The sequence below is a fragment of the Salmo salar genome, chromosome 13, assembly GCF_965601325.2.
Source record: "Salmo salar chromosome 13, fSalSal1, whole genome shotgun sequence".
NCBI classification, from domain to species: Eukaryota; Metazoa; Chordata; class Actinopteri; order Salmoniformes; family Salmonidae; genus Salmo; species Salmo salar.
In genome coordinates, this window is record NC_138303.1 from 64,452,572 (window position 1) to 64,524,660 (window position 72,089).

The following is a 72,089-nucleotide window of genomic DNA, read 5'->3' on the forward strand; positions in this document are numbered from 1 at the left end:
CCACCTGCAACTAGCACCAAATGTCAATTACATTTGACATAGCAACAGAATTTAAATCCACATGAGTAAAACATAATTTGTAAAACTCCACATAATGCTACTAATTAGCAACTTTACCACTAATTTCCATAATTTTACTATATCTTGATAGGTTCTCATTCGCTAGTTTGACAACAATAGCAAAAACATCAGCAAGACATCCTTGCAACAGATGTTTTGGGGATTATGATAAGAGGGAAGCAGTACTGATGCATTTTAGGTGTTTTTATCCTTCAAATACCTATGAAGAAATACAATTTATGGCTAAAATATTACATGTTGCTCCTTTAAATCTAATTTGAAAAATCTGAGGCTCAGTCCACTTCAGGCTGGCTTGACATCTGTATAACATCTGAATAAATGCTAACAGAATACACTCCAACCAACCACCAACACAACGGCCAATATTGACCTGGTTTATGATAAAAGTTTAATAAAGAGAACAGCCGCTCGCCACAAAATGGATAAATAAAAATATTTTCTCTGTGGTGGGGAGGGGGTAGATTGGTTGTGTGTGTGTGTGTGTGTGTGTGTGTTTGTTTGTGTATGTGCGTGCGTGTTGGGGGGTAAAGGGGAAACTACACTGAGGGCTCCATTCTCGAACAGAGCTAGGGTTATAGTTTTTATTCATTGTATTGACTTTTCTTTGCAGTCCCCTCGGCCTCTCTGTCTTTATTATTAATGTTGTTATTGTATTCGCTGAGAGTCTTCAGCCTTTCCCTCCTCAGCTCCATAGAAATGGAATCTCCTCTCTGGTGGCGCAAACGTAAGCAGTTCCATTCCTAATGGGTTGAATGCATATTGAATGATCCAGTTGTTCCTCGGGGTAGGTGCGGCTTAGCCAAGGAATTAGCCCACTGCCTTTAAAAATGAGAGAGAATGGAGCCCGAACAGAAAAATATCCCTCTCTCTCTCTCACTCTCTCTTGCTCACTCCTCCTCTGAAAAAGATCTGATGTGAAAAGATTTGATGTGATTTGTCAAAAGACCAATTAGTGGAAAAAAATATCAGAATTGGTCTGCCTGTGTAAACGAAGCCTTTCTCTCTCCTTCCCTCTCTGTCCCATGGAGCTCGAATAGAAAAAAAACTCCCTCTCTCGCTTGCTCACTATTCATCCCTGTTGCTCTCTATCTCCCTCACTCACTTCCTCTACGTCTTTCTCTCTCCTCCTCTTCCTGTCTTTTGGAGCCTGAATAGAAAAAGCTCCCCCTTTTCCTCTCCTGCTTTCTCGCTACACTTTTCAAAACATTCAGGTGTTCTTTTCTCTCAGGCGTGCATTTGAATTGACTGACCATGATTCTATAGTCTAGAATTATGCTACATTAAGCTATTCAATGGGAAATGTAAGATATGCAGTGTATTCGGTGAACGGAAAGGCACTGGAGCAACGAATCGCCCTTGCTGTCTCTGCCTGGCCGGTTCCCCTCTCTCCACTGGGATTCTCTGCCTCAAACCCTATTACAGGGGCTGAGTCACTGGCTTACTGGTGCTCTTCCACGCCATCCCTAGGAGGGGTGCATCACTTGAGTGGGTTGAGTCACTAACGTGATCTTCCTGTCCGGGTTGGCGCCCCACCCCTTGGGTTGTGCCGTGGGGGAGATCTTCGTGGGCTATACTCAGCCTTGTCTCAGGATGGTAAGTTGGTGTTTGAAGATATCCCTCTAGTGGTGTGGGGGCTTCACTTTGGCAAAGTGGGTGGGGTTATATCCTTCCTGTTTGGTCCTGTCCAGAGGTATCGTCGGACGGGGCCACAGTGTCTCCCGACCCCTCCTGTCTCAGCCTCCAGTATTTATGCTGCAATAATTGATGGGTCGGGGGGCTAGGGTCAGTCTGTTATATCTGGAGTATTTCTCCTGTCTTATCCGGTGTCCTGTGTGAATTTAAGTATGCTCTCTCTAATTCTCTCTCTCTTTTCTCTCTTTCTTTCTTTCGCTCTCTCGGAGGACCTGAGCCCTAGGACCATGCCTCAGGACTACCTGGCCTGATGACTCTTTGCTGTCCCCTGTCCAGCTGGTCGTGCTGCTCCTCCAGTGCTGACGTGTTCACCGGACGTGCTACCTGTCCCAGACCTGCGGTTTTCAATTCTCTAGAGACAGCAGGAGCGGTAGAGATGCTCTGAAAGATCGGCTATGAAAAGCCAACTGACATTTACTCCTGAGGTGCTGACCAGTTTCACCCTCGACAACCACTGTGATTATTATTATTTGACACTGCTGGTCATCTATGAACATTCGAACATCTTGGCCATGTTCTGTTATAATCTCCACCTGGCACAGCCAGAAGAGGACTGGCCACCCCTCATAGCCTGGTTCCTCTCTAGGTTTCTTCCTAGGTTCTGGCCTTTCTAGGGAGTTTTTCCTAGCCACCGTGCTTCTACACCTGCATTGCTTGCTGTTTGGGGTTTTAGGCTGGGTTTCTGTACAGCACTTTGTGACATCAGCTGATGTAAGAAGGGCTTTATAAATACATTTGATTGATTGATATTTTCATGCAATGATTTCTATATTGAATTCCAAGTCAGCATGGTAGGTCTAAACCATTATGCAGTTGTCTGGAGACTTACAGAACCAGATGAGTAGATAGACACCATGGCAACATTTCCCTGAATGTCTTTTGTTAAAAAAAATTCCCTCACCTCCTTCTTGTCCCAGTACATTGTGCTTGTCTTGCTTCTTCTTCTCTCACTTACTCTCCTACTCTTTATAAGGTAAGAATTGCACTTTGACAAGCAGTGGCGACCAGTCATTCAGGGCAGGTTGGGCAGAACCTGTTTTGAGCCCCACCCTCCTAGCAAGGGGTGTTATTTTGGCATTAATACATGTCACATATCAGTTTGCAAACAGTTTGCTTTCGTGAGGAAGACAGCTTCAAAATTCAGGTGTTTCAGCATACTGTAGCTAAGTGCTTTCTGTGGTGGTGAGGCAGCCAGAGGAAAAAATGGAGCGTAGGGGTTGGTAATGTTCTCTAGTTGCGCCGTTATTGGCTCAGTGTTCTGTCACTCATGGGGACACTACGTCACCGCCAAATCTAAGGGTAAAGCTGGAAAATTCAATGCCCTTTGGTGCTGCCATAGATTTACATTAGAAGTGCCCATCCAAGAAAACTCAAGAAGGTCATTGGCAACAGATAAAACAACATCAAATCACGTTATATCTACAACAGCTTTGATTGGGGTGATCATGTCAACATCATACTTTCAAAATCTTAGCTAGCAGTCATCATCATGAGTCAAGTCAACATTCTACTGGCGAATCCTTTTTAATCCGTGTCATATGAAGAGAAATTATGAAGAGAAACTATAGATGAAACGTATCGGTGCTCATCAGCCATTAGACATAAACATTACACAACAAGTTGGAAATCGCAAATTCAACAATGAGTGGTTTGGAAGGAATTAGTAGCTAACTGTAAGCATTGCAAAGCAGTCACTAGCCTGCTATTCAGTGGAGGGGGTATGTGGTCCCAAGTCTGGATTTAAGGGTCTCTTTTCCAAGCTTAAAAGGATAAACAGTCAACATTGGCCATGGTGTCAATCCAGCATGACTTCTGCCATGCTCAAAACAACTGGAAACTCACAACTGGGAAATTTGATTGCAGTGAGTTTAAGACAACTGGGAATTCTGTAAATGAAATGAGCACCGACTGGGAAAATACGTTTTGAACGGTCATCTAACTCGGAATTATAAGTTGGGAACTCAGAGCTCCAAGCTGAAGATCATTGACGTCATCATGATTCAACCGTGTTTTTTCAGAGTTCCCAGTTGTCTTGAAAGCACCATAAATCCAGAGAACAACAGACTTTGATGACAAAATTTGCTCACGTAGGAAACACTGCGCCACCTTGTTCAAGTGAGTCCAAAAATGTATTGTATGCTGCTGCATAAATTATATAATATGCCAGGGAGATATGTATACAGAAGCAATGAAAAAAAATATTAAGTGTATGTTGTGTAATAAGCTGTTAGTAGCCCATATGCCTCACCCAAATAATTTGGTCCTGTTTTCCCTCCTAATTTCACCTACTGTTCTGGCTTGGTGGGGCACATGTAGCCTATAGCCTGTTTTAGAGAAATGTAATCATCGACTATCTTAAGAGCTTTCAATGTCTGCTTATATGTGACCAGTTTCAGGAAACTATGCGTATGTCGTGGGTCACTACTTCACAGGAGAGCAGTTTGAACGTAAACTTTTTTTTAAATCAAAATGTGTTTTTTGGCACAAATCCCTTCTTGAACATGTGAACTTTCATGTGCTTTAATAACAAATGTGTATGACATCTGTAAAATACTAATACAATTGTTAAATTATGAGCCTAGTTGGTTTATCCAAAGAAAAAGTCAGCAACCTTCCCGCTAGCCATGATTGGCTGAGATAATGAGTGGGCTGGACATGAGTTCGGATTGGCCTGCCATGTAGCCCGCTTCTGTCTATTTGAGCTGGTCAGCATGTCTAGGTAATGCTGCCTAACGCTGCTTTTTTTAAATATCATGTATAAAACTGCATAAGTGTTGCTCTACACTTTCAGGAGGACTGAGTTTTGACATCAGTGGAATTCGAGTTTGATAGCTTCCGTATTACATCTTCAATCTAAGGGCAACCATGGCATCCGACAGGAGACGCGTCCAACCATGAATGATGTATACGGGTAAGATAGTCTGGCTAGCTACATTATCATATATTACATGTTTCTAATTTTGACAGAAAGAGCCATTTACTTGGCTAGCTATAGCCTAATTTAAGCTAGCTAACATTGAACCTGTTTGCTTAGCTACCTGCAGATTCATGCAGGGTAGTAATGTCATCAGATGTGATTATGGTTCATTGTTTACCTAGCTAGCTACATGTCTTAACAAAAGACTCCACTATGCAAGCAACCATTGCGGGTGGGTTCGTAAATTCTGACTAGCCATCTACTCCGATTTCAGAGCACTCTCGTCTGAGTGTGCCAGAGAGCACAGAATAACTGATGAATTTACGAATGCTAAACACTTGTTGAATATGGCCGGTGTCAGTAAATGTCAGTAAACTCATCGGCCAGAGTGTCTACTATGCACTCTGAACGCAAAACGCTATGAATTTCCGAAAGACAATCTGACAGCACAGTTGCCGTCACCAACGGTCTAGATTACATAACAGCCTAACCAGTTCTGCTAAATGTCTGGAAGTAGCTAGCAAGTTAGCTTGGGTGCTTGACTGCTGTTGTTAGTACATTCAGATCAACCCTTAAAGAGATGGGTGCTGCTAAAGCTTAAGAGGGTGTGAATGATGTTGAAATGGTGTTGACAAAGAAAGGCTATCGAATAGTAGTACCAAAACATTCAAAGGCCATTTTCTCAAAAGTGAGTTTATCAACTTTCAAAGCAAAATTACTTTCCGATTGTTCCTCAACTGTTGTGTATGATATACCATTTTGTACCTCTTGAGTTTTTACTTTCATCCAATGTAAAAAACACAATTTAAAATGTTGCTACATAACACCTATTTCAGCCAGTCGGTCACATATGCCCCCTTTATTTATCCTACGGTTCTGACTTGGTGTACAGGGAGAACACTGTAAGAAAGAACATGTTCTGAATTCTGTCGCTGTACATTTCAAAAGTGCTGAACAAATGTTTATATTGACTACATCCATCTTAGCTCGCTAATTAATGTCTTATCCTCTCCAGCGTCTGATCCCGTCAGCGGGATCAAAATCCAGCGAAAAATCATATCGCCAATTAGCATTAAAAAAAAATCAATTTTTTTTTACAAAAATTAATATATATATTTTTTTTTTTATAGATACACCTCTCCTGAATCGACCCACGTCGTCCGATTTCAAAAAGGTTTTACAGGAAAAGCAAATCATTAGATTATGTTAGATGAGTCCATCGTAAAAAGCAGCTTCATAGCCATTTTCCGACCAACCACTTGCATCACATATAATCAAAAAACAGCTAAATGCAGCACTAACCTTTTACAAACTTCATCAGATGACACACCTAAGACATCATGTTACACAATGCATGCATTCTTTTGTTCAATAAAGGTCATATTTATATATAAAAACAGCATTTTACATCTCTGTCTGACGTTGACTAAATAATTTCCCCTCAAATGCGTCCCGGTAAACAATGCTACATTTCCCTAAATTACTATCCGATAACGATTTTTTAAATTTATATTGTCAATCTAACATTTATAGATGAATATCTCTTGAGAACACCTGTCATACCAGATTTTAAATTAACTTTACTGGGTAATCACACTTTGCGATAAAAGGAGATGCGATACTCAGAAAATGAGCTAATATACAGAGCTCGGCGCCATCTTGGAAACAATCGCATGTCACATCTCATCTTGTATAATATTGTCAATAATCGCCTACCTTTAGTTGTCTTCATCAGAAAGCATCCCAGGTCCACAACAGATGTATTTTCGGTCAAAAAGTCCATACTTCACGTTCCATTAGCCTGCTGTTGGTAGCGCGTCCTATGGCTCTCTCCAAGCGCAGGGCTGAAGTTCCGGATAAAATGAGATTCTCCCGCCTGTAGGTTCGTTCAAACATGTCAAACGTTGTAAAACATTAATCTTCAGGGCCTGTAACACCAAGAGAGCCAATAAGATTCGAGGGGGATGATTTCATTGGCTTTAAAACCGTTTCCAAAGGTGGGGGTAGACATGGCCGCCGGCGTCATAATGGTGATGGCCCATCCCCTGTGACCAATTTCCAACGCGTCTCATTCACTGAGTTTCGACTGTATAAGGCTCAAACCACTGTGAAAAGACTGGCGACATCTAGTGGAAGCAATAGGAAGTGCTCACTGAACCATGGTTAACGGTGTGATTTATAGGGAGAGATGAGAAGTCGAGTCCACAATTCTGAATTCCACTTCCTGTTTCAATCGGTCTCGGGGTTTTGACTGCCATTTGAGTTCTGTTATACTCACAGACACCATTCAAACAGTTTTAGAAACTTTAGGGTGTTTTCTATCCATATATAATAAGTATATGCATGCCCTAGCTTCTGAGTTTGATTAGTAGGCCGTTGAAAATGGGAACGATTTTTTTTCAAAATGCGCTGTGGCGCCCCCTATCCGGATTGTCTCTTATCCGCTCGTCTTCCCCTTATGCCATAGTTTGTACATCTCAATTGTCAGTAGAAACCACATTTACTTAAGCAAGTCAGCCACATCAGCTATGGCTTTTTAAAAGGCAGTAAATGAGGCTGAATGAACTGTCTCGCTGCCAGACAAGGCTCCGCTGATAGCCAGGTGTAGCAGTGGTAAAGTGTTGGGACTGCTGTTTGGACTCTGCTGATGGGACAACTATATGTACAATTGAAGTTGGATGTTTACACACACTTAAGTTGGAGTCATTAAAACTAATTTTTTAACCACTCCACAAATGTCTTGTTAACAAACTATAGTTTTGGCAAGTCGGTTCGGACATCTACTTTGTGCCTGACACAAGTCATTTTTCCAACAATTGTTTACAGACAGATTATTTAACTTATAATTAACTGTATCACAATTCCAGTGGGTCAGAAGTTTACATACACTTTGTTGACTGTGCCTTCAAACAGCTTGGAAAATTCCACAAAATGTCATGGCTTTAGAAGCTTCTGATAGGCTAATTGACATAATTTGAGTCAATTGGAGGTGTACCTGTGGATTTATTTCAAGGCCTACCTTCAAACTCCTTGCCTCTTTGATTGACATCATGGGAAAATCAAAAGAAATCAGCCAAGACCTCAGAAAAAAATGGTAGACCTCCACAAGTCTGGTTCATCCTTGGGAGCAATTTACAAATGTCTGAAGGTACCACGTTCATCTGTAAAAACAATAGTACACAAGGTTAAACACCATGGGACCACGCAGCCATCATAACGCTCAGGAAGGAGACGTGTTCTATTTCCTAGAGATGAACGTACTTTGATGCGAAAGTGCAAATCAGTCCCAGAATACAGCAAAGGACCTTGTGAAGATGCTGGAGGAAACAGGTACAAACGTATCCATATCCACAGTAAAACGAGTCCTATATAGACATAACCTGAAAGGCCACTCAGCAAGGAAGAAGCCACTGTTCCAAAACCGCCATAAAAAAGCCAGACAACGGTTTGCAACTGCACATGGGGACAAAGATCGTAATTTTTCGAGAAATGTCCTCTGGTCTGATGAAGTAAAAATAGAACTGTTTGGCCATAATGACCATTGTTATGGTTGGAGGAAAAAGTGGGAGGCTTGCAAGCCGAAGAACACCATCCCAACCGTGAAGCACGGGGGTGGCAGCATCATGTTGTGGGGGTGCTTTGCTGCAGGAGGGACTGGTGCACTTCAGAAAATAGATGGCATCATGAGGCAGGAAAAGTATGTGGATATATTGAAGAAACATCTCAAGACATCAGTCAAGAACTTTCTGGTCGCAAATGGGTCGTCCAAATGGACAATGACCCCAAGCATACTTCCAAAGTTGTGGCTTAAGCACAACAAAGTCAAGGTATTGGAGTGGCCATCACAAAGCCATGACCTCAATCCTATAGAAAATTTGTGGGCAGAACTGAAAGCGTGTGCGAGCAAGGAGGCCTACAACCTGACTCAGTTACACCAGCTCTGTCAGGAGGAATGGGCAAAATTCACCCAACTTATTGTGGGAAGCTTGTGGAAGGCTACCTGAAATGTTTGACCCAAGTTAAACAATTTAAAGGCAATGCTACCAAATACTAATTGAGTGTATGTAAACTTCTCACCCATTGGGAATGTGATGAAAGAAATAAAAGCTGAAATAAATTATTAGATTTAATATTATTCTGACATTTCACATCCTTAAAATAAAGTGGTGATACTAACTGACCTAAGACAGGGAATTCTTACAAGGATTAAATGTCAGGTATTGTGAAAAACTGAGATTAAATGTATTTGCCACCATTTTAGTGCAATTAATGTATTATTTATTTAGTTTTTTTTTTGTGTAGTGGGTTTGCTGGCATGAATCTAAAACATTATTTTTTTTGCCTTTTTACATTTTACATGCTAAAATCGCCAGGCTTCATGTAATTCTTCAAATTACATTCAACTCAGTGAATGTACTGCTGATTTCCATGGAAAGAGAGAGAAAGGTTGGAATCTTGCTTGTTTTTATCTCTCGGTCTGTCTAAACAAATAAATCAAATCAAATATTCATTTTTGTAGGAGATACTGAACATCCTTTCTCTCTTAGTCAGTCTGTCTGTATTTCAGTTAGTCAGTCTGTCCATCCATCTTTCAGTCCGTCAGGGTGAACTGCCTGGCGAACCCCAAGGAGAGGGAAGGAAATGCATTAGAAAGCTGTGGACATCACACACTCAATATGTGTCAGAGGCTGCAGGACACCTTCTAATGAGATCAGTAGGGAGCAGAGTGGAGGGTCCTCTGGAAGAGCGGAAGGAGAGACGAAGGAGAGACAAAGGAGAAACTCGGCGCCAGGGAGAAATTGTGCATGAGGAGGAGACCGATGGACAGGCACTGCACCCACAGTGGTAGCTGGAAGTATGGATTGGAATTAATAGGAACTTACAGTACCGAGAGAGAAAGGGAGTGGCAGTCATACTGTTAACAAGGACATTTTTTTTGTTTAAACCTTTATTTAACTAGGCAAGTCAGTTAAGAACAAATTCTTATTTACAATGACGGCCTAGGAACATAGGGTTAACTGCCTTGTTCAGGGGCAGAACAACAGATTTTTACCTTGTCTGCTTCGGTTACTGGCCCAACGCGTTAATTACTAGGCTACCTGCCGCCCCATATCATGATTGCCTTGAGAAAACTGTTGACTTGTGTATGTGCATCTTTGCTTGTCAGAGATTGATAATGTATGCCTTTGCAGTATGGCTGTCATTAGTTGTCAGAAAACAACTAGTAGTTATACATTCAAAGGATCTGAGATACATTTATATGGGCCAAGACAGATGTGGGTTTTAAACATAACAAGATGCAGTATATTTCAAACATGTGGTCTGAATATTTACTTAGATATCAGGCCCTTCTTATGACCAATTGTATATTCGATGAACAGGTCTTGTGAATTAATGTAGTCTTTCTACAACTTATCAGCGTATACCCAATATGTTCCCCCTTTTGATGATGCTTATTATGCAGTATGGTTGAACCAAAAGATTACATGTAACAATTTGTGGAAATGAAATTAGAGATATCTAAATGTATAAGTGAAAATAAATGAAACAATAATGTATGTTTATACTAATGTATTGCTAATAGCTATTGTATTTTAACAGTTTCGCTCAGTTCCTTCTGATCAACATAGCAATTATGACACACCCCTCACTATTGTCATTGCTATTGTCACCCCTCACTATTGTATTGCTCGCATGAGGTAGAGTACCTTTTGATAAGCTGTAGACCACACTATCTACCAAGAGAGTTCTCATCTATATTATTCATAGCCGTCTATTTACCACCACAGACCGATGCTGGCACTAAGACCACACTCAACCAACTCAATAAGGCCATAAGCAAACAAGAAAATGCTCATCCAGAAGTGGCGCCACTAGTGACAGGGGACTTTAATGCAGGCAAACTTAAATCCATTTTTACAAAATTTTAACCAGCATGTCACATGTGCAACCAGAGGGGAAAAAAACTCTGAACCACCTTTACTCCACACACAGAGATGCATACAAAGCTCTCCCCCGCCCTCCATTTGGCAAATCTGACCATAATTCTATCCTCCTGATTCCTGCTTACAAGCAAAAACTAAAGCAGGAGTACCAGTGACTCGCTCAATACGGAAGTGGTCATATGACGTGGATGCTACGCTACAGGACTGTTTTGCTAGCACAGATTGGAATATGTTCCAGGATTCATCCAATGGCATTCAGGAGAATACCACCTCAGTCATTGGCTTCATTAATAAGTGCATCGATGACGTCATCCCAACAATGACCGTACGTACATATCCCACCCAGAAGCCATGGATTACAGGCAACATCCGCATCAAGCTAAAGGCTAGAGCTGCCTCTTTCAAGGAGCGGGAAACTCATCTGGACGCTTATAAGAAATCCCACTATGCCCTCAGACGAACCATCAAAGAAGCAAAGTGTCAATACAGGATTAAGATTGAATCATACTACACCGGCTCTGATGCCTGTCGGATGTGACAGGGCTTGAAATCTTATGGACTACAAAGGGAAACCCAGACGCAAGCTGCCCAGTGACGCGAGCCTATCAGATGAGCTAAATGCCTTTTATGCTCACTTCGAGGCAAGCAACATTGAAGCACGCACGAGAGCACCAGCTGTGCTGGATGACTGTGTGATAACGCTCTCGGTAGCCGATGTGAGCAAGACCTTTTATCAGGTCAACTTTCACAAATCCTTGGGACCAGATGGATTACCAGGACGTTTACTCAAATCATGCGTGGAGCAACTGTCAAGTGTCTTCACTGACATTTTCAACCACTCCCTGACCGAGTCTGCAATACCTACATGTTTCAAGCAGACCACAATAGTCCTTGTGTCCATGGAAGCGAATGATTAAATGATTACCGCCCTGTAGCACTCATGTAGGTAGCCATGAAGTGCTTTGAAAGACTGGTCATGGCTCACATCAACAGCATCCTCCCGGATACCGTAGACCCACACCAATTCACATATCACCCCAACAGATCCACAGATGACGTAATCTCAATCACACTCCACACTGCCCTTTCCCACCTGGACAAAAGGAACACCTATGTGAGAATGCTGTTCATTAACTACAGCTCAGCGTTCAACACCATAGTGCCCACGAAGCTCATCAATAAGCTAAGGACACTGGGACTAAACACCTCCCTCTACAACTGGATCCTGGACTTCCTGACGGGCCGCCCTCAGGTGGTAAGGGTAGGCAATAACATGTCTGCTACGCTGATCCTCAACACTGGGTCCCTCAGGGGTGTGCACTTAGTCCCCTCCTGTACTCCCTGTTTACCCACGACTACGTGGCCAAACATGACTCCAACACCATCATTAAGTTTGCTGACGACGCCACCAATCCGATGGCTGAATACGATCAAGAAGCCGAGAACAAAAGAGCAACACATCGTATTGGATTTAATCAATCTTCACCACGTCCTGATGGGGCTAGGGGGCAGTATTTTCATGGCCGGATGAAAAAACGTACCCAATTTAAACAGGTTACTACTCTGGCCCAGAAAATAGAATATGCATAGTATTAGTAGATTTGGATAGAAAACACTCTGAAGTTTCTAAAACTGTTTGAATGGTGTCTGTGAGTATAACAGAACTCATATGGCAGGCAAAAAACCTGAGAAAAATTGAATCAGGAAGTGGGAGAAATTAGAAATGTAGTTTTTGTTTTGAATCCCTTGAAAAACTACAGTGACATAGGATTTACATTGCACCTCCTAACTCTTCCATTGGCTGACAACAATCTTTAGGAACTGGTTTCATCCGTCACCTGTTACCAGGCAGAAAATTGTGGCTCAGTCAATCACTGGCCAGTCTGAGGACAGGTGTCTTATGACGCGTGTGCACGTGACTTCGTTGTTTTTTATTTTTCTTCTGGGATGAATACCTATTGCCCGGTTGTAAAAGTATCGCAATTTTACGTAAAAAAATACCCTAAAGGATTGATTGTAAACATCGTTTGATGTGTTTCTACAAACAGTAATGGAACTTTGAACATTTCGTCTATGGATTTGCGTCCACGCCACATGGCATTGTAAAGTGTTCTGGATGGGTCAATGGGTCATAAATGATGGACTTTGCAGAACAAATGAACATTTCTTCTGGAAGTGGGTTCCCATCCGAGTGCATTCCGCCGAAGATCAGCAAAGGTAAGTTAATATTTCGAACATATTTTTAGAGATTTGTCGACGCCGTGGTTGTAGGCTAAGTTCTGTACTCAGAATATTGAACAATGTGCTTTTTCCGTAAAGTTATTTTGAAATCTGACAAAGTGGTTGCATAAAAGAGTAGATTATCTCTAATTCTTTAATTAATTGTTATACATTTTGTTAACGTTTATGAGTTCTTCTGTAAATTAAATGTGCCTATTCACCGGAAGTTATGGGGAGAAAACATTTTCTGAACGTCACGCGCCAATGTAACAATTGGGTTTTTGGATATAAATATAAACTTGATCGAACAAAAAATGCATGTATTGTCTAACATGATGTCCTAGGAGTGTCATCTGATGAAGATTGTCAAAGGTTAGTGCTTAATTTTAGCTGTATATCTGGTTTTGTGATGGCTATCCGTGCTTGGAAAATGGCTTTTTCTTTTTTTTTTTTGCTAAGGTGCTATGCTAAAATAATCTAATGTTTTGCTTTCACCGTAAAGCCTTTTTGAAATCGGACAATGTGATTGGATTAACGAGTAGAGTATCTTTAAAATGCCGTATAATACTTGAATTTTAATTTTGAGATTATTTTTCTTTGAATTTCGCACCGTGCTATCTCACTGGTTGTTGTCCAACCAATCCCTTTAGCGGGATTGTGTCTCGAAGGGGTCCTCAAGAGTTAAGGGGCATAAAATTGTGCATTTCTATTTTTAGTAATAAAGATAGAGGAAGATGTTTCCCAAGATATCAATGTGCATCGTGGGACTTTGACCAATTGCGAGTAGGTATTACCTACTAATTGGTTGATGATGTCATTGGAAACACATCTTTCTCTATATTTTTTACTACAAGACATGACTCAAAATGCACATTTGAGCTCTCTTTGTTTCAGGTGCATGGTAACTACTGAATACTCAGGGAGAAAAAGGTGTAGATTCACGTGCAGAGGGCGGCAGGTGTTTATTTCACTTTCGCAGAAGGCAGGAATTGTGGTCACAGGCAGGCAATGGTCATACACAAGTAGGCAAACAGGCAGGTGAATCAAAACTAGGACTGACGGCTCTAACTGGATCTCACAGACGAGCTAGGAAAAGGCTTAGTAGAGTCAAAACGAACAATACCTCACAAAGGCCCAAACAGAATGAACTGAACTAAATAATGAGCTGATGAGACCAGGTGAGTAACTATCACAGGTGAAATCAATGAACATAAATGAAAGACAGGGCTTCGTTGAAGAACACAAAGAAACAGGGCTACATTCAAGAACACAATGAAACAGAACAAAAGGTTGACTAAGAAAATAAATACAGAACCTTACAGTAACAATTGAATAATATCACAGAAAAAAGAAACCAGAACGCTGCTTTGGCTAGTATCACTGTTCTTAATTAAGCTTTACATAACAGCCTCTAGGCCTTCGTCAGAGTTTTTTTTTTGATTCCCATTCCCAAATAATTCCAGCCAATAAACTCTCACCGTGTCTTTATGAGGGAGGTTGTCATCACTGCGAGCAGGGGTTTCCGTGTGTGCCCTTCCCTCCTCCCCTGATTTAATTATGACTCACCCATCTGAATTAATAAAGTGACTATTAGCCGATTGGCGGAGGATCAACGGGGAGTTGTGTGCGAGATCCACTGTGATTTTGAAAGGGAATTGAGTCCCGCTGGAAGCCTTGGCAGGCGCAATCACTCTGCTGTATTTGATAGAGACAGCTTCCACTCGCTGGGGAGTAATCTCCGTGGTGGTTCAGGCCGCGGTTAATGCAAACACAATGCCGGCCCCGTCGTTTGTGCCTTTGTGAGAGCCTGATAGGAAATGGTTGTGTTTTGAACTGAATAATGAAATGGATATGTGATATCTGCCTGTTGCGCTCTCCCGTCTCTCAAAACAGTGGTTGGGACTAAATCTTAACTAAATCAATAAATACATCTGCCTTTGCTGCCTGGTGTATATATATGCTGATAAATCTACGAATGGATATGTGGACACTTGGGAATCAGCTGCATGCTTTGTTCAGCTGTAAAGCGTAGGATGGTTCAGTTCTAACAACCTTTCCCTGTGCCCCCCACATTTTCACACTGTAAATTGTTTTTATCCTAGACCACCTTTACTCCACACACAGAGATGCATACAAAGCTCTCCCCCGCCCTCCATTTGGCAAATCTGACCTTAATGCAACACGTCTGCCACACTGTCACGTCCAACACGTCTGCCATGCTAATCCTTAACACTGGGGCCCCTCAGGGGTGTGTACTTAGTCCCCTCCTGTATTCCCTGTTCACCCACGACTGCATGGCCAAACACGACTCCAACACCATTATTAAGTTTGCTGACGACACAACTGTGATAGGCCTGATCACCAACAACGATGACACGGCCTATAGGGAGGAGGTCAGAGAACTGGCAATGTGGTGCCAGGACAACAACCTCTCCCTCAATGTGAGCAAGACAAAATATCTGATCGTGGACTACAGGAAAATGTGGGCAAACAGGCCCCCATTAACATCAACGGGGCTGTAGTGGAGCGGGTCGAGAGTTTCAAGTTCCTTGGTGTCCACATCACCAACAAACTATCATGGTCCAAACATACCAAGACAGTTGTGAAGAGGGCACTACAAAACCTTTTCCCCCTCAGGAGACTGAAAAGATGTGGATTGGGTCCCCAGATCCTCAAAAGGTTCTACAGCTGCACCATTGAGAGCATCCTGACCAGTTGCATCTCCACCTGGTATGGCAACAGCTCGGCATCTGACCATAAGGCGCTACAGAGTGTAGTGTGAACAGCCCAGTGCATCACCGGGGCCAAGCTTCCTGCCGTCCAGGACCTTTATAATAGGAAGTGTCAGAGGAAATCCCATAAAATTGTCAGAGACTCCAGTTACCCAAGTTATATACTGTTTTCTCTGCTACCGCACGGAAAGCAGTACCGGAGCGCCAAGTCTAGGACCGAAATACTCGTCAACAGCTTCTACCCCCAAGCCATAAGACTGCTGAACAATTCATAAAATCGCCACCGGACAATTTATATTGACCCCCTTCCCTTTTGTACACTGCAGCTATTTGCTGTTTGTTTGTTACCTATGCGTAATCACTTCGCCACCACCTACATGTACAGACTACCTCATTTAGCCTGTAACCCCGCAAACTGACTCCGTACCAGTGCCCCCTGTATATAGCCTCGTTATTCTTATTGTTTTACTTTTATTATTACTTTTTATTTTGGTCTACTTGGTAAATATTTTCTTCTTCTTGAACTGCACTGTTGGCTAAGGGCTTGTAAGTAAGCATTTCATGGTAAAGGTTACATTTGTTGTATTCGGCGCATGTAACAAATAAAGGTTGATTTGATTTGATTTAGCCTGTTAGGGCTAGGGGGCCGTATTGACACGGCTAGATAAAAAACGTACCCGATTTAATCTGGTTACTACTCCTGCCCAGTAACTAGAATATGCATATAATTATTGGCTTTGGATAGAAAACACCCTAAAGTTTCTAAAACTGTTTGAATGGTGTTTTGTGAGTATAACAGAACTCATATGGCAGGCCAAAACCTGAGAAGATTCCATGCAGGAAGTGGCCTGTCTGACAATTCCTTCCCCTTCTTGATTATCTCTATCCATTACAAAGGATCTCTGCTGTTACGTGACACTTCCTACGGCTCACATGGGCTCTCAGAAGGCGGCAAAAAGCTGAATCGTGGCTTTTCAGGCTCTGGCTGAAAAAAAGTAGCGCGTTTGGGTAGTGGCTGGTTACAGTACTGTGAGACTCAGGCGTGTGCCCGCGTCGACCGAATGCTTTGTTTTCTTTCTTCTGTTTACCTAAACGGAGATTCCCGGTCTGAATATTATCGCTTTTTTACGAGAAAAATGGCATAAAAATGGATTTTAAACAGCGGTTGACATGCTTCGAAGTACGATAATGGAATATATAGAATTTTTTGTCACGAATTGCGCCATGCTCGTCACCCTGATTTACCATTTCGGATAGTGTCTGGAACGCACGAACAAAACGCCGCTATTTGGATATAACGATGGATTATTTTGGACCAAACCAACATTTGTTATTTAAGTAGCAGTCCTGGGACTGCATTCTGACGAAGACAACAAAGGTAATCAAACTTTTGTAATAGTAAATCTGACTTTGGTCAGGGCTAAACTTGGTGGGTGTCTAAATGGCTAGCCGTGATGGCTGGGCTATCTACTGAGTATATTGCAAAATGTGCTTTCACCGAAAAGCTATTTTAAAATCGGACACCTCGATTGCACAAAGGAGTTATGTATCTATAATACTTAAAATAATTGTTATGTTTTTAGTGAACGTTTATTGTGAGTAATTTAGTAAATTCTTAGAACATTCCCTGGAAGTTTGCGGGGGGTATGCTAGTTCTGAACGTCACATGCTAATGTAAAAAGCTGGTTTTTGATATAAATATGAACTTGATTGAACAAAACATTCATGTATTGTTTAACCTGTTAGGGCTAGGGGGCAGCATTTGCACGTCTGGATAAAAAAAATGTACCCGATTTAATCTGGTTACTAATCCTACCCAGTAACTAGAATATGCATATACTTATTATATATGGATAGAAAACACTCTAAAGTTTCTAAAACTGTTTGAATGGTGTCTGTGAGTATAACAGAACTCATTTGGCAGGCAAAACCCTGAGACATTTTCTGACAGGAAGTGGATACCTGATGTGTTGTATTACCTTTAAACCTATCCCATTGAAAAACACAGGGGCTGAGGAATATTTTGGCACTTCCTATTGCTTCCACTAGATGTCACCAGCCTTTACAAAGTGTTTTGAGTCTTCTGGAGGGAGATCTGACCGAACAAGAGCCATGGAACGATGATGTCCCATTAGACACCTGGCGCGCGAGTTCATGTTGGGTACCCTCGTTCCAATACGTTATAAAAGAGTATGCATTCGTCCACCTTGAATATTATTCATGTTCTGGTTAAAAAAGGCCCTAATGATTTATGCTATACAACGTTTGACATGTTTGAACGAACGTAAATATATTTTTTCCCCTCGTTCATGACGAGAAGTCCGGCTGGCTTAGATCATGTGCTAACAAGACGGAGATTTTTGGACATAAATGATGAGCTTTTTTGAACAAAACTACATTCGTTATGGACCTGTGATACCTGGAAGTGACATCTGATGAAGAGAATCAAAGGTAATGGATTATTTACATAGTATTTTCGATTTTAGATCTCCCCAACATGACGTCTAGTCTGTATCGCAACGCGTATTTTTCTGGGCGCAGTGCTCAGATTATTGCAAAGTGTGATTTCCCAGTAAGGTTATTTTTAAATCTGGCAAGTTGATTGCGTTCAAGAGATGTAAATCTATAATTCTTTAAATGACAATATAATATTTTACCAATGTTTTCTAATTTTAATTATTTAATTTGTGACGCTGACTTGACTGCCGGTTATTGGAGGGAAACGATTTCCTCAACATCAATGCCATAGTAAAATGCTGTTTTTGGATATAAATATGAACTTGATAGAACTAAAAATGCATGCATTGTCTAACATAATGTCCTAGGAGTGTCATCTGATGGAGATTGTAAAAGGTTAGTGCATCATTTTAGCTGGTTTTATGGTTTTGGTGACCCTGTCTTTGACTTGACAAAACATTACACACAACTCTTGTAAATGTACTGTCCTAACATACTCTAAATTTATGCTTTCGCCGTAAAACCTTTTTGAAATCGTAAAACGTGGTTAGATTAAGGAGATGTTTATCTTTCAAAGGGTGTAAAATAGTTGTATGTTTGAAAAATTTGAATTTTGACATTTATTTGGATTCAAATTTGCCGCTCTTGAAATGCACCTGCTGTTGATGGAGTGCACCACGGGTGGCACGCTAGCGTCCCACCTAGCCCATAGAGGATAACATAATGTCCTAGGTGTGTCATCTGATGAAGATCATCAAAGGTTAGTGCTGCATTTAGCTGTCTTCTGGGTTTTTGTGACATTATATGCTAGCTTGAAAAATGATTATTTCTGGCTGGGTACTCTGCTGACATAATCTAATGTTTTGCTTTCGTTGTAAAGCCTTTTTGAAATTGGACAGTGTGGTTAGATTAACGAGAGTCTTGTCTTTAAAATGCTGTAAAATAGTCATATGTTTGAGAAATTGAAGTAATAGCATTTCTAAGGTATTTGAAAATCGCGCCACGGGATTCAACTGGCTGTTGCGTAGGTGGGACGAATTCGTCCCGCCGAGCCCAGAGAGGTTAAAACTTTTCCCTGTAAATGTACATGAAAATTCTCTCTGAAATCTAAATGTAAGAAAAACAATACATTTCTACATAAAATACATTTATTCAAACATTAACATCAAATGAAGAACAAAATAAACGCAACATGCAAAAATGTTGCTTCCAGAAATGTTCCATTTGAACAAAAAGCTTATTTCTCTAAAATATGACATGTTTACATCCCTGTTAGTGAGCATTTCTCCTATGCCAAGATAATCCATCTACTTGATAGGTATGGCATATCAAAAACTTGATTAAACAGCATGATCATTACACAGGTGCATCTTTTGTTGGGGATAATGAAAGGCCACTCTAAAATGTGAAGTTTTGTCACACAACACAATGCAACATATGTCTCAAGTTTTGAGGGAGTGTGCAATTCGCATTGCTGACTGAAGGAATGTCCACTAAGAATTGTCGCTGAAGAATTGAAAGTTAATTTCTCTACCATAAGCCTCCAACGTCATTTAAGAGAATTTGGCAGTATGCGTAACCTTGCCAGCCCAGGAGCTCCACATCTGGCTTCTTCACCTGCGGGATTGTCTGAGACCAGCCATCCGGACAGCTGATGAAACTGTGGGTTTGCACAACCGAAGAATTTCTGCACAAACTGTCAGAAGCCATCTCAGGGAAGCTCATCTGTGTGCTCATCGTCCTCACCAAGGTCTTGACCTGACTGCAGTTCGGGCATCATAACCGACATCAGTGGGCAAATGCTCACTCTTCGATGGCCTCTAGCACTTTGGAGAAGTGTGCTCTTTGCGGATTAATCCCAGTTTCAACTGTACCGGGCAGATGGCAGACAGTGTGTATGGTGTTGTGTGGTCGAGCGGTTTGCTGATGTCAACTTTGTGATGTCAACTTTGAGTGCCCCATGGTGGTGGTGGGGTTATGGTATGGGCAGGCATTAGCTACGGACAATGAACACAATTGCATTTTATCAATGGAAATTTTAATGCACAGAGATACTGTGATGAGATCGAGAGGCCCATTGTTGTACCATTCATCTACTGAAATAACCACATGTTTCAGCATGATAATGCATGGCCCCATGTTGCAAGGATCTGTACACAATTCCTGGAAGCTGAAAATGTCCCAGTTCTTCCATGGGCTGTATACTCACCAGACATGTCACCCACTGAGCATGTTTGGGATGCTCTGGATCGACGTGTACGACAGCGTGTTCTAGTTCCCGCCAATATCCAGCAGCTTCGCACAGCCATTTGAAGTGGTGTGGGACAACATTCCATAGGCCACAATCAATAGCCTGATCAACTCCATGCAAAGGAGATGGTATTCTGATCCTTGCCCCTACCTTTAAAAAAAGTTATCTATGACCAAGAGATGCATATTTGTATTCCCAGTCATGTGAAATCATCCATAGATTAGAGCCGAATGAATTTATTTCAATTGACTGATTTCCTTATATGAACTGTAAGTCAGTAAAATCTTTGAAATACCTGCATATTGCATGTGTGGGGGGTGTGGAGCAGAGAGAGACAAAGAGAGAGAGGGAGATCGAGTTACAATTGGGAATGGGTACAATCTTAGATCTATGATCAGGGGCTACTCTATTCGGGGTAAGGGGTTTCAGTGGTGGTGAAACACACAATTGGACAGTTGGGCGGGTGAGCATCTAGGAGAGATAAGTCAGCGCAACATCAGGTGCTTCTCATGGGGTTCCTTAACATGGCGTTACTCCCTTTTTTGTGATATCCAATTGGTAGTTACGATCTTGTCTCATCACTACAACTCCCCTATGGACTCTTTCAGCCTTTGAACAAAAACAACGTCACCCGGTTGGAATATTATCGCTATAGCATAAAAACTTGCATAAAAATTGATTTTAAACAGTGTTTGATATGCTTCTAAGTACGGTAATGGAATATTTTGCATTTTTTTGGTCACGACATGCGTCCGCGCGTCACCCTTCGGATAGGGACCTGAACGCATGAACAAAACGGAGGATATTTGAACATAACTATGGATTATTTTGAACCAAAACAACATTTGTGGTTGAAGTAGAAGTCCTGGGAGTGCATTCTGACGAAGAACAGCAAAGATAATCCAATTTTTCTACTAGTAATTCTGAGTTTACTGAGCCTCGATGTTGGCGAGTGTCTGTTTAGCTAGCCTTGATGGCTGAGCTATCTACTCAGAATATTGCAAAATGTGCTTTCACCGAAAAGCTATTTTAAAATCTGACACCGCGATTGCATAAAGGAGTTCTGTATCTATAATTCTTTAAATAATTGTTATGTATTTTGTAAACGTTTATCAAGAGTAATTTATTAAATTCACCGGAAGTTTTCGGTGTGTATGCTAGTTCTGAACGTCACATGCTAATGTAAAAAGCTGTTTTTTGATATAAATATGAACTTGATTGAACAAAACATGCATGTATTGCATAACATAATGTCCTAGGAGTGTCATCTGATGAAGATCATCAAAGGTTAGTGCTGCATTTAGCTGTGGTTTTGGTTTTTGTGAGATATATGCTAGCTTGAAAAATGGCTATGTGATTATTTCTCGGTGGGTACTCTCATAACATAATCTAATGTTTTGCTTTCGCTGTAAAGCCTTTTTGAAATCGGACAATGTGGTTAGATTAACGAGAGTCTTGTCTTTAAAATGGTGTAAAATAGTCATATGTTTCAGAAATTGAAGTTATAGCATTTTTAAGATTTTTGTATTTCGCGCCACTCGATTCCACTGGCTGTTGACTAGGTGGGACGATTTCGTCCCACATACCCGAGAGAGGTTAATTTCTTCACCAATCCTTTTATACACTCTGGTCAACATGGGCGGTTCCGTCAGGCTGACACGCTCTCTGACCTCACTCAGGGCGTGGCTACTTACTGTGCAAAGTTTATAGAAGACAAATTCTCTTATGGCTCCTAAAATCACATTCCTATCTTAACAAAAATACTTTCATAATTGTCATATTTCATATACAACGTTAAGGATGGAGACTTCGTGCATGTAGTGTTTATACTTTTGAAGTTACAGTATTTCCTTTATAACACTTTTAATGACATCACAAAATTAAAACCAATATGACATTAGTTTTCTAAAGATCATCTCTGACCATTCCCCATATTTTTATGTTAGAAATATTGTTCCAGTATTCGCTTTTAAACTATTTGAGTTTCGGCGGGAAGACTGTGTAGACAAAATAACATTCCTGTGTGGATTTTGGAGAGGGATGTTCTCTCTCCTCTCGGTTAATTTACGACAGGGTGTGAGCTGTCAACCCGCCAGTAGCTCCTTCTTCCCCTTTGTGGGTGAGAGATGGTCTGGTTACTGTCATCCATTGCCAAGCTAATCTGACCCATTCGGATCCTCACAGGACACCACGTCTGACCAAGGTCCTAGGTTCGACTCCTGGCTGACTCGCCACAGTATTTATTTACAAGCATTTCGCTACACCACAAGCATGTGTATGTGACAAATAACATTTGATTTGATTTGACAACATGTACATGTTCATTTATTCAGTAATTATTATTCAAAATGTCCTTACCTGGTATTTTAACTCACAACCTTTTAGTTCACGCCATTATTTTGGTTCACGGCATTCAGTTATTTTGACTATTCTCTCCTAATTTATTTAATTTCCTTATTTAAACAATTGATATTCCTGTGTGGTTCAGTAGGTAGAGCATGGTGCTTGCAATGCCAGGGCTGTGGTTTTGATTTCCATGGGGGACCAGTATGAAAAGGCTGGACGTGTATAGCTGTGGTACAATTTTTGTGACCTTATTTGACCCTTTCTGCCTGCTTTTGAGACACGATTCGATCCCCCCCAAGGACACTACTTGTTGAGTATTTACAATACTTGTTACACAGTATTTAAAACATGAATCCCATGATAAGTTTATTAAAATTATCATGAGAGTTTATTCCCTCAGAAGTTGGTACACTTACTATACAACTTACTAATGATAGTTTTAAATGTTAATCAGCCTATAAAAAATGTTTTGTCTGATTCTTTATTATAATTTAGTTTATTCCCTCAAAGTAAATAATTGTAGAGGACAGGAGCGGACTCACTCTGATCATCTTCTGCGTAGGTCAATAAAAGCGAAATCTGAAGTCAATATTCTGCCTTGGCAGTTATATGCTGATCAACACCTTTTTCTTCATACAACACCCTGAATAGTTGTTTTAGCTCTGTTTAATGTATTGCTTTTTATTTGTACAAATAAATTGTTTTCCAACACTGTCATAAATATGCCTTTGATTTCAAGTAAACCTCAAAGTAAAGCAATGACGTTTTTTCTTGATGTTGTCTTCATAAACAAAATATACATTACAATGTCAAATGCAACCATGTCAACAACAGACTTTTACACACACTAACTATAGCAATTTGTTTATAATTTAGGACATATTTACAGTAATTAGAATAAAATGGAGGTCTTTGTACAACATTTGCGCAAAATAACAATGAACAATAATATATACACTGAGAACAGTACAACAAACTTTTTCACACTAACAATAGCAATTTTTTATATTTATGTCAAAATAAAAGATAGACTGATGGAACATCAGGGAAAACCCTTTGGCAGGGCAGTAGATATATTTTCCTGCTACTCCAGGGAAGCCAGTGTAGAAGTGAGGACTGTTGGGGCCATGCTTCAGCGGCTGGTGGCAGAACCTGCACAGACGGCCGGAGGGATGCTTCTCTGAGAATTTTCTCTTTCTTCTCTCCTCAGTTTTCTCCTTCCTCACTGTCCCCCTCTACTTTGAGGCCTTCAGCTCTCGTTGAAAGAAGGTAGTAGCAGCAAACTCCTCAAATGGCATTCTTGAATTTGTGAGGCCATCTGCTGCGTATGTCTGGAATACTTTTTTAGAGCAGTAGAAGTTGTTCACCTCTCCAGTCTGATGAAAGAAATGAATAATGGAGCCATCACCGAGGTAGCAGGACTTTGGCTGGCCACATGCTAAGCAGTTCCTTGTTTTCTTTTTTTTGCTGCTACTTATCCAAGATTTCTTTCACCATCCTCTTAACTGAGGCCTGGGTCATAGGGGTATCCTGAGGAGGATCCACCGTCACAGGGGTATCCTGGGGAGGACCCGATATACTGGAGAAGGTGGGATGGATGTGACTGGGACACTGACCGTTTCACTCTCTGTAGTAAGATGCTGCCACAGCTGCTGTGTCTCCAGGAGCTGGTGTTATTTTGCTTATTTTGGCTGGTGTTAAGTGCTGAGCTGGTGTTCTTTCGCTTGGCAAGATGTTTTATATACCTGGAGATATGTTGCGTTGTGGTAGAGTGCAAAAAGATGTTTGGGTCAATGCATGTATTCTGAACCAGGGCAGCATAATCCTCATCCACCCACATCAGGATGTCTTTCTCCCCATGGTGCTTGGACATGAGCCCATCAATTGCAGTTTTCATGGGCTCTGTCCATCGCACAATATTATTTTATATGACAATGCCTTCACTATACACTAACCTACATTATGTGTGTGTGTGTGCATGAGACAGAATTAGTTACTGCCCGCACACATAAGTATGTTGGTGATATAATATGAATTACCTGTATCGAGCAGGAACTCTTCAGAGCAATCCTCTTTTGTTGTTGCAGGAGCCAAAGAGGAGTGGAAAAGGGCAACCAGTGAGGGCTGGGCCTGCGCTGCTGGGCTTGGATCAGTATCAGCAGAGAGTAGAGCCGCCAGAGCCAGAAGGTCATGGATATATGTCATTTCCTGAAATAGAGGCCCAATTACCTTTAGGGAAAATATTAATGGAGCTAAACTATGTGAGTGAGTGAGTAAATTGAGTGAGTGAAAACATTCTGGATTACCTGAGCGATTTCTCCCTCCATGGCCACTGTGGAAGGAGCAGGAGTTGCAGGGCCACTGAACACCACAACTCTGGCGGAGTAATCCACACATGACAGTGGCTGAGCTGCTGGAGGTTGGTCTGGCTCTACAGCCACAGGAGTAAGGATCCGTCTTCTGCTCCTTGTGCTTGTCCCAGCCGAGCTGAACAGGTTGACATCCTGGCTCCAGGTATTGGAGTCCAAACCTCTTCCCTGTGTCCCTGTTGGAGACGTGCATCGCTGAATACTTGGCCTGCCCTGTCACCTTCTCAGAGGACATGCTCAGCTTCACTATCAGCAACGGGTCAAAAACAGCAGGTAGGACCACATTAGGCCGCTTCAGGTCAACCAACCTCTGGAAGTTCCAACGTGCCAGTCATACCCTGGGCCTGGAACGGCTCGGTGGAGACGCGGTTACCTGTCACTCACCGAGCCTGATGAAAATGTTAGCCCTCCCTGACAGGGTTCCAGATGGGAACAGTCACCCCCTCACCCCTGACGTGATTGAGTTGCAGGGTCACTCAGGCAGCCTCTCAGGATGTGTACACACTGGATTCTCCACATCTTCAGCATCGACGGCTTGAAGAGCAGTACATCGTTGGGGTCCTTGTCTAGGTGGAAATGTTTTAGGACGTCTTCCACTCTCTTCATCAGCTCTCTTGGATGTGACACCTTAGTCCGACATTGCTCCTGGATGTGCTGCTTGGTGGGGTTAGCAGGGACAATCCCACAGATGTAGACCTCCTTCAGCTTCTCTAGGTCAGCCTGTTCTTCCACAGTGAAGGCTGTGTACAGGAACTTGCAGAAGGAGCTGTATAGTGGATGGTGCTCCGAGACACCCTCCCTGGTGAACCGTTGCATGCGTTGGAACAAGTCCAGTTTGACATTGATGTCCCTGTTGAACTTGCTCTGTGAGGCACAATTGTTTGCCAAGTTCCCAGATGTGACCTCTACCACTATAGCCTTTCTGGTCGTCATGGCATCACCCAGGACAGGATCATCCAGTTCAAAAAATGTTTGTCGCCCAATGGGTTGAACTGCCCCGTCTTCTCCTCCTGTTTCACCTGCTTGGTGAGGTACAGGGTGTTCTCCAGAAGCCACCGGAAAGACTTGCCCTTGTATTTTCCAAACTGAGGATGTATGCACTCACAACTGTAAGTTGATCTGGATAAGAGTGTCTGCTAAGTGACATAAATGTAAATTTAAGGGCTTTCTGTAAAGTTATCTAATGTTGGTGGGGCAAATGTAACCTGTTTTAATGATACTTATGAATGACTATGATCAATAAAAAAAAAAATATTGAATGTACTTTTAACCTGTTAGGGCTAGGGGGCAGCATTTGCACGTCTGGATAAAAAAAATGTACCCGATTTAATCTGGTTACTAATCCTACCCAGTAACTAGAATATGCATGTACTTATTATATATGGATAGAAAACACTCTAAAGTTTCTAAAACTGTTTGAATGGTGTCTGTGAGTATAACAGAACTCATTTGGCAGGCAAAACCCTGAGACATTTTCTGACAGGAAGTGGATACCTGATGTGTTGTATTGACTTTAAACCTATCCCATTGAAAAACACAGGGGCTGAAGAATATTTTGGCACTTCCTATTGCTTCCACTAGATGTCACCAGCCTTTACAAAGTGTTTTGAGTCTTCTGGAGGGAGATCTGACCGAACAAGAGCCATGGAACTATGATGTCCCATTAGACACCTGGCGCGCGAGTTCATGTTGGGTACCCTCGTTCCAATACGTTATAAAAGAGTATGCATTCGTCCACCTTGAATATTATTCATGTTCTGGTTAAAAAAGGCCCTAATGATTTATGCTATACAACGTTTGACATGTTTGAACAAACGTAAATATATTTTTTCCCCTCGTTCATGACGAGAAGTCCGGCTGGCTTAGATCATGTGCTAACAAGACGGAGATTTTTGGACATAAATGATGAGCTTTTTTGAACAAAACTACATTCGTTATGGACCTGTGATACCTGGAAGTGACATCTGATGAAGAGAATCAAAGGTAATGGATTATTTACATAGTATTTTCGATTTTAGATCTCCCCAACATGACGTCTAGTCTGTATCGCAACGCGTATTTTTCTGGGCGCAGTGCTCAGATTATTGCAAAGTGTGATTTCCCAGTAAGGTTATTTTTAAATCTGGCAAGTTGATTGCGTTCAAGAGATGTAAATCTATAATTCTTTAAATGACAATATAATATTTTACCAATGTTTTCTAATTTTAATTATTTAATTTGTGACGCTGACTTGACTGCCGGTTATTGGAGGGAAACGATTTCCTCAACATCAATGCCATAGTAAAATGCTGTTTTTGGATATAAATATGAACTTGATAGAACTAAAAATGCATGCATTGTCTAACATAATGTCCTAGGAGTGTCATCTGATGGAGATTGTAAAAGGTTAGTGCATCATTTTAGCTGGTTTTATGGTTTTGGTGACCCTGTCTTTGACTTGACAAAACATTACACACAACTCTTGTAAATGTACTGTCCTAACATACTCTAAATTTATGCTTTCGCCGTAAAACCTTTTTGAAATCGTAAAACGTGGTTAGATTAAGGAGATGTTTATCTTTCAAATGGTGTAAAATAGTTGTATTTTTGAAAAATTTGAATTTTGACATTTATTTGGATTCAAATTTGCCGCTCTTGAAATGCACCTGCTGTTGATGGAGTGCACCACGGGTGGCACGCTAGCGTCCCACCTAGCCCATAGAGGTTAACAGAGCTGAGATTTACTTCAAATGGCATTTACCCTATTGCTTACACCTATCAAGTTGTTTCAGATCTACCAAGTGCCTAGGTGCAGGTTGCCTGGGTTCAAGACCCGCTAGGGTAGTCACCCTACTGGGAGGGGGGGTTAGGATTTAGGGTTTTGGCCTAAATATACTGGCCCAATAAGCACATCCCCTAGAGATATCCCTTCATTTGACAGTGGTTAGGGTGGTCGTCATTGGTGCTGGTGGCCTGGGTTCGAGACCTGCCTCGGGAAGTCACCCTAATCTCACATTCTTAGCAATTTATTTTAACACTAGAACTGCTTAAGCAGTCATTTTGACTGCTCATGAATTTAAAAAATATATTTCTCATGCCCCCCTCCGTTCTTTACTTATCCTAAATAAGTCTATGTAACACACTGTCAGTGTTAGAATCTTAATATCACAAACAGAACTGGAGTAATAACCAGTTTTAGGAGGGCATGTCATTTTTTGAATGGTTCCCCCACCTTCTCCCGACAGTTGAAAGTGCAGTACCCAGCTGATAATCACCCGGATAATTGCCTCAAAACTTTACATAAATTATGCCAAAACTAATTTCACACATACTATAACAACAGATTAAATAAATTAAGTAAAGTTTGATGGAGAATGGGTGAATGGGTGAGTCGATGAGTGAGGGGAAGCGAACGATGCATAATTATAAACTGGGTGGTTCGAGCCTCGAATACTGATTGGCTGACAGCTGTGGTATATCAGACCGTATACCACGGGTATGACAAAACATGTATTTTTACTGCTCTAATTATGTTGGTAACCAATTTATAATAGCAATAAGGTTCTTTATTTTGGTTAGGCCAGGGTGTTACATTGGGTGGGCGTTCTATGTTCATTTTTCTATGTTTTTGTATTTCTTTGTTTTGGGCCGTGTGTGGCTCCCAATCAGGCACAGCTGCAGTTCGTTGTTGCTGATTGGGAGTCACACATAAGGATCCTGTTTTTCCTTTGGGTTTTGTGGGGGATTGTTTCTGTTTAGTGTTTTGCACCTGACAGGACTGTTTGGCTGTCGGTTTTCTTGTTTTGTATGTATAGTGTTCGTTCGTTAATTAAAATTCAAAGATGAACACTAACTCCGCTGCACCTTGGTCTACTTCCACAGACAGCCGTTACATAAGGCACCTCAAAGGTTTGTGGTATATGGCCAAAATACCACAGCCTGCGTGCACAAGCACTTCGCTACACTCGCACAAGCATTTCTTTCGATACACTCACAATAACACCTGATAACCATGTGTATGTGACCAATAAAATTAGATTTTCATAAGAACAGCCCTTAGCCATGGTATATTGGCCATATACCACACCCCCTTTGACCTTATTGCTTAATTATATAATCACCAATTGTGAATGAAGAACAAGGCGGACCATTTTATTGATCTGTTCTGATTATAATCTAAAAATGGTATTCTATCAGTCTACTCAGTGAGAACCTGTGTAATTGTACATACTGAACAGCCAATATCTGGGAAAATATCCACATTGGGCAGCAGGTGAGCTAGTGTCAGAGAATGTGGTGATAAGGCTTGTGGAACCTTACCTTGGCAAGAGGAGAAATGTCACCATGGACACCTCACTGTCATTGGCGAACAAGTTGCTGGCAAAGAAAACAAATCTGGCCGGCACCATGAACAAAGTGAGACAGGAGTTCCCTCCCTCTTTGCAAAATAAGGCACCTGTACAGCTATTGTACTCCAGGAAGGGAGTACGGTGCTGAACAATGACAAGACAATGGAACACAATAAAGGTAGAACCTTTCACGCCTACTCCCGCTCCCCCGCTCCTATGCTCGACGTCGCCTGTCTACTAACCACCACTCCTAGCAACTATCATTCGCACTCCTGCTCCCCATCGTTACCTGGACCCCATCATCACCTTGAATACTCCCTTTATTTAGCCCTCGGTAGCCTCAATTCCATCACCACCAAGAACCGCTACCCTCTCCCATTGCTAGCAAACAGCTCTGCAGGGTTCCTATCTGCCCCGTTGCTAAAACACCCAGATCCAAGGTAACCAAAGAAATTGTATCCATGTGCATACTACTCAAAGAAACTGTCTACTGCATTGAGGAACTATGACATCGGTGACTGGGAGCTCCTGGCTGTGAAGTTGGCATTAGAGGAGTGGAGACACAGGCTGGAGGGCGCCAAGGAACCATTTCTCATCCTTACCAACCATCGTAACCTGGAGTACATACGGACCGTGAGGTGGCTGGACTCACGTCAAGCAGGGTGGATCTTTTTCTTCATATCACCCAGGTTCAAAGAACATCAAAGCCGATGCCCTGTCCAGTCTCCACGATTCGGGAGATGTTCCTGTCCTGAGTGCGCCTATCATTCCATCCTCCTGAATCATTGCCCCCATGCTTTGGGATGTAGACATGGACATCTGCCAGGCTCTGGAGAGGGAACCTGCACCTGCTACCTACCCTCCGGAGAGCACTTACATCCCCATGTGGGTAAGGAATTGGCTGTTGACCTGGGCGCACACATCCCTCGCTGCTGGACACCCAGGTATCACCTGCACTATTTAACCTCTTGGGGCTATGTGGGACGCTAGCGTGCCACCCGTGGTGCACCCTATCAACAGCAGGTGCATTTCAAGAGCGGCAAATTTGAAACCAAATAAATGTCAAAATTCAAATTTTTCAAACATACAACTATCTTACACCCTTTGAAAGATAAACATCTCCTTAATCTAACCACGTTGTCCGATTTCAAAAAGGTTTTACGGCGAAAGCATAAAGTTAGATTATGTTAGGAGAGTACATTGACAATAGCTGTGTGTAATGTTTTGTCAATTCAAAGACAGGGTCACCAAAACCATAAAACCAGCTAAAATGATGCACTAACCTTTTACAATCTCCATCAGATGACACTCCTAGGACATTATGTTAGACAATGCATGCATTTTTAGTTCTATCAAGTTCATATTTATATCCAAAAACAGCGTTTTACTATGGCATTGATGTTGAGGAAATCGTTTCCCTCCAATAACCGGCAGTCAAGTCAGCACCACAAATTAAATAATTAAAATTAGAAAACATTGGTAAAATATTATATTGTCATTTAAAGAATTATAGATTTACATCTCTTGAACGCAATCAACTTGCCAGATTTAAAAATAACCTTACTGGGAAATCACACTTTGCAATAATCTGAGCACTGCGCCCAGAAAAATATGCTTTGCTATACAGACAAACGGCCATGTTGGAGAGATCTAAAATCGAAAATACTATGTAAATAATCCATTACCTTTGATTCTCTTCATCAGATGTCACTTCCCGGATTCCCAGGTCCATAACGAATGTAGTTTTGTTCAAAAAAGCTCATCATTTATATCCAAAAAGATCCCTGTTGTTAGCACATGATCTAAGCCAGCCGGACTTCTCGTCATGAACGAGGGGAAAAAATATATTTACGTTCGTTCAAACATGTCAAACGTTGTATAGCATAAATCATTAGGGCCTTTTTTAACCAGAACATGAATAATATTCAAGGTGGACGAATGCATTCTCTTTTAAAACGTTTTGGAACGAGGGTACCCAACATGACCTCGCGCGCCAGAGTCTAATCGGCCATCACCGTTCCAAGGCTCTTGTTCGGTCAGATCTCATAGTAGAAGATTCAAAACACTTTGTAAAGGCTGGTGACATCTAGTGGAAGCAATAGGAAGTGCCAAAACATTAATCAGCCCCTGTGTGTTTCAATGGCATAGGCTTCAAGGTAATTCAACACATCAGGTATCCACTTCCTGTCAGAAAATGTCTCAGGGTTTTGCCTGCCAAATGAGTTCTGTTATACTCACAGACACCATTCAAACAGTTTTAGAAACTTTAGGGTGTTTTCTATCCATATATAATAAGTATATGCATATTCTAGTTACTGGGTAGGATTAGTAACCAGATTAAATCGGGTACGTTTTTTTATCCAGCCGTGAAAATACTGCCCCCTAGCCCCAACAGGTTAATCCATCTCCGCAAAGTACTGGTGGCCCACCTTGGCTCATGATGTCGCCTGATATGTCATTTCCTGCTCCGTATGTTCCCAAGCCAAATCTCCCCGGCATGCTCCAGCAGGGAAACTCATTCCCCTTTCCGTGCCTCAGCGGCCTCCAGGTACCAGCCTCAGTCCAATGGGCAGGTGTAGAGGATCAACCAGGAGCTGGGGAGGTTCCAGGACCGGTAGGGGGAGGGCCCAGTTTTTTACGTGGGCAGAGTACACCCAGAACTCACACCTCCACTGGGCAGATTCCCTTCCACTGCGTTCTGGGATATCAGCCGGCCCTGGCCGCATGGACCCCGAGTGATGGACGAGAGGTTCCGGCGCACAGGGGAGGTTTGGAAGGCTTCCCACGTGAGGCTCCAGCGCGCTGTCCGCCGCTAGAAGGAGTAGGCAGACCGTCACCACAATGAGGCTCCCATATTCCATCCGGGTGATCACGTCTGGCTCTCCACCAGGAACCTCCCGCTCTGCCTGCCCTGCCGGACTCTGAGCCCCGGTTTATGGGGCCCTTCAATGTCCTCCGGAGGGTCAACAAGGTTGCATATCGATTACAACTCCCCACCAACTACAGGATCTTACCCTGTTTTCATGTTTCCCTCCTCATTCCAGGGGTTCCTGGTCCTCTGGCTGGTGCCGTCCCCCGCGACAACCCTCCACCTCTCCCTGGATATCGATGGGACCCCTGCTTATGCCTTCAGGTCCCTCCTGGACTCCCGACATCATGGGGGCCGGCTCCAGTACCTGATGGAGTGGGAGAGGTACGGCCCAGAGGAGCGCCTTTCCCTCGGAGCCGTCCTCGTCCTGTGGCTGTATCCGTGGGTCAGGGGCGTCACACCCACCTTAGCCCTCAATAGCCTCAGTCATCAGGCAGTATTGGTTTTACTCACATTCAGTACGCTTCTCCTGTTTTGTTTATCTGTCTTCTTTTCACTTTCTGCACCTGCTTCCTGACTCCCAGCATATTCAATGTACAGGCTACAATGTGGGAATCTCATGCGTGGTAATAACTACAGTATATGTATATAGGACTTACATCCTTGGCACAATAAAGTTATTATATTCTACTCTATCCATAGGCTTCATTAATGCCATTCAGACTTGAAGTTGATACAACAACTATGATAGCTGAGGTTCATAGATTGGTATGAATATTAGTTCAGAGCCTAACGTTTTAGGGTCCATACATAGATCGGCTACATACTGTAGCTAGCTAGACATCTATAGGCAAACAGTTCTTTTTATCCTCCACTACACAATAAGCAAGTAAATAGTAAATATGTTACTTCAGCTGCATTGCAAGGCAAGCTTACACAATTGTACATTCAATTTGCAGTAAATGCTTTAGCTAGCTAGATTCTTTACATCCACTGTTTCACAAGACGACAGCCTGGTTTGCTGGTTTTCTCAGGAGTCCCTAAAACATTAAACAACAGGAATTACAAATTCTTTTTTTGCTTGACTCATTATGATGTTATAACTACTTACATTTGGTTCCACAGTAATGTTTTGCCAGCCATCTTCACCCAGGGATGGGTGGCTTGTGTCAAATTTGTCATTGAAACTACTCAATATGATTGGTCATATAAAAACCTTGGGACCCAAATGCATAATGAGTGCTCTATCTCCCCCTTGTGGTGGTCTGGAGCAATGAAGTCTTGACGCTGGGTACCTCTAAGTCCCGCGGTGCAAGCTCACAACTTTTAAAGGAGGAACCACTGTAAGTGGAAGCATGGTAGCAACCTAGCTTAAGGCCGCCATACCGCAAATGCTTTCAATATACTTTTACTCAAGTGTTTCCTTTATTTTGGAACTTACCTGTAAAATGGAGGGAGAGATATCGCTCGAGTCACAACAAAATAAAATATAACATTGCGGATAAAGTTCGGAAGTCTATATTTGACCCTTCCATGGCTTTAACGATGGAGGATTGGTTGATTTCCAGTATACGTTTTTTTAAGATGATTGACAAGAAAATTATTGTCTAACCCATTGGGTATCTCACTGCATCCTCATATGCCATGTCTTCAAAAATGCAGACAGACGGATTAAAAGTACATTTACATTGTAATACTTCTGACAGATAACTTTTCTAACTTTGCCCATAACTGTTGGACTTTATAACATTCCCAGAAAGCATGGATTATTGAGTCATTATTAATTTTACACTTCAGACATGACTCTTGTATAATAAATTCTATACATTAATTTATACTGGATTAAGCGAAAAGTTTATTTAACTGTAATCTCGTTAGTTATGTTCCAACATTAACTCCATCTTGTGCCAATATCAGTTATTTTTAAGACTTGGATCCAATAGTTTAGAGATTGTCAGTTGGATAGGCTCTCTGCAAGGTTTTGTATAGCTTACCAGTCATATGAATAACCTTTCCTGACTCAAATTTGATTCCCTAAAGATTGCTCTGATGTCCAAAAATGTTGGGATATATCAAAATATCAAAATATCAACATCAGTCAATCCAAAATTGCTTTTAAAGCTGTAATGGAAATAAAAGTACTTCCTATTACCAAGTCATTTACAGATTCTATGCCTTTAGTTTTCCATGGGGACTAATTTATCGGTGAATTCTGGAAAGCTATCCAAGGGTTGTTCTATAAGGTTGTGTTTTTAGGGATTGATATTGGTTCTTGTAGAATATGTTTAATTTGCTTCCATATTGTTATAGTGTTCTTAACTATGAATTTGTTCATGTTCTTGGCTTTTTCCTTTGAAAATAGACATGTAAAAAGATTCTGGGGATGAGCATTTATCTATATGTCAGAAGTAAGAGCCTTGGTTAGCGAGTTGAAACATTTCCATGTCTTGAATGTTAAAACCACCCTCAGACTTAGAAATACGTTAAACTTACCTTTATATTCAATTCATTTTATTTGCCCATATGAAGTCTTATGACCGAGTATACTTTTTTAAGGAATGTCTTCGGTGGGGTAATTGGTATTACTGAAAATAAATACAAAAACTTTGGGAGCCATTCCATTCCAAAGAGGTTTATTGTACCTGTAAGAAGTATGGGAAAATTGTTCCATTTAATTAGATTTGCTTTCATATTGTTGAGTAATGGAAAACAGTTATCTTTATATCTTTCTATATATTGTTTGTTGTCACTTATTAAACATCCTAAGTATTTCATATTTTTTGTGAAATATTGCTGTAGATTGTTTTTTCGGAAAATATTTTTAGCTAAGGGTGCATTGAGTTCAATATTGGTCTGGTATATCAGGAGATCATCTGCACCTGTTACGTTTGGGAACTGTCTAATTCTTTCTGCAATCAGTTCAATTGGTGCCTTCCCCAAACTTTTGCCACAAAGTTGGAAACACAGAATCATCTAGAATGTCATTGTATGCTGCAGCGTTACGATTTACCTTCAATTGAACTAAGGGGCCTAGCCCAAACCATGAAAAACAGCCTCCAGACAATTATTCCACAAAACTTTACAGCTGGCACTATGCATTCGAGCAGGTAGCGTTCTCCTGGCATCTGCCAAACCGAGATTAGTCTGTCAGACTGCCAGTTGTCCCTAGCACAAGGTGCACCTGTGAAAGGTGGCGTGGCGAGAATCTGTCTCCGCACCATGCGCTCTCACCACTGGTGTCCCCCAGGGCTCTGTTCTAGGCCCTCTCCTATTCTCGCTATACACCAAGTCACTTGGCTCTGTCATATCCTCACATGGTCTCTCCTATCATTGCTATGCAGACGACACACAATTAATCTTCTCCTTTCCCCCTTCTGATAACCAGGCGGCGAATCGCATCTCTGCATGTCTGTCAGACATATCAGTGTGGATGACGGATCACCAGCTCAAGCTGAACCTCGGCAAGACGGAGCTGCTCTTCCTCCCGGGGAAGGACTGCCCGTTCCATGATCTCGCCATCACGGTTGACAACTCCCTTGTGTCCTCCTCCCAGAGTGCTAAGAACCTTGGCGTGATCCTGGACAACACCCTGTCGTTCTCCACTAACATCAAGGCGGTGACCCGATCCTGTAGGTTCATGCTCTACAACATTCGCAGAGTACGACCCTGCCTCACACAGGAAGCGGCGCAGGTCCTAATCCAGGCACTTGTCATCTCCCGTCTGGATTACTGCAACTCGCTGTTGGCTGGGCTCCCTGCCTGTGCCATTAAACCCCTACAACTCATCCAGAACGCCGCAGCCCGTCTGGTGTTCAACCTTCCCAAGTTCTCTCACGTCACCCCGCTCCTCCGCTCTCTCCACTGGCTTCCAGTTGAAGCTCGCATCCGCTACAAGACCATGGTGATTGCCTACGGAGCTGTGAAGGGAACGGCACCTCCATACCTTCAGGCTCTGATCAGGCCCTACACCCAAACAAGGGCACTGCGTTCATCCACCACTGGCCTGCTGGCCCCCCTACCTCTGAGGAAGCACAGTTCCCGCTCAGCCCAGTCAAAACTGTTCGCTGCTCTGGCACCCCAATGGTGGAACAAGCTCCCTCACGACGCCAGGACAGCGGAGTCAATCACCACCTTCCGGAGACACCTGAAACCCCACCTCTTTAAGGAATACCTAGGATAGGATAAAGTAATCCTTCTAACCCCCCCCCCCCCCCTTAAAAGATTTAGATGCACTATTGTAAAGTGGTTGTTCCACTGGATATCATAAGGTGAATGCACCATTTTGTAAGTCGCTCTGGATAAGAGCGTCTGCTAAATGACTTAAATGTAATGTAAATGTAAATGATCATACTGTTTAATGAGCTTCTTGATGTGCCACACCTGTCAGAAGGATGGATTATCTTGGTAAAGAAGAAATGCTCACTAACAGGGATGCTAAACAAATTTGTGCACAAAATCTGAGAGAAATAAGCCTTTTGTGCATATGGAAAATTACAGGGATCTTTTATTTCAGCTCATGAAACATGGGACCAACACTTTACATGTTGTGTTTTATATTTTTGTTCAGTATAAGTTACTACATATAGTCCAGTTTGTAAGATTATTTATGAAATGGGATTTTACTTGATGTGTGATTCAGTGTTAGTGAGCTATGAAATTATGGATATACTGTATGTCCATTTATAAGTATTTTACATTTCATGACATTATGATGACAAAAATACCAAGTACACGCAAAAATGTAATTTAAGCCTATGGTGCCTGGACTTAATGTTTCAAGAGAAGAACCCAATAGTGTTTAGATGATTGTGTTCTAAGTCATGCACACAACACCACACTCAACACTTTGAAGGAGCAAGCATTGCAGCACATTACAAGCAATAGGATTTGGCAGGGATATAGTGCCTTCGGAAAGTATTCAGACCTCTTTACTTTTTCCACATTTTGTTACGTTACAGCCTTATTCAAAAATTGATTAAATCGTTGTTTTACCCTTTATCAATCTACACACAATATCCCATCATGACAAAGCAAAACAAGGTTTACAGAAACTTTTGCAAATGTATAATAAAAAATAAAAAAACATTTACATAAGTATTCAGACCCCTTACTCAGTACTTTGTTGAAGCACCTTTGGCAGCGATTACAGCCTCAAGTGTTGTTGGGTATGACTCTACAAGCTTGGCACACCTGTATTTGGGGAGTTTCTCCTATTCTTTTTTGCAGATCCTCTCAAGCTCTGTCAGGTTGGATGGGGACCGCTTCTGCACTGTGTTCTTGGGGACCTTCAATGCTGCAGAAATGTTTTGGTACCCTTCCCCAGATCTGTGCCTCGACACAATCCTGTCTCAGAGCTCTATGGACAATTTCTTCAACCTCATGGCTATATTGACAGGTGTGTGCATTTCTAAATCATGTGCAATTAATTGAATTTACCACAGATAGACTCCAATCAAGTTGTAGAAACATCTCAAGGATGATCAATGGAAACAGGATGCACTTCAGCTAAATTTTGTGTCTCATAGCAAAGGGTCTGAATACTTATGTAAATAAGGTATTTCAGATTTTTTTTAAATATACATTTGCTAAAATCTTTAAAAAAAAAACGTTATGTTCGCTTTGTCATTATGGGGTATTGTGTGTAGATTTCTGAGGATTTTTATTTATTTAATCCATTTTAGAATAAGGCTATAACGTAACAAAATATGGAAAAAGTACTTTCTGAAGGCACTGTATATCTTATCCTACTCATCTTTCTCTTGCTCCATCATGACTTCTCACTTTTATGTTTGCTACTTTGAGACTCAGTGACGAGTAGATACCTTATTCTTACCTTCCTGAAGCAAGCAAACTATAATGTATGGTGAACAAGTCTGGGCTCCTACAATTGTCCTTGATCACATATCTGTTGTCGAAGAACACTCCAGCTTTTGTTCCTTTGGATATCTACTTTGTGCAAACAAAGAAAATAAATATTGCATTGAAATAAGAGTACAGAGTACAGTACAGTTATCTTCCTTTGTTGTTACGTTCCTGAAGTAAGACGTTTTTGCTGTATCATCTGGGCAAAGTCGTTGTAACGCATACAGAGAAGACAACACAAACAATTCAAGCCAAAAACTGCTTATGTGCAACAGTGCCATGATACATTTCCCAAATCTCTACACAAATAAAAAAGCATCATACACAGGGTCAAAGAACAATGTAAGCTGAGAGTAATGGTCTTCTTAATACATTAAAATGCCGCTCTGCTGGTATAAAGTACCAAATGGCTCAGTGGAGAACCTTGGTCAAATAAATTGACCACTGACAGTGCTTTGCTGTTACATGAACACACAAAGCAAGGGACAGAAAGTCTGATAATGGCCTTCATTTTCTGCACCCTCCTCCATTCCACAATGACCTCAAGAGCAGACCCATTGTGGAGTCAGCATCTCTCACCAGCTTGTTAATTCAAATGTCATCCCACTCATTGCTTGTAGGCTGGTTGGCTGGGGACATAACATGCATGACCCATAACGCACAAGTGTCAATCCAGGTTTTCTAAGCCCTTGCCTAAATCTACCCCACCCTAACCTTAACCACTCGCTATTTCATTTTAATCTTGGTCATTTGGAAATCCATCCGATAATTACTCATTATTATTATTCAGAGTATGTGAGCATTTATCAGGCTGTTAGAATCTGGACAAAGTAAGAGTTTGTTGTGAGATGAAGTTGGCACAGTTCCCACCACTATACAAGTATCACATCCACCCACCACAGGGAAGAGATAGTCTCTCCCCTGGAGCCAAACTTCCAAATGTTAACACTCATCTCACCTTTTCCCCCTTCATTAAAACCAGGAGAATAACTGGCCTGAGGACCCACGGTCAAAAGCAGCGGCACAGCTGTTGAGAAGGTGTATAGTATTGCCCATCACTCAAGCGCACGCTGTGCCGTCGCAGCAGAGGTGGCTCGGCCACTTTCCAATTTCCCTCACGGTGGCTCGACCTTTCTGCCGTCTGTGTTTTCTCCCTTTTATTAATGCTGGGAGTTTGTTTGCCTGTGGTGTTGGGAGTGCCAGGTCCCCATGGTGGCCCAGTCTCGGGCCTCTCTGCCTGACTGACATGCTAATTGAAACCCATTCTCTGCGTGGGCTAGCTGTGTAATGAGAGCCAGTCTGGTGAGGTGGAACATGGTAGTCCTGATAGTAGCCCTCCTCTGCTCTGGCATCCCTGCAAGCATCTCTCTCTCTCTTTCTCTCTCTCTCTCTCTCTCTAAATTAAATTATTTGAATATTGAGAGGAGAGCTGGCCTAGCAACATCATGTCTCTGTTGCCCAGGACTATATGAGGGTGAAGTAATGTTCACTAGTTGGCAATGTGTTTTTATTGTCCCTTCAAATTGCACAACAAACTGCAGAAACGCTACGTGATTTGGTCCGTAGACAATGCTAAATAGTGTTAGGAATAGTTATGGAGGGCAGGTAGCCTAGCGGTTAAGAATCCCCTAGGTGAAAAATCTGTCAATGTGCCCTTGAGCAAGGCACTTAACCCTAATTGCTCCTGTAAGTCACTCTGGATAAGAACTTCTGCTAAAAATTAAATGTAAATAATGTAAGCTGTGGGGCCAACTTCTTAAGGATCGGCGTCCCGTCAACAGGACAGTTGTAAATCATGCAGAGCGTTATGTCAAGATCGCAGATTTTAGAGAAACAACAAATGTCGGGACATATGTCTTATATCGGCTGAAAGCTTAAATTCTTGTTAATATAACTGCACTGTCCAATTTACTGTAGCTACTAATGCGAAAGAATGCCATGCTATTGTTTGAGGAGAGCTCCTAACAACAAAATACTTTTTTCACTGCGATAGGTTTGATAAATTCACATCTGAAGGTGAAATGTGTACTTACATTCTGAAATCTTGCTCTGATCTATCATCCAAAGGGTCCCAGAGATAACATGAAGTGTCGTTTTGTTAGCTTCTCTAGGGCCAGTAGGACGATTTCGTCCCACCTACGTAACAGCCAGTGGAATCCCGTGGCGCATTATTCAAATACCTTAGAAATGCTATTACTTCAATTATTCAAACATATGACTATTTTACACCATTTTAAAGACAAGACTCTCGTTAATCTAACCACACTGTCCGATTTCAAAAAGGCTTTACAACGAAAGCAAAACATTAGATTATGTCAGCAGAGTACCCAGCCAGAAATAATCAGACACCCATTTTTCAAGCTAGCATATAATGTCACATAAACCCAAACCACAGCTAAATGCAGCACTAACCTTTGATGATCTTCATCAGATGACAACCCTAGGACATTATGTTATACAATACATGCATGTTTTGTTCAATCAAGTTCATATTTATATCAAAAACCAGCTTTTTACATTAGCATGTGACGTTCAGAACTAGCATACCCCCCGCAAACTTCCGGTGAATTTACTAAATTACTCACGATAAACGTTCACAAAAAACATAACAATTATTTTAAGAATTATAGATACAGAACTCCTCTATGCACTCGCTATGTCCGATTTTAAAATAGCTTTTCGGTGAAAGCACATTTTGCAATATTCTGAGTAGATAACCCGGCATCACAGGGCTAGCTATTTAGACACCCACCAAGTTTAGCCCTGACCAAAGTCAGATTTACTATAAGAAAAATGTTATTACCTTTGCTGTTCTTCGTCAGAATGCACTCCCAGGACTTCTACTTCAATAACAAATGTTGGTTTGGTTCAAAATAATCCATAGTTATGTTCAAATATCCTCTGTTTTGTTCGTGCGTTCAAGACACTATCCGAATGGTAAAGAAGGGTGACGCGCACGACGCATTTCGTGACAAAAAAAATCTAAATATTCCATTACCGTACTTCGAAGCATGTCAACCGCTGTTTAAAATCAATTTTTATGCCATTTTTCTCGTAAAAAAGCGATAATATTCCGCCCGGGAAAGCGTGTTTACGTTCAAAGAGAGAGAAAATAAAAGCATGGGATCCCCTCGTGCACGAGCCTCAGTCTGATGGTACTCTGACCAGCCACTATCCAAACGCGATAATGTTTTGGAATTACATCATTCAGGCTGGAATTACATCATTCAGCTTTTTCCCGGGTTCTGAAAACCTATGGGAGCCGTAGGAAGTGTCACGTTACAGCAAAGATCCTCAGTTTTCAATAAACAGAGCCAAGAAGAACAAGAACTTGTCAGACAGGCCACTTCCTGTAAGGAATCTTCTCAGGTTTTTGCCTGCCATATGAGTTCTGTTATACTCAGACACCATTCAAACAGTTTTAGAAACTTTAGGGTGTTTTCTATCCAAAGCCAATAATTATATGCATATTCTAGTTACTGGGCAGGAGTAGTAACCAGATTAAATCGGGTACGTTTTTTTATCCGGCCGTGCAAATACTGCCCCCTATCCCCAAGAGGTTAGATAAAATCCTTTATCATATCCTAAAAAGGTCCATATAGCATGCACGATCGATGTTGCATTTCCACTCGTTCAATTTGCAAAGAAAATAATCTGTGAAAATATCACCCTAAACGTTGTTTCAACGAGTCAAATCACGTTCTTATGTATTCCTCAGAGATCCTAGAAGGTAACAAGACTCACTATATCATTAGGGGTGTAGTATAACCTATAGGACACCGTATTTGTTCAGAGAGCGATCATGGCACGCCAATGACGCGGGCGGTCATCACATGAACGACTGTATATTTGTCAAATAAGCACCACTTGGGGTCAAACAAAGCTAGCTAGATAGCCAATAAGCTGGGCTTTACGGGAGTATCTGGAAACCATGTATATGTCGTAAAATGTAGCTACTAACCTTGTACGACAGCATGCCTTTCCATTTTGGACAAAAATTATAAGGGTATTCAAAGTTATGAAAACTGGTTGTTTTGCAAATGTTAAACTTATAATATGGCTACTAATACTTAGAAAGCTAAATCAAAGTCCAAGTATACAGATTTGACGATATTCTTGCAGAAAAATGTTACACGAATGTGAATGTCTCCTTCACGATTTGCCCAAATATACCTGGGGACTTCCCACTAAAAGTATTGTAGTTCACTCATACTTCAAGTTATCCATCTGAAACTTTGTACATACACTGCTGCCATCTAGTGGACACTATCGAAATTACAACCAGTGATGGCTAGAACTGTGACCTTTCTCTTCCATTTCAAAGACGGTGGTAGGAAAAGACTGGTTGGTTTTTTATTTGTATTTTCTTCTACCAGATCTATTGTGTTATATTCTCCTACATTCAATTCACATTTCCACAAACTTCAAAGTGTTTCCTTTCAAATGGTACAAAGAATATGCATATCCTTGCTTCAGGGCCTGAGCTACAGGCAGTTAGATTTGGGTATGTCATTTAGGCAAAGATTGAAAAAAAGTGGGCTATCCCTAAGAAACATTTTCGGTCATTGAAGATCTGACTAGCTTTATTTGACTTAATAATTTTCAATATGTACATTATAAGGTTGCCTCTCCATTTTGTTGGTTGTGATTGAAGCCAGGATACAATAGACCACCCTGGCTACTGTTAATCTCTTTAATATTTGAATTTGATTTCTTCTAAGCTGTGGTGGTTCTGAGGACGTAACCAGGATTTGAGTTTTTGTGAGGTCTGGAAGGGGCTCAATTACTGCATTTCTATAAAATTTCTATAAAAAAGACATAAATGCTATTGGAAGAACAGCAAAAACAAGCAAAAATTATCCAGACATTATTGCCTTGGCTGCTGTAGGTTCACTCACCTCAGTCAATCTACAAACACATAGCCTTAGCTATACAATTGTAATGTTATACCTTTGAACGGGGGGAAATATGAGAAACCATTCACACTGATACGTAGCAACAGCAACTGTTGAGTCAGTTTGGTATTTTGTATTTTATTAGGGATCCCCATTAGCTTTTGCAAAAGCAGCAGCTCCTCTTCCTGGGGTCCACACAAAACATGACATAATACAGAACATTAATAAACAAGAACAGCTCAAGGACAGAACTACATACATTTAAAAAAAGAAAAAAGTCACATATAGCCTACATATCACTGCATACACACAAACTATCTAGGTCAAATAGGGGAGAGGCGTTGTGCCGTGAGGTGTTGCTTTATCTGTTTTTTTCAACCAGGTTTGCTGTTTATTTGAGCAATATGAGATGGAACAGAGTTCCATGCAACAATGGCTCTATATAATACTGTACGCTTTCTTGAATTTGTTCTAGATTTGGGGACTGTGAAAAGACCCCGGTGGCATGTCTGGTGGGGTAAGTGTATGTGTCAGAGCCGTGTGTAAGTTGACTATGCAAACAATTTGGGATTTTCAACATAAAGTTTCTTATAAAAAGAAGAAGTGATGCAGTCAGTCTCTCCTCACCTCTCCAGAGAGACTGGCATGCATATTATTTATATCAGCCCTCTGATTACAATGAAGAGCAAGACGTGCAGCTCTGATCTGGGCCAACTGCAGCTTAACTAGGTCTTTGGTTGCAGCACTGGACCAAACGACTGGACAATAATCAAGATTAGACAAAACTAGAGCCTGTAGAACTTGCTTTTTGGAGTGTGGTGTCAAAAAAGCAGAGCATTGTAATGATGAATTGCATAAAATCATCAACTCTAAATAGATCTCTTTTCTCAAATTACATAGTGTTCACACTTGTATTCCAAGGCATTACTAATCAAGCTCTGCACAAACAGACATTAATGGAGCACACAGATGATCGTATTATCACATTTTCATGATTTATTAGAATATGAATTAGGATTCTGTATTAATATCAGTAAAGGTGGGTAATGGGTAAACTATAAACTCCAGTGGGTGATCGAGATAAGACGAACAACCACCGATGTAAATTAATAGGTATTACATTTTTTGAACTGTAATGTTTGCATTTTTATCAAAATGGCCTTAATTTTGTCCGGCATCTTGCAAAGACACTATCTGCAGTGTCTCTAGTTGCCTACTTGAGCCGACTGCGAGATGGGGTAGTTTGTTTCTCTTCTCAGGCCCACGAGTTAGCCATTTGAGAAAGTGGTGAATGTGCTGCTAAAAAGGCAAATCCGGGAGGCAACTCCAGGGGACGCATGCGAACATAACGAACAACCTCACTGTTCATGATTCCACTTGTTCGTAAAGAGGCAGGTGCAAATAGATTTCAGTCAGATCAAGAATATAAGCATTCTGAGCTTTGATCAACACTGGGAGCAATATTTAGATGATGACCCGTAATTGGTTTTCATTATTGTGTACAAATATATAGCATAGACTGAGGTCTGGATGTCATTGTTCTCATATTCAATCAAATTGGGTTCAGTGTGAGTGCCATTGATCCATGCATTGGGGTTTTAGGCTGGGTTTCTGTATATTACTTTGTGACATCTGCTGATGTAAAAAGGGCTTTATAAATAAATTGGTTTGATTAAATATTATCTAGCATGTACTGTTCCAATACAAAAAGGCCCCCTAAAAAGATTGTCTGGGCTACATTGTTTGGTCTACTTCCTCTCGGTACAATTGCAGTTGATGAGAGCCATTACATTTGGTTTCAGTCCACGTTGTTGGATGCACTGGAACCTTTCTGATTTGCCGCATTTAAATCAGAACCGGCAACTCTAAACCTTGTGCGAAAACCACTTAGGTAGGCCTAAATTCAATTCTTAACTACAGTGAACATATTAGGACAGCATCAGTCTCAGGCTGTCCTAATATAGACACTGTACATAACATCACTCACTTCATTTAGACACCTCATGTCTTAAGTGTTGATCACTTAGCACCTGTGCTCAGTGTAATGAAGATTAGTGAGCTGCACAATTTAGTGGCCTTTGGAAGAAGCCAATTAGTCCCAATTATAGTGTCCTTGGTGGATATATCGCTCCTATGCCTCCTGACAGAGCTGTTGGCTTTGATATGGTTTCATTTCGCTGACTGGCTCCCCCTGGGAATGACAGACAGGTAGGAAGTGGAGGAGGATGGGAGAGAGGGGGATAGAGTGAGGATAAATAAATTGGAAGAAGAATGAGAGTGGGTTGAGTGAGAGAGTAGAGAAAAGGAGAGTGTGAGCGAGAGAGAGGCAGAGAGAAAATGAGAGAGATTGCAGCCTTGTACTCCAGCGCTGGAGGGCTGGTATACCCTCCTCTGAGTGGACTAGTCTCATCCATAGTCATGTGTTTGGAGTTATCTCTGTGCTTAGGAGAGCAGGCAAGTAGCTGCAAGATGTTGCTTATCAGACACGTCATACTCTCGGAAAAGCAGTTGGGATCTGTTCAACATCGATTTACACAAGTGTGTGTGTGTGCGCATGTTTTTGTGTACATGCCAACATGAATGACATTCAGCAAAAATCCCCCTTAACTTGGATTATCACCGATAAATTGGTCCAGCTGGCTTCCGGGTTAAGCGAGTGTGTGTGAAGAAGCGCAGTTTGGCCATGTTTCAGAGGACACATGACTCGACCTTTCGCCTCTCCAGAGCCTATTTGGGAGTACCAGCAATGTGACAAGACCGTAATCACAAAATTGTGAGATAAAGGGGGTACATTTGTTTTTATTTAAAAAGATGTCAAAGTCATTTTGTTACGATGAGTGAAGGGGGGAACCCAAGAGCGGACTCAAAAGAGGAAGCCGGGATGAATGCACAACATTTTTTATTGATCACAGAGAAATGGGGAGTGCAGAACCGGGGTAGCTCAGATGAGTTGCAAAAACTAGGAGTGTAAAGTGAGGTTGGAGTTGGCTGAGATAACACCTTCACTTTGGTGAATCCAAATACGTGTTAGTAAAACATCTGGTAGAGTTACTTATTTGACACGTCACCTTTTCATGAAGTGAAACTATTTCAACTCATGTATACTTTTTCTGGAATACTTGAAGACTGTCCTTATCTATAACAAATAAATAAAAAATACTAGTAAAGAAAACAAGAGAATACACTTCTCGTTACTAAAATGTTAGCGTTTCTTAAAAAGGGGAGAAAAAAATGTGCATTGCAATTTCAGAAAATGTCCTTATAATACAGTGAGCTCCCAAAGTATTGGGACAGTGACACATTTTGTATTGTTTTGGCTCTGTACTCCAGCACTGTGGATTTGAAATGATACAATGACTAAGATGTTAAAATGCAGACTGTCAGCTTTCATTTGAGGGTATATACATCCATATCGGGTGAACCGTTTAGAAAATACACCACTTTCTGTTCATAGTCCCACCATTTTAGGGGACCAAATGTATTGGGACAAATTCACTTATATGTGTACTAAAGTAGTAAAAAGTTAATTATTTGGTCCCATATTCATAGCACTCAATGACTACATCAAGCTTGTGACTATAAATGTGATGCATGCATTTGCTGTTTGTTATGGTTGTGTGTCAGATAATTTTGTGCCCAATAGAAATGAATGGTAAATAATGTATTGTGTCATTTTTATTGTAAATAAGAATAGAATATGTTTCTAAACACTTCTACATTAATGTGAATGCTACCATGATTAAGGAAAATCCTGAATGAATCGTGAATATTGATGAGTGAGAAGTTGCAGAAGCATAAATAGCATACCCTTCAAAATATGCTAACCTCCTGTCACGTCCTGACCATAGTAAGTTGTTATTTTCTATGGTAGAGTAGGTCAGGGCGTGATAGGGGGTGTTTGTCTGTTTTTTGTATTTCTAAGTTCAGTTTCTAGTTTTGTATTTCTAGGTTGTTTTTTGTTTGGCATGACCTCCAATTTGAGGCAGCCGATTGTCGTTGTCTCTATTTGGAGGTCATATTTAAGTTGATGTTTGTCCCACTTGTTTTTTGTGGGTGATTATATTTTGTGATTATATTTTGTGAGTCGTGGTTGTTCCTCCTGCGTCACAGTTTGTTGTTTTTGTCCTTCAGTTTATTTTTTGTGTTGCATTAAGTTTCACAGTTTAATAAATATGTGGAACGAAACAGACGCTGCATTTTGGTCCGATCATTCAAACAGCCGTGACACCTCCCTTGTTATTGTCTACTAAGTTATATGTAATTGTTTTAAGAATGTCCTACAGAGGATCAGTTAGCTATTTGATTTTACATTTTAAGATCTCTTGAAGTATCTAACAAATATACACCTACTCATACAAGGGTTTTTCTTTATTTTTACTATTTTCTACATTGTAGAATAATAGTGAAGACAAACTATGAAATAACACTTATGGAATCATGTAGTAACCTAAAAAGTGTTATACAAATCATTTATGTTATGTTTGAGATTCTTCAAAGTAGCCACCCTTTGCCTTGATGACAGCTTTGCACTCTTGGCATTCTTTCAACCAGCTTCATTCGGTAGTTAACTGGAATGCATTTCAATTAACAGGTGTGCCTTGTTAAAAGTTAATTTGTGGAATTTATTTGCTTCTTAATGCGTTTGAGCCAATCAGTTGTGTTGACAAGGTAGGGGCGGTATACAGAAGATAGCCCTCTTTGGTAAAAGACCAAATCCATATTATGACAAGAACAGCTCAAATAAGCAAAGAGAAATAACAGTCCATCATTACTTTAAGACATAAAGGCCAGTCAATCTGGAAAATGTCAATAACTTTCAAAGTTTCTTCAAGTGCAGTCGCAAAAACCATCAAGCGCTATGATGAAACTGTCTCTCAGGAGGAACGCCACATGAAAGGAAGACCCAGAGGTACCTCCGCTGCAGAGGATAAGTTCATTAGAGTTAACAGCCTCAGAAATTGCAGCCCAAATAAATGCTTGTGGTGGTTAATTTCTTTACTATCAAATAATGAGAGACAAATTTATCACACAAGTCAGAGTTATACTTAAACTAAATATTTGTTCACTAATTAATAAGGGAGCAGGTCAATACAACACACACATATAAAGTGAATTAATTGACTGCTCTACATTAATGATTGCTGGTCAACGAATGCGCTTAATTTAGCATGCGCTACCCTTAGACACAGCAAAATGTATTCACTCCCATATTATATAATTTGACTGGTCTCTCTTTTCCATAACCATATAACATTATCCTGGTATCGTTACTAAATGTAATACTTTTTTTTCTGTCACAAATGTAGTCAATTGCTCAGCGTAAGGAATCAGTGATATTTGATCCCAGGCATCTATTAAAAAGTCTCCCATAACATACATACTGTAGGGGACTTCCATCAGTCCCGGAAGGAAGAATCCTACTCAAAACACATCAGATGGGAGACAGTGTTTCATTAAGTGGAATCGACACCTAAAATAAACAAACAAACCCGTAAGCCCTTTCCAGTAATCTAATCATTTCAACCTATTGCATTAATTTAGTAAAAATATAAACCTGTTTAACAAATCTAGAACTCTAACTGTCGCCTGCTATGATGTGGGCGTGCCCCTAGGGTCAATACTGTTCAGCCTGTACATTAATGATCTGCCTTCTGTCTGTACTGGGTCTGAAGTTCAAATGTATACAGATGATATAGTGATATATGTGCATGGAAAGAACAAACAACAAGCTGCACAAGAACTCACTACTGAAATGGTCCAGGTTAAAAAGTAGCTCAGTGACTCATGTTTGCATCTCAATGTGAAAAAAACTGCATGTTCCTCACAAAGAGGGCAACTGACGCCACTGAGCCAGATGTCTATGTGTCAGGGGAGAAGCTCCAGGTGTGGTATCCGATCTTAAGTACCTTGGCATCATACTTGATACCAACCTCTCTTTTAAAAAGCAGATGAAAAAGGTAACTCATATAACCAAATTCAATCTAGCTCATTTCCAATAGTATATACGAAATTGTTTGACTACAGACGTCGGAAAACTGTACTTCAAATCTATGATACTCCCCCACTTAACATACTGCTTGACTAGTTGGGCCCAAGCTTGCTTTACAACATTAAAACCCATTCAGTCTGTCTACAGACAGGCTCTCAAAGTGCTTGATAGGAAGGCCAATAGCCAACATCACTGTTACATCCTCAGGAAGCATGAGCTCCTGAGTTGGAAAAATGTTGTGCAATACACCGACGCATGTCTTGTATTCAAGATCCTAAATGGCCTGGCTCCCCCTCCAGTCTTTTGTTAAACAGAAAACCCTAACCTATGGCTGCAGATCCACAAGGCCTGCCATGAGAGGTGACTGTATAGTTCCCTTAAGGAAAAGCACCTTTAGTCAATCTGCTTTCTCTGTGAGAGTTTCCCATGTCTGGAATACCCTGCCATCAGACACACACAACTGTACCACATATCACACCTTAAAATAAAGGACATGGCTAGAGGCCAATCAGACTAGTGAAAATAATCCCTAGCTGTGTATTGCCATTTTCCATGTTGTCTGTAGCTGGTGAGGTGTGGAAACACTTTGTTGCTTTTATGTATTTTGTATTGTTGTTTTTTGCGTGCTACGCATTTGCTTGTTCTATGTTGCTCTGCGTGTGCTCACTGCTCATTGATTGTCTGTATTGTTATTGTAATTGTTTTTAATAACCTGCCCAGGGACTGCTGTTAAAATTAGCTGGTTGGCTAAAACCATCTCTTTTACTGAAACATTGATTAATGTGCGTTATCCCTGTAAAAATACAAATAAACTCAAACTGCAATCCACTTTAATGACCGAACATTGTTCCACGTAATGGAAACAGATTATAATGTTAGAATACATTAACCTCCTGCTCAAATTCACTGGCGTTACCTAAACTATAAAACCAGAAACAGTAATCAGAAATTATCACAGAATGTTTCCGATTCAACTATTCAGACCTCTACTGCAAATATCCCACTGCATCCCTTACAGCCCGATATAGCCTAGCGAGCACAACTAACTCTTCTATTCTAAAAAATATAACCCTTTCTCAAACAATGTTCTGCGCTTACCTCTATAGTAAGTTTAAAAACAAACTTGACAATTATCTGTTCTCTTTCTGCTTCCTACTTATGAAATGTCTAAGACTTTAAAAGTAACATGTAATGCGCCGAAATGATCAAATACAAAAAAAAAACATTTTGGTGAGCACAATACTACAGCCATTTACTTCCCACAACTTCAGTTCATTGCAGTTGTATCCTGCAATAAGTAATACCCATGTTTAGATGTCAATTATGATCATGGTCACAGCTCTATCGCAATTACCTATCCGCTATTATTATAATTAATTAGATATAGGTAACTGTCGATTATTTGATTCAGTTATTTAAATACGACTCCATTCTCAATATGTTATTCCAGCAGAACATTTAGGCAACAGACAACGTATTACATCGAAATCGCCTCGCTATTTATGTTGAATAAATTAGCCTTTCAATTTGAACTAAGCAAGTCATTAAAACATTCAGTTTATATCTTAAACAAACACTGGTGGCACTATCTATCCAGGCAAAACATACCAATACTTGAATTACAATCAGAAACCTATATTTTTGTCAATATCACAGACCCAATGCTATTGAAATGACGAAGAAATCCCGCAAATAACCCAATTACAATGGTTTGTAGTATTAACATCTGGCACATAATAATGACACAATTACCAGAAAATAGCCTTAATTAAAGGTCCAAGCATTTCTCCACAAAAATTCTCACATGCGCAAAAGGAATATATTAACAGTCAACGAGTTAAATTGACATTCATTGACTAGGAAACAGATCTTGTGCATTTTAATTAAAGCAGAATTTTCTCATGCAACATATTTCAATGACTTTACTACATCACATTAATCCTGCAATGATAATTCTTTTGATGTACGATGTTATAAATTATGTCGAGATTCCATCTTAATCCGCTCTAACTTTATGGAAAAAGGTTTATTCAATAAATATAGCAACTCCTCTCATACTGGGAAGAAGAAGAAAAAAAAAAATGTTCAGGCCTTAAGGACAGTTTTATTTCAAATATTGTACCTGGACAGAGATAATCCAAGAAGTGTTTCATAGTTACATCGTTAGGGTAAATTAACCAAAAGTGGACACTTCAATCAGTATCTGAGACAATTGCCTAGATGTCACGATTCCCACCGTCGGTGGCGCCCCCTCCTGCTCGGGTGGCGCTCGGCGGTCGTCGTCACCGGCCTATTAGCTGCCACTGATTCCCTTTTTTGGTTTTCCCTTCCTTTTGGTTTTGTGCACCTGTGTTTAGTTTGGTTAATTAGCGGGGCTATTTATGTTAGCTGGTCCGCTTCCGTGTTGTGCGGGATTATTTCTAAAGTGACGGTTCATGTTCGTGTCGGCGCTATTTTACGCCGTGTGTATTTTCTCCCCTGTGTGTGGGAGTATTTTGTTTAATGAGTGAGTGTACATTAAATACGCCACTACCCTGTGCTCGCTGCTTCCTGTGCCTCATTCCTTCACCACGACTGCCAATCCGTTACAGAATCCCGCACCACGAAAAGGCATGGAATCAGCAGGAGCAGCGGCCACCCCTGTCCCCTCGATAGAGGAACGCGTCCTCCACCACACTACGGTCCTCCACCGCATAGGATCCGCAATGGACCAGATGATGGAGAGGATGGACCGATGGGAGAGAAGTGGTCTCCTCTCTCCACCTCCGGCTCCTCCGATGCAGCCAACTCCTCCTCCCACTACGTCTGGCTCAGGCGCGCTTCGTTTGGCGCTCCCGAGGGAGTATGATGGGACGGCGGCTGGGTGCCAGGGATTTCTGCTCCAGCTCGAGCTGTACCTGGCCACCGTCAGACCTGCTCCCTCAGGAGAGGAGAGCGTGAGTGCCCTCGTTTCCTGCCTGACGGGCCGAGCTCTGGAGTGGGCTAATGCGGTCTGGAATGGCCCAGACTTGGCGAGGGACCATTATCCAGAGTTCACCCGCCGCTTTCGGGCCGTGTTCGACCACCCTCCAGAAGGAAGAGCGGCGGGTGAACGGCTGTTCCACCTCAGGCAGGAGACGAGGAGCGCTCAGGACTTCGCGTTGGAGTTCAGGACCTTGGCTGCTGGGGCGGGGTGGAACGACAGGGCCCTCATAGACCACTATAGATGCAGTCTCCGGGCGGACGTCCGCAGGGAGCTGGCCTGTCGAGATGCCGCTCTATCCCTGGACGAGCTCATCGACATGTCCATTCGTTTGGACAATCTGCTGGCTGCCCGCGGGCGTTCGGAGAGGGTCCTGCCCGTTCCACCTCCGTGCACCCCCGCCCCTACCCCTATGGAGGTAGGGGGGGCCGTGCCAAGGGGCACCGGGGGAGCTGGCTCCTCCTGCACCAGCTGTGGTCGGAGAGGACACACGGCCGACCGGTGCTGGAGGAGCCAGTCTGGGAGTCGAGAGGGCAGGCAGAACACTTCTCGGTCACCCCAGGTGAGTCAGCACCAGATTCACCCAGAACCCCCTGTTGGTCACGTGTTCTTACCTGTTTTGTTTTCTAAATTTTTTCCCCTCTTCCCAGCATAGGGCGCTAGTCGATTCAGGCGCAGCTGGGAACTTTATGGATCGTGGACTTGCCATTAAGCTGGGCATTCCGCGGGTGCCGATAGACCCCCCCTTCCCCGTGCACTCCCTAGATGGCCGACCATTAGGGTCAGGGCTAGTCAGGGAGTCTACGGTGCCACTGGACATGGTAACGCAGGGGAATCATAAGGAACGCATTAGTTTTTTCCTTATTGATTCGCCTGCGTTTCCGGTGGTGCTGGGGGTCCCCTGGCTGGCTGGTCACAATCCCCGTATTTCGTGGAAACAGGGGGTTCTCCAGGGGTGGTCAGAGGAGTGTTCAGGGAGGTGTCTAGGAGTTTCCATAGGTGCCACGTCGGTGGAGAGTCCAGACCAGGTGTCCCCCGTGCGCATTCCCCCTGAGTACGCCAATTTGGCGATCGCCTTCTGTAAAAAGAGGGCGACTAAATTACCACCCCATCGACAGGGGGATTGTGCGATAGACCACCAGGTTAACGCTGCGCTTCCCAAGAGTCACGTGTACCCCTTGTCACAGGAGGAGACAGCGGCTATGGAGTTGTCCGATTTCAAAAAGGTTTTACGGCGAAAGCATAAAGTTAGATTATGTTAGGAGAGTACATTGACAATAGCTGTGTGTAATGTTTTGTCAATTCAAAGACAGGGTCACCAAAACCATAAAACCAGCTAAAATGATGCACTAACCTTTTACAATCTCCATCTGATGACACTCCTAGGACATTATGTTAGACAATGCATGCATTTTTAGTTCTATCAAGTTCATATTTATATCCAAAAACAGCGTTTTACTATGGCATTGATGTTGAGGAAATCGTTTCCCTCCAATAACCGGCAGTCAAGTCAGCACCACAAATTAAATAATTAAAATTAGAAAACATTGGTAAAATATTATATTGTCATTTAAAGAATTATAGATTTACATCTCTTGAACGCAATCAACTTGCCAGATTTAAAAATAACCTTACTGGGAAATCACACTTTGCAATAATCTGAGCACTGCGCCCAGAAAAATACGCGTTGCGATACAGACTAGCCGCCATGTTGGGGAGATCTAAAATCGAAAATACTATGTAAATAATCCATTACCTTTGATTCTCTTCATCAGATGTCACTTCCAGGTATCACAGGTCCATAACGAATGTAGTTTTGTTCAAAAAAGCTCATCATTTATGTCCAAAAATCTCCGTCTTGTTAGCACATGATCTAAACCCGCCGGACTTCACTTCATGAACGAGGGGAAAAAATATATTTACGTTCGTTCAAACATGTCAAACGTTGTATAGCATAAATCATTAGGGCCTTTTTTAACCAGAACATGAATAATATTCAAGGTGGACGAATGCATTCTCTTTTATAATGTATTGGAACGAGGGTACCCAACATGACCTCGCGCGCCAGAGTCTAATCGGCCATCACCGTTCCATGGCTCTTGTTCGGTCAGATCTCACAGTAAAAGACTCAAAACACTTTGTAAAGGCTGGTGACATCTAGTGGAAGCAATAGGAAGTGCCAAAACATTAATCAACCCCTGTGTGTTTCAATGGCATAGGCTTAAAGGTAATTCAACACATCAGGTATCCACTTCCTGTCAGAAAATGTCTCAGGGTTTTGCCTGCCAAATGTGTTCTGTTATACTCACAGACACCATTCAAACAGTTTTAGAAACTTTAGGGTGTTTCCTATCCATATATAATAAGTATATGCATATTCTAGTTACTGGGTAGGATTAGTAACCAGATTAAATCGGGTACATTTTTTTATCCAGACGTGCAAATGCTGCCCCCTAGCCCTAACAGGTTAACCTCTTACATCTAGACGTTCCGCTAGCGGAACACCTGCTCCAATATCCAATGATAGGCGTGGCGCGAATTACAAATTCCTCAAAAATACAAAAACTTCAATTTTTCAAACATATGACTATTTCACAGCATTTTAAAGACAAGACTCTCCTTTATCTAACCACACTGTCCGATTTCAAAAAGGCTTTACAGCGAAAGCAAAACATTAGATTATGTCAGCAGAGTACCAAGCCAGAAATAATCAGACACCCATTTTTCAAGCTAGCATATAATGTCACCAAAACCCAGAAGACAGCTAAATGCAGCACTAACCTTTGATGATCTTCATCAGATGACACACCTAGGACATTATGTTATACAATACATGCATGTTTTGTTCAATCAAGTTCATATTTATATCAAAAACCAGCTTTTTACATTAGCATGTGACGTTCAGAACTAGCATACCCCCCGCAAACTTCCGGAGGAATTTGCTAACAATTTACTAAATTACTCACGATAAACGTTCACAAAAAGCATAACAATTATTTTAAGAATTATAGATACAGAACTCCTCTATGCACTCGATATGTCCGATTTTAAAATAGCTTTTTGGTGAAAGCACATTTTGCAATATTCTAAGTACATAGCCCGGCATCACAGGGCTAGCTATTTAGACACCCGGCAAGTTTAGCACTCACCAATATCAGATTTACTATAATAAAAGTTTAATTACCTTTTGTTGTCTTCGTCAGAATGCACTCCCAGGACTGCTACTTCAATAACACATGTTGGTTTGGTCCAAAATAATCCATCGTTATATCCAAATTGCGGCGTTTTGTTCGTGCGTTCCAGACACTATCTGAAAAGGTAAATAAGGGTCGTGCGCATGGCGCAATTCGTGACAAAAAAAATCTAAATATTCCATTACCGTACTTCGAAGCATGTCAACCGCTGTTTAAAATCCATTTTTATGCCATTTTTCTCGTAAAAAAGCGATAATATTCCGACCGGGAATGTCCATTTAGTTAAACAGAGGAAAGTAAACAAAGCTTTCGGTCGAAGCGGGCACGAGCCTGAGTCTCACAGTACTGTAACCAGCCACTACCCAAACGCGCTACTTTTTTTCAGCCAGAGCCTGCAAAGCCACGATTCAGCTTTTTACCGCCTTCTGAGACCCTATGGCAGCCGTAGGAAGTGTCACGGGACAGCTAAGATCCTCACTCTTCAATAAACAGAGACAAGAAGAACGACACCTTGTCAGACAGGCCACTTCCTGCATGAAATGTTCTCAGGTTTTTGCCTGCCATATGAGTTCTGTTATAGTCACAGACACCATTCAAACAGTTTTAGAAACTTTGGAGTGTTTTCTATTCAAAGCCAATAATTATATGCATATTCTAGTTACTGGGCAGGAGTAGTAACCAGATTAAATCGGGTACGTTTTTTATCCAGCAGTGAAAATACTGCCCCCTAGCCATAACAGGTTAACATATTCTAGTTTTCATCCAGTTCACACAGATTCCAGATGTTTTAACATTAAATGGCCAAAACTAGTTCACACAGATTCTAGATGTTTAACGCTAAATGACCAAACTATGGGCATACCTGGCTAGCACATTTAAAATATTTGGAATTCACCACTTATGAGGGTCAGTTAGACGGTCACACAGACACTTTTCAGAAGGAGGTCCTTCTTCCAATAGGGTTTCACCAGGTACCATGCTTCACACAGAACCCACAGTCACCCTGGCCCCTCACCCCTACAGACCGCACCAATCCCCACTGTGATCAATTCAGTGTCAGGACGGCTCTAGGTCTCCCGCAACCAACCAATGATAGGTGTCTCTGAGTAGACTAACTCTCAGATCATCCTCCACTGACTTGGCCCTGTTTACGCCTCCAAGGTGCCCCCCTCACACAGGAATACACACTCAGAGCCTACGTAACAGAGGTTTTTCTTAAAAACTCGACTTTGTGTGTTTTGCTCACCTCTTTCTTTTTTAAAACTAAGTTTGGGATGTGGTATCCACTCGGCTCGCTGCCTCTCAGATCAAAGGTGGGTCCATCTGCTTCGTTCCCGCAGTGTGGTCTCCATGAGATCCCAAGTTTGAGGGATCCGTCATGCACCATTTACCCAGGTCGTCAGGAGTGGTCACCAAGTGAAGATTCACATCCCGATCCCATCGCCAACTGTGGTGGTTAATTTCTGTACAATCAAATGAGGAGAAACAAACTTATCACACAAGTCAGAGTTATACTTAAATAAAATCTTATTCACTTATTAATAAGGGAGCAGGTCAATACAACACACATATAAAGTGAATTGATTGACTGCTCTACGATAATGATGGCTGGTCAATGAATCACCCTCAGATGATTCGTTGACAGCCCCCATGACAAAGGTATAAAGGTCTTTTATAGCCAAGATACACCCCCTTCAGTCTACATGACAAACAACAGATGTATGGAATGGGTCACAAGGTTAAGACTTGTATGAGAGATAGTTATAATTCACAGCAGCCAGTATCTGCTGTAAAAACTGTTCTCGTTGTGTAGAAACCAGGGTCTGGCTCCGAGCCATCTCTCCCTGGTACCTTATAGAACAGAAACATTAACTCATGCTCTGGAATGCGGTATCACCCAAAGACATTATAACTCTCCTGTCAGTGTAAAATCTCCCAGAGGCCCACTTTCAGTTCACACAGACACAATAGAGTTATAAGAACCCTGTATTATGTTGCAAAAAACAACCATTTGATGCAATTACAGAATTATAACATAATCTTGCAATTTTGCTCTTACATGCTTAACAGAGTTCAAGTAACTGACACATCTCAACATCAACTGCCAGAGGTGAATCAGGCCTTCATGGTCGAATTGCATCAAAGAAACCACTACTAAAGAACACCAATAAGAAGAAGAGACTTGCTTGGGCCAAGAAACATGAGCAATGGAGCTTAGACCGGTGAACATTTGTAATTTGGTCTGATGAGTCTAAATTTGAGATTTTTGGTTCCAACCGCAGTGTCTTTCTGAGACGCTGAGGATGTGAACGGATTATCTTCGCATGTGTGTTACCCACCGTGAAGCATGGAGGAGGAGGAGGTATGATGGTGTGGGGCTGCTTTGCTGGTGACACTATCGGGATTTGTTTATAATTCAAGACACACTTAACCAGCATGGCTACCACAGCATTCTGCAGCAATACACCATCCCATCTGGTTTGCGCTTAGTGGAACTATCATTGGTTTTTCAACAGGACAATGACCCTACACACCTCCAAGCTGTGTAAGAGCTATTTGACCAAGATGGAAAGTGATGACGTGCTGCATCAGATGACCAGCCCACAAGTGCTCAGCACATGTGGGAACTGTTGGAAAAGCATTCCAGGTGAAGCTAGTTGAGAGAATGCCAAGAATGTGTAATGCTGTCATCAAGGCAAAGGGTGGCTACGTTGAAGAATCTAAAATATAACATATGTGATTTGCATAACACTTTTTAGGTTACTGCATGATTCCCTATGTGTTATTTCATAGTTTATGTCTTCACTATTATTATATGATGTAAACATTTATGGAAAAACCCTTGAATGAGTAGGTGTGTCCAAAGTTTTGGCTAGTACTGTATTTTTTTATTTTGAAATGTAATTTGGCCTTACTGCTATTAGTCCATACAAACGCATTGAATAACAGATTCTCTACATGGAACAACAGAGGCTCTTGTGAGGCTTGTAGGCATCCTAGAGCAACCGACCTGTCCGTGTTCGTGAGAGACTCACCTTTCCGAAGAAGGGTCATATTAGTGTGTAACCCATGCCGTTCGGATGCTACAGACATTTTTGTGAGAAGACCGATTTTCTGGATGTCTCATGTTCTGACAAGCATCGCTCTAGCTCTGCCACCTTTCAACTCAAAATCAAATCAAATGTTTATTGTCACATGCGCCTAATACAACAGGTGTAGACCTTACCGTGAAATGCTGACTTACAAGCCCTTAATCAACAATGCAGTTCAAGAAATTGAGTTAAGAAAATATTTTTTTTTAAAACGAAAGTAAATATTTTTGTAAAAAGTAACACTATAAAATAACAATAATGAGGCTATATACAGGGGGCACTGGTACCGAGTCAATGTGCAAGGGTACAGGTTAGTCGACATAATTTGTACATGTAGGTAGGGGTAAAGTGACTATGCATAGATAATAAACAACAAGTAGCAGCGCAGATACGAAAATGTGACATCGACGGGTGTGGTGGAGATGCGTCCAATGCAAAAAAACAGATATCTCTAGTTTAAATTGAGATTTTGATGGGGATTTTTATATTATGCTAATTAGATTACTTTTGGATTTCACTGTATATTAACCCTTTAATAACACGTGTTAACACACAGGTGTGATCATTCTACAGTGGCCCCTGCAGCGTACACTCAAACCAGTGTAATTAGAAAGTCCAGTTATGATTGATGCAACAGTCAGCGTTTTAGCTGGCCACAATGTTTTTTTTTACAGAAACATTTTGCACAAACACAGACTTTACAAACGTATGTCCTCAATGTGAGCAGTTTATTTTTTGGATGCAATGTTAAGACATTCACAGAAGTAGTGACAGAGTAACACAATTCTCATCCAAACCGGAAAATGTAGGCTACATTAGTCGTAGCGCTAACTGAGGAAAGAGTGACCTAATACAAGCAATCATATTTAGCTAACTCTCGGCTGACAGAAACCATAATATGAATGATCTAATAGCAATTACTATTTACAATTCATCACATCACAGGTGAGCTCACCAGTGATCGAAATAATTGAGTAAAATACTTTCTAAAAATCTAAAGTAATCTGTCGATGGGTAGTTTGTGCGCGCTTCCATGTTTGTTTTTTCACATCAACCAAAGATAAGAGGTTACAAGATGAGTTGGGTCTGTTTGCAGTATACATGTTGAAGGGGATGTCTCCTCTACCATCATTCACTTCCACCATTCACTTGCGGAAGTTTGAAAAGTGAACCATCCCTTCACCTCGTTTTGTTGTAACATTTTTGGTCTGACAGACATTTACATGACAACCAGAATGCAATGTATGGTGTCAACAAACATGACGCCACAGATAGCTGGCAATTAGCTTAGCATTAGCTCATCATAATCAAAAAAGTATTTTACACACATCATATGTGTCCATTAGAATCTATCCTTCCCTGTGGCTCAGTTGGTAGAGCATGGTGCATGCAATGCCAGGGTTGTGGGTTCGATTCCCACGGGGGGCAGTACAAAACAAATGCATGAAATTAAATGTATGCATTCATTACTGTAAGTCACTCTGGATAAGAGTGTCTGCTAAATGACTAAAAATGTCAAATGTAAAATCTATGCAAGATTCAGAATGAATGCTTTGTCACCAATAAATGTGAATAAAACAGTAAATAAATTATGCTCCATACATATGGTTTTCTACAGTAGAAACGACAACACAGAAACTATAATGGTAACGTAATAAGGCATTTACTTTGATAGGAACGTCCAAAGTTATTATTAGTAAGGAAAACAACAATGAAGGCAATGGGGGTGCCATCTGGAAAATGTGCCAGGGGGTCAAAAGTTTGTGCAAGTTCTGATGTTCTGTTTTGACGTGAGAAGCACAAATGTCTGCACACTTGATCTGGGGAAACTCTGAGGAAGTGCTTTGGCTCTCATCGAAGTGAGAAGTTTGTCTGGCTGAGTAATTCCTCAAACATAAATTGTGATCAACAGTGAAATGGGCCAATTCTACATGAATTAATAAGGAGGCAGAACACAATTAGAAATTGACAAGTGGAAATTTAGCCTTTAGATATTTTTTCAGGCAGAGGGCCTTAGTTTGAGGGCAGCGTGGGTTAACTGTCCTGTTGCGTAACAATCACATTTTGGAACAGTGGGTGCATTCTGACATCATGCGCATAAAAAAAACTTGCACTGGGGCGAGCATTAGAGATATTTGGAACTCACACGTGAAAAGGTTAAGGACATTCTCTGAAATTACAGTACAAAAAAATATATATATAATATCCTGTGTAGCACCTTTATGCCCCTTTATGCACATTTTTTTGTTATTTAAAATATATTTCACAGCGATTTAGATGGTATAATGATTCCCTACACTATTCAGTGCTTGTTTTCTTATATAAACTGAGCGATTCCCACTAAATAACTCAGCCACAAAGTCAGAACAACTTTCCCATTCTGACAACAGATGCCGCTCTGGCGGGAGAAATCAATAGGCGAATATCGCAGCCAATCACAACACTGGCAAGTAAGCAATACTGTAAATCATTCCACTATTACTGCAGATATGGTATAATATGGACATTTTCTGAAATTACAATACAAAAAAATAAATGCTGTGTAGCACCTTTAATTGAAACGGTCATAAATTCTAGCAGGATTATATGTGAATGTTTCATAGGTCAGCCTGAAGCCTGTGAACATTTCTAAATGCTTGACACATGTTTGTCTCTGTGCTTATTATTACAATTCTCGATTAAAAACATAAGATTTTGGTTTTCATACATCATTTTAAATAACGAGACGCCTACGGAATCATAAACCTCAAACCATAATGTTTGTTGACCCCCCCCAACTCACTTCATAACAGCTCTAAGCAATTTTTTTTTTTTTTACAAGATTAAACGAGTGAGAGAGAAAAGTAATTTATAAAACATGCATATTCTGAATATCAAAGTGAACTTCTAGGCAGCATAATGTCATTAATTTGCCAGTGTACGTGGCGTCGGTTGCAGTCTACCGCATGACCACAGGCTGACTGAGTCATTCCTTCCATTGCAGTGCTGCCAAATGGCCCTCAGTTCATATGGGGCTGACTTCTGAGGACATGCACTCTGCTGTTTGGCACATTCTGACGGATAGAAGATGGTCTTTCTATGGGATTTGAGGAGAGGGAGACAACTGAGGATGGGGTATGGAACCATATGTTCGCCAATTCCACTGTTTACCAACAGATGGATGCTACTGAAAATGTAACACAGTCCAAGAACTGATGGCTGTGTGTGAAAATTGAAAGATATTTAGGTGATATCAGAAGTGGTGTAAGATTATGGTTAAATTCTGCAATTGGGGTCCTTTTGCATCCTCCACACACTGCACTCTAAACATAGTCGCATTAAATTGCCATGGTTCCAAGAGCAGACTCAACCAAATTGGATACAATTTTACAGACTATATGCTTGGAATACATCCAATCAACTCCCCAATCCTATGAAATGCTCCCAACCCTCCACCCCTCAACAAACACCCCACTAATTTCAGATTTATTATATGCTAAAGCATAGTTCAGCAAGTGCCACTATAGACCAAATTACTCCCTTTTAGGATTAGCAAACCCATATAATCATATGGGTTTGTGGCTGTTTGTAGCAAGATCACAAATAATACTACACTGTGTAACCTTGATTTATAGCTAAACAATATCTTGAGACGTACACTATTTAGATTTTCTCTACTCTATTTTAAACAAATCTTACTCTATTCAAATGTATAGATTAGTTATTTTTACATAAATAGGAATCAAACAATTTCTCATCGATGCACAGTGGTACCATATGCAAAATAAATAAATGTGAATGTTCTACTGACTCTTCATGTTTCCTATGTTTGGTCAGTTATACTATACTTGTATGGTATGTATAGGTACGTATTTGGATTCCAGCGTGGTGTTCTATTTTATTTAATGTATTGTAATGTATTGTCATTCACAGAGTGATTAAAAGTGCAGTCACAAGTGAATTTGCACCTTTCTGTACGTCAAGTTTTGTGCATCTGCAGTATCTCAAGTTAAGATTGTTCGGATCAATTCTAACCTGGTCACGGAATTAGTCGATAGCATACTTTTGGCTTGAAAACTTTTATGGCATTTTCATTTCACATTATTTTAACTAGCTTTTTCTTTCTTCCATTGTTGTACACAAACGGTATCAATCACATGACCATTTATTTGAAATGCAAAACACAAAATGAGTGTTGCGAAACTCAAGATGAGTTTCTGACAATGTCCCGAGGTTGGCTAACAATATCACACCTAGGTCTCCTCCTTCATTATGTCATGACAGGTTCAAAGCAGCGTCATATAGAGGAGAGGATAACCCAGTCCCCCCTTAAGCTAGGACACCTTGTACTTTCACCTTGGCAGGTGTCTTGACGGCACTCTGTGAATAGACAACGAATAGGTAACGACAGCTTGGCATCACCTGTGAACCACGTGTCCATCTGAACCTTTCCTTACACATTATTTTTCCAACATGGAGCCTGGCTCTGATGATGTACCCTCAATTAACCTTCACCATATGCAGTACCAGTCAAAAGTTTGGACACACCTACTCATTTATTTGTACTATTTTCTACATGTAGAATAACAGTGAAGACATAAACTATGAAATAACACATATGGAATCATGTAGTAACCTAAAGTGTTATACAAATCACATATGTTATATTTTTGATTCTTCAACGTAGCCACCCTTTGCCTCGATGACAGCTTTGCACACTCTTGACATTCTCTCAACCAGCTTCACCTAGAATGCAGCCAACAAATGCTGAGCATTTGTTGGCTGCTTTTCTTTCACTCTATGGTCATCCCAAACCATCTCAATTGGGCTGAGGTCGGGTGATTGTAGAGGCCAGGTCATCTGATGCACCACTCCATCACTCTATCCTTCTTGGTCAAACAGCCCTTACACAGCCTGGAGGTGTGTTGGGTCATTGTCCTGTTGAAAAACAAATGATAGTCCTACTAAGCGAAAACCAGATGGGATGGCGTATCACTGCAGAATGCTGTGGTAGTCATGCTGGTTAAGTGTGCCTTGAATTCTTAATAAATAACTGACAGTGTCCCCAGCAAAGCACCATCATACCTCCTCCTCCTTCATGCTTCACGGTGGGAACCACACATGCAGAGATCATCCGTTCACCTACTCTGCGTCTCAGAAAGACACGGCTGTTGGAACCAAAAATCTCAAACTTGGACTCATCAGACCGAAGGACATATTTGCACCGGTCTAATGTCCATTGCTCATGTTTCTTGGCCCAAGCAAGTCTCTTCTTCTTATTGGTGTCCTTTAGTAATGGTTTAGTAATTCGACCATGAAGGCTTGATTCACGCAGTCTCCACAAATTAACTTTTAAACAAGACACCTGTTAATTGAAAAGAATTCCAGGTGACTACGTCATGAATCTGGTTGAGAGAATGCCAAGAGTATGCAAAGCTGTCATCAAGGCAAAAGGTGGTTACTTTGAAGAATCTCAAATATAAAATATATCTTGATTTGTATAATACTTTATGGTTTACTACATAATTCCATATGTGTTATTTCATAGTTTTGATGTCTTCACTATTATTCTACAATGTAGAAAATAGTACAAATAAAGAAAAACCCTTGAATGAGTAGGTGTGTCCAAACTTTTTACTGGTACTGTAGATAGATGGACAGGGACACCTGTTTCCTTACTTTTTCTCCTCTTATGTAAATGAAATAGCCATTGACGCTGAAGGGATATTCACAAGATGAGTGATGGACCATGGTTGAGGACTGGTTAATCATTATTGCGTTCAAAGTGTTTTCCCACCCACACACTATACATTATAGCAAGAATCTTCTTTCGGATATAATTTATTCCTGCTCAGTAAAGTTGGTATTCAAGACGATGGATAATATCAAGAGAGGAAAATGGTCTTTAAAGATCAACTCAGCCCCTCTTAGGTTGGAGCCACACGAGCCCTCATGACCATTCATACCACCTGGATAGTATAAGAAGACCATTGAAACCTTCAGTCCAAACAAGGTAGGTTATCCAGAGTGTAGTTTCACCTCAAAACCAGCAAAATCAACAAAAACAAATGTAATCTATCCTCTGAAATGCGACAAATTACAATACCCTCCAAAAAAAAATCACACAGACTTTAATTGGAACCGACTACACTTTCTCATGAAGTACTTTGAATTACTCTCAGCTAAATTAGCATCTCACAAACTGTGTTACTGTGTGTTATTGTGTATTACCCTAGTCACAACATCAAAACGCAGACGCCACAGGAGAGTTTAAAGATGTGTGTGTGTCACCGTGTAGTCATTGAGAACAAGATTATAAAAAAATAGGACATCCTGCATGCTACACATGACCTGGGTTTGTGTACCTTTTGTCTGCCATGTGCTCTGAATGGCTGTGTGTTGCTGCTACTCTGGCTCTTCCAGGGCACCACAGGGTCTACAGCGGAGTGTCAGGATCCTAGCAACACCTGCCCCCTGGAGAAACTCCTTGACCGGGACATCCAACACACCGAGCTTATCTACCTGGTCTCAGAGGAGTCGCTAACCTTGTTTGTAAGTACACATCACTGGAAATGTACATGTTAAAAATGTGTTGGAAATTAAATAATTACACAATCAATGTTTTCATTGTAGCACAAATTAAATTGTAATGCGAAAAATTGCATTCTACATCGTCTTTGCTTTCACAAACATGAAAATCTAGTTTGGAGTGCTTCTTTTTGTTTCTAAAAACATTTAAATATATTTGAAACAGGTGATCAAGAATTTTCACATGCCACATCCACGGTGTGGTAAAGTCTGTCTTGGTTAGTCTTTTCTTTCATTCAAACCCTCTCTTGATTTGCATAGATTGGATAACTTCTATGGATATGGACCTATCGTTCAGGGACGTAGATGGAGCTCATGTAAAATGTCTTCATAACCTTTTTTAAACTGTTCATAGCTGTATTTTCTGAGAAGTGTTAGATGTATACTGAACAAAAATATAAATGCAACACGCAACAATTTCAAAGATTTTACTGAGCTACAGTTCATATAAGGAAATCAGTCAATTTAAATAAATAAATTAGGCCCTACTCTATGGATTTCGTATGACTGGGAATACAGATATGCATCTGTTGGTAGGGGCATTGATCAGAAAACCAGTCAGTATCTGGTGTAACCACCATTTGCCTCAGGCAGCGCGACATATCTCCTTCGCATAGAGTTGATCAGGCTGTTGATTGTGTTCTGTGGCATGTTGTCCCACTCCTCTTCAATGGCTGTGCGAAGTTTCTGGATATTGGCAAGAACTGGAACACACTCTCATAATTGTTGATCCAGAGCATCCCAAACATGCTCAATTGGTGACTCAATGTCTGTCTGGTGAGTATGCAGGCCATGGAAAAACTGGGACATTTTCAGTTTCCAGGAATTATTTACAGATCGCTGCAACATGGGGCCTGTCTCGGCCGTCGTATGAATTGGACCAAAATGCAGCGAGGATGTGAATGCTCATTTTCTTTTTTATTAAAAATAAATGAACACTGAACAAAAAGAACGACGAAAACAGTCCTGTCAGGCACACAGCTAAACAAGAAACAACTACCCACAAAACTCATAGAAAAACACCCCTACTAAATAGGACCTTCAATTAGAGGCAACGAGGAACAGCTGCCTCCAATTAAAGGTCAAAACAATAAACTAAACATAGAAATAGAAAAACTAGAAAATAGAACATAGAAATACAAAACATAGAACACTACCCAAAAACCCCGACAACACACCCCTGCCACGTCCTGACCAAACTACAATAACAAATAACCCCTTATACTGGTCAGGATGTGACAGGGCCATACATTATCATGCTGAAACGTGTAAACGTGTAGTCTTATTATTTAAAAAAGGCTAATATACACAGAAAATCAGCCAGTTTAAAAAACAGTGTCAGTGTCAAAATTGCTTTGTTGGACTGCATTTTCTCCACACTGCACTGGTCTCGCTCATGTCTTAGTCAGAGACAATTTTGGTATTTCTTTTTTGGTAACACTTTACCCAGAATTATAACACGTTATGACACGGTCATAACCATGTCATAATTTGTCACTACAGCTGACATAACTTGTCATAACCTGTTATAATATAGCCATAACACTGTCATGACACATATTTAGACCTGTTGTGACATACAGTGCATTCGGAAAACAATACCCCATAATGACACAGCAAAAACATGTTTTTAGAAATGTTTGCAAATTTATAAAAATAAAAAACAGATACCTTATTCACATAAGTATTCATACGCTTTGCTATGAGTCTCAAAATTGAGCTCAGGTGCATCCTTTTTCCATTGATCATCCTTGAGATGTTTCTACAACTTGATTGGAGTCCACCTGTGGTAAATTCAATTAATTGAACATGATTTGGAAAGACATACACCTGTCTATATATGGTCCCACAGTTGACAGTGCATGTCACAGCAAAAATGAAGCCATGAGGTCAAAGGAATTGTCTGTAGAGCTCTGAGACAGGATTGTGACGAGGCACAGATCTGGGGAATTGTGGCAAGCCATGAGCCATGGCCAAGCCATGAATTGCACCACATTGTGCCATGCTGTCAGCATGGTCATTGCTAAGTTTGTCACGACCAGGTGATTTGGAGTGTCCCTTGACTTTCTTCCAATACACCTGTATGTTGTGTTTGGTGATGAGGTCATCGCAAGCTAGAATGAGCTCTTTGTTTTTCACTTCTTTGCCACTTGAAGTGGTCAAGTGGCATAAGAAGGTAAGTCTGGCGTAGTCTGAGTCGGTGCAGATTGTGAGTTCTGACCAGTCGTGTTTCACCGCCGTTTGTAGTGTGATAAGCATGCTCGCGACTTCTGTGAACTGGCTGGTCTTGTTGCCTATCATCACCACACCATTAACATACCGCCAAAGCCCCGCCCAAAGGCAGGTTTTCCGCTTTTGCGTAGTTGACTACTACATCATGACTCTGCAGCATCATCAGCCAAGCCGCTATTCTGCTGTTGTGTACAGCACCCCCACGAATTCGTTGGCTTTTCAGAAAAGTCACAGGCTGGTGACATGTTTCTATGATAAATTTTTATCCGCCGACATAACTGTGAAGTGTTTGACCACCCAGACTGTCGACAGCAGCGACTTTTCGCAGTCTGAGTACTTGTGTTCAGCAGGGTTGAGTGTTTTACTCGCGTAAGATACCACACGTTTGTCTTGGTCGTATTTTTGGTACAACCCAGCAATAAGGCAGCGCTCTGAGAAACCGACTTCCAAATAGAACGTCTTGTCTTTGTTGGGGTATACCAGGCAGGGTGCCTAACAAAGCAGGTTTTTCAAGGAAGCCACAGCTTCGTCGTGAGTGCCATCCGAAACTAATGGGATGTCTTTGAGGCTTTGACCTGACGGCGATGTTTTCAATGAATTGACGGGAGTAATTACATACTCCCAAGAAACTGCGCACCTCATGAAGGTTTGTAGGTGTTTTGATGTTGAGGACTGCTTGGATTTTGTTAAGACTGTGGCGGGATGCCCTCAACACCCACCAGAAGCCCAACATAGTTTACCTTGTTCCTGCACCATTGTCCTTTCATGATGGCCAACTTAGCCCCGCCGTCCCGAGTTGGGCAAGAACGTGGTCCATCTCGTTGAGGTGATGTGACCAAGTCTCACTTCTTATGAGAACGTTGTCCACGTAGATTATTGTCCACCTGGAGGCTACGTTTGGCATTGCCTTATGCAGGAAGATGTTGAACACTGACGGGGAGTTTGCATACCTAACGGGCAACGATTGAACATGAAGAGCTTGTTCGAGAAAGAGGAAGCCAACTTGTATTGGTCACGATGGTCGACTATCATGGTCCAGAAACCATTCACCACGTTGACGGTGGAGAAATACTTGGTGTTACATAGTTAGCTAGTAAAATTATGTACAGTTGCTGATGTTACACATGTTTGCTAACAAGTTACAAATGCGAGGCATGCTGCAAATACAAGTTAGCAGACTAGCTAGCTAGCCAACTCCAGTCATGTGCTAACATTTGCTGGTAAACCTAGCTTTAGGTGGCTGGTTGTAACATTGTAGCTTGCTATTTAGTAGTTAGCCATATCTACATCTAAAGAGAGAAGAGGTTTTACAAATCGAGATACAAAATATCTCCAGTTGTAAAAGCTCTTCTATTTCTTGTCATAGATTGTAACGGTCGTCGTATATAGTGGACCAAGGTGCAGCGGGTTGAGTGCTCATATTAACTTTTATTAGAACACTTAATGAAACAAAACAAGAAAACGAACGAACGAACAGTAATGCAGGCTAACCCTAGCAGTGCAAAAACAACTTCGCACAAATGACAGGTGAAAACAGGGCTACCTAAGTATGACTCCCAATCAGCAACAACGATGTACAGCTGTTCCTGATTGAGAGCCATACCAGGCAACACAAAGAAATACACAACAGACAGAGCATAGAAATACAAAACATAGAACATAACCAAAAACCCCGGAATACTCTAAACAAACACCCCTCTACATAAACACAAATCCCAACAAACCCCGAACCACATAAAACAAACACCCCCCTGCCACGTCCTGACCAAACTACAATAACAAATAACTCCTTTACTGGTCAGGACGTGACATAGATATGGCTACCGGTAGTTGTTTAGCTAGCTAGCTAACTTAGCTAGCTAGTTAGCTACATAGCTAGCTAAGATAGCAAACAAAATAAATATTACATTTCCCCCCACTGTAACACAGTCGAATACACACTATGGGTTTTAGTAGATACACTAATGTTAGCTAGCTATCTAGGTGGCTTGCAGGCAAATAACTTACTTATCTAGGCACCATATTTGTCATCTGCTCTCTTCGTGCTGAATCGGCTGTAGATGAGCTTCTAACGCTAGCTAAATCCAACTCTATCTTTTGAATACTCTTTCCAATATTCCGGTTGAAACATGTATGTTTGAATGTCACCATGTAGCTAGTAGATGCTCCATCGTCAAATTCATGTTGATGAGAGGAATAACTTGAAGCCATTGCTTCTTGCCATTTTTTTTTCCCCAAGGTGTCGGCAGCCTTTTCAAAAAAGCCCACCTTGGTGCAGGAACGGGGGCCAGACACAAGTTGAAGTCTTTCAGAGACTGGAAAAAATGTCTGTTTGAATATTTGGCAATGGGAACATCGCTGAAAGACATCCAATGGCTCTATCAAACAAGGAAAACCACCATATCTACACCCACAAAAACATAGTGTGATCAGTATAACATAGAGCCTTTGCGAAATGCCAGAAATCACGTATGCATTTCTAGATCTCCCCCCCCCCATCAATACACCAATAGCCGTCATAGGGTGTATCATTCATTGTGCGAAACCCTGACCTGCCTTCTACCTGGACAATACTAAACATGGCGGTGTTCGCCTTAGCAATCTCACTGGAATAAAGACCTCCTCCATTCCTGAAAGAGATAGTGATACCTCATATACTTAATGTTAGATCCCTCACTTCCAAGGCAGTTATAGTCAATGAACTAATCACTGATCATAATCTTGATGTGATTTGCCTGACTGAAACATGGCTTAAGCCTGATGAATTTACTGTGTTAAATGAGGCCTCACCTCCTGGTTACATGTGACCATAGCCCCCGCGCATCCCGCAAAGGCGGAGGTGTTGCTAACATTTATGATAGCAAATTTCAATTTACAAAAAAAATCGATGTATTCGTCTTTTGAGCTTCTAGTCATGAAATCTATGCAGCCTACTCAATCACTTTTTATAGCTCCTGTATACAGGCCTCCTGGGCCATATACAGCGTTCCTCACTGAGTTCCCTGAATTCCTATCAGACCTTGTAGTCATGGCAGATAATAATGTAATTTTTGGTGACTTTAATGGTGACTTTTTGTCCCATGGAAAAGTCCACAGACCCACTCCAAAAGGCTTTCGGAGCCATCATCGATCGACTCAGTGGGTTTTGTCCAACATGTCTCCGGACCTACCCACTGCCACAGTCATACTCTGGACCTAGTTTTGTCCTGTGAAATAAATGTTGTGGATCTTAATGTTTTTCCTCATAATCCTGGACTATCGGACCTCCATTTTATTATGTTTGCAATCGCAACAAATAATCTGCTCAGACCCCAACCAAGGATCATCAAAAGTCATTCTATAAATTCTCGGACAACCCAAAGATTCCTAGATGCCCTTCCAGACTCCCTCCGCCTACCCAAGGACATCAGAGTACAAAATCAGTTAACCACCTAACTGAGGAACCCAAATGAACCTCGCGCAATACCCTAGATGCAGTCGCACCCCTAAAAACCAAAAACGTTTGCCATAAGAAACTAACTCCCTGGTATACAGAAAATACCTGAGCTCTGAAGCAAGCATCCAGAAAATTGGAACGGGAATGGCGCCACAACAAACTGGAAGTCTTCCGACTAGCTTGGAAAGACAGTACCGTGAAGTATCGAAGAGCCCTCACTACTGCTCATTCATCCTATTTTTCCAACTTAATTGAGGAAAATAAGAACAATCCATCATTTATTTTTGATACTGTCGGAAAGCTAACTAAAAAGCAGCATACCCCAAGAGAGGATGGCTTTCACTTTAGCAGTGATAAATTCATGAACTTCTTTGAAGAAAAGATCATGATCATTAGAAAGCAAATTACGGACTCCTCTTCAAATCGGCGTATTCCTCCAAAGCTCATTTGTCCTGATTCTGCACAACTCTGCCAGGACCTAGGATCAAGGGAGACACTAAAGTGTTTTAGTACTGTATCTCTTGACACAATAATGAAAATAATCATGGCCTCTAAACCTTCAAGCTGCATAATGGACCCTATTCCAACTAAACTACTGAAAGAGCTGATTCCTGGGCTTGGCCCTCCTATGTTGAACATAATAAACGGCTCTCTATCCACCGGATGTGTACCAAACTCATTAAAAGTGGCAGTAATAAATCCTCTCTTGAAAAAGCCAAACCTTGACCCAGAAAATAAAAAGAAACTATCGGCCGATATCAAATCTCCCATTGCTCTCAAAATGTTTAGAAAAGCTGCTGCGCAGCAACTCACTGCCTTACTGAAGACAAACAATGTATACGAAACGCTTCAGTCTGGTTTTAGACCCCATCGTAGCACTGATCACTGCACTTATGAAGGTGGTAAATTACATTTTAATGGTGTCAGACCGAGGCTCTGCATCTGTCCTCGTGCTCCTAGACCTTAGTGCTGCTTTTGATACCATCGATCACCACATTCTTTTGGAGAGATTGGAAACCCAAATTGGTCTACACGGACAAGTTCTGGCCTGGTTTAGATCTTATCTGTCGGAAAGATATCAATTTGTCTTTGTGGATGGTTTGTCCTCTGACAAAACAAATATACATTTTGGTGTTCCTCAAGGTTCCGTTTTAGGACCACTATTGTTTTCACTATATATTTTACCTCTTGGTGATGTCATTCGGAAAAATAATGTCAACTTTCACTGCTATGCGGATGACACACAGCTGAACATTTCGATGAAACATGGTGAAGCCCCAAAATTGCCCTCGCTGGAAGCCTGTGTTTCAGACATAAGGAAGTGGATGGCTGCAAATGTTCTACTTTTAAACTCGGACAAAACAAATGCTTGTTCTAGGTCCCAAGAAACAAAGAGTTTCTTCTGTTGAATCTGACAATTAATCTTGATGGTTGTACAGTCGTCCCAAATAAAACTATGAAGGACCTTGGCGTTACTCTGGACCCTGATCTCTCTTTTGACGAACATATCAAGACTATTTCAAGGACAGCTTTTTCCATCTAAGTAACGTTTCAAAAATCAGAAACTTTCTGTCCAATAATGATGCAGAAAAATGTATCCATGCTTTTGTCACTTCCAGATTAGACTACTGCAATGCTCTACTTTCCGGCTACTCGGATAAAGCACTAAATAAACTTCAGTTAGTGCTAAACACGGCTGCTAGAATCTTGACT